Source organism: Cupressus sempervirens, chromosome 3 (assembly GCF_028749045.1).
Source record: "Cupressus sempervirens isolate cs-2001-9-10 chromosome 3, ASM2874904v1, whole genome shotgun sequence".
In the NCBI taxonomy this organism is placed as follows: Eukaryota; Viridiplantae; Streptophyta; class Pinopsida; order Cupressales; family Cupressaceae; genus Cupressus; species Cupressus sempervirens.
In genome coordinates, this window is record NC_143120.1 from 180,066,493 (window position 1) to 180,138,581 (window position 72,089).

General features: G+C 35.3%; 1 protein-coding gene and 1 pseudogene across 1 annotated transcript in view; one reads left to right on the plus strand and one right to left on the minus strand.

Moving 5' to 3' along the window:
* Positions 1-6,190: 6,190 nt before the first annotated feature.
* On the minus strand, positions 6,191-50,467 carry LOC149565369 (coatomer subunit alpha-1-like; annotated as a pseudogene).
* Positions 50,468-71,967: 21,500 nt separating this feature from the next.
* LOC149565370 (21 kDa protein-like) overlaps positions 71,968-72,089 on the plus strand; it is a 582-nt gene continuing 460 nt past the window's right edge. Inside the window, exon 1 of the mRNA XM_089816307.1 lies at positions 71,968-72,089. This exon is cut by the window's right edge and continues 460 nt beyond it. Coding sequence (XP_089672433.1) covers positions 71,968-72,089 — 122 coding nt within the window.

Genomic DNA, 72,089 nt, shown 5'->3' on the forward strand with positions numbered 1-72,089 from the left:
AGTTGAGATGCATTTGAAAATAAGATTAATCCATCAATGGGAAAAACCAAAAGCTTCTAATGTTTTGCAAAGAAATTGCCAATCTACCATATCATAGGCTTTTTGTATGTCCAGCTTCATAAACATACATGCCTCTTTGTTCTTTAGGGCTGAATGAATTGTCTCCTGAATGATTAAAATGCCATCCAAAATAGATCTGCCCAAGATGAAACCTGTTTGTTCCTCAGAAATGATCTTTGGGAGAATTAATTTGACTCTATTTGCTAATATTTTTGAAAATATTTTATAAATGATGTTACATAATGCAATGCACCTAAAGTCTCCTGGAGTCTCAGGCTCTGGCTTTTTGGGGATTAGGGTGAGAAAGGAATAGTTAATTTTGGATAACAAGGATTCACCCTTCCTCGATGATTCAATTGCCTCCTAGAGATCTGTACCAATTATATCCCAACATTTCTGATAAAAAAAGGGTTGAAATCCATTTGGACTAGTTGATTTCTCTGAATTCATGTTGAATACTACCTTTCTTACATCTTCTAACGATATCAATTTATTTAAAACTTTATTATCCTCCGAGGTGACCAGTTTAGGTATTACTTCAAGCAAATTAGCTAGAGCTTCTCTGTTTGACCCTTCAAAATTGTTTAATATTTTTTGAAAGTGATCCACAAAGATTTCTACAATTTCATTTGGTTTATCAATCGTTATACCCTCATGATTTCTAATACTTGCTATTTTACTTTTAGCTTTGTTATAAAGAATTGAGTTATGAAAATATTTAGTGTTCCGATCTCCCTCCTCTAACCACCTTTCTCAGGACTTTTCTCTCGAAAAGATTTCTTCCTTGGTCAAAATATCTTCTTGTTTAGCCAGTAGTTAATTTTTCTAAATTATAACTATCATTATTCATGCCATTCTTAATGACTTCTAAATTTATTTCCTTTAATCTGTCTTCAATGTCCAATTTTTCTTTGAAAATATTATTGAAGTGTTCTTTGTTCCATCTAAGAATCTTTTCTTTGAGCATTTTCATTTTGGACACAAAAATAAACATTTTCAAACCTTCAAAATTACCTTGTGACCACCATTCTTTGATATTATCTAGAAAACTAGAGTCTAAAAACCACATTTTTCACATTTAAACGAATTTCTAATAGGTTTGTGGGGTTCAAAAAGTTCAAACCTGATAGGAAAATGATCAAAACCAGCAATCAAAAGAATCAAGGATTGTATATTTAGATTATTTACTTCTAAATATCTCCTTTGATGAAAAACTTGTCTAGATTTTCAGTGATATAGGCATAATTCTTGTGTTTGTTATTCCATGTGAAATTCCTATTGTTGAGTGGGATATCAATTAAGTTGTGAAATTCACACCATTTTAAAAAATCTTTCGTGGATTAGGGGATCTGTTGAGATCCCCCTATTTTTTCGTTTAAATTTAAAATAGTATTAAAATCTCCTCCTAGTATTATTAGTTTTTTCTAGTAATCTTCCATGAATTGGTTGATCTCTTCCGAAACTGATTTTTCTCTATATTACTTATTGGGCCATAAATGTTAATTAGAATAAACTTGAGATTTGTTTTAATGCTTTTGACTAAACCACTAATCCAGTTATTGTTTGATTTTAGTATATCTAATGTTATTTTCCTATGGTTCCAAATGACACCTAATCCCTTGGATGCTCCTATAGATTCTTACATTATAATACTCCAATTACCTAACTCTTTACCTAAGCTAATTCCTTCTATCTTATTCAGCTTAGTTTCCTGTAATAGTATAATTTTAGATTCAAATAATTTTAAATTTTGTTTTAGTATTCTTTTTTTGCTAGGGGCATTTAGACCCCTAGCATTCCATCATGTGATCTTCATGACTCCTTGGGAAGGATATTCCTCTTCCCTATGTTAAAAAGTTGGCTTATTTTTTGCTATTCTCGAGCTATACCATTTGGTTCTCTAAGTTCTTTGAGCAATTTTCTTCCTCTCTTAGATTTCATCTTTCCATAATTAGGAGATTTGACCCCTTCTTGATTCTTTATTATGCCCAATTCCAAATTCTCTTGTACACTCTTAACTATTTTAGACTTATTATTCCCCTTGTCCTCCTTTTCATCATTATCTAGCTCTTGTATTATTTGTGTTGTTATGCATTGATGCTCCATGGTAGCTTTGTCCTCAGCCTCACATGATCTGCTGTCAATCACTATGTCTTTGTTTGTCTTATTTTCTTCTTTGAAGGATAATAGATCCCTTTTGAGATCTTCAAAAGTGTACTTGTCTCCTCCTAGTTGTAGTACTTTCTGTAAAAGTTCTTCTTTTTGTGATATATTGTTGTTGTCTTCATTATTGAAATCAAATACTCGGATCAGTTCTTCTGAAAGCCTTTCTATGTAATCCTAATCCTCCTCTTTTAGAACATCTATTTCTAAGTCTTCAATCTTGTCCACTTTCTGATTTAGAAAATCTTGAAAGTCTTGTATAGGTATATCTTTTGACCTGCATACTTTTCATATACTTGTTTTGACCTTGTTTTCAGAGTACTCTCTTTTTGGAAAGGGAGTCTGCCAGAATTTGGTTAACCACTTTGGAGTCTCTTTGATTGATGTTGGGATTGCCAGAGATGGTTCTTCAAATAGCTTATTTTGTATCTTCGAGTGGCTTTCATAAAATTTTCTCTCTGCCTTTGCTGAAGCTTCTTCGAATAAGGATGCATGTTCCATATCATTAATACTTCTATGTGAATAGGCTGAGTTCTTGTTGCCCACCAAATTGAATTTTGATAAATTCTTCTATTCACTTTCTGACTTTATAGCATCTTTCTTTTCCTTGACTTTCTTTCCTTTCCTTTTCTATTTTTTACTATCAACAATTATGCTCTATAATTTGACTCTTTTATCTAATTTGGGAGACTTTTCCATGTTGAGGAAGATTTTATCCTATTCCAGCAGTTCTGAAGGGGACATCTTATCCTTGCTTTTGTGTATTATATTGATCATATCTAGTTGGAGAGTCCCTCTATTATTCTTTGGTGATGTTATAGTTCTTTCCTGTCGAATTCAATTGATTTGGAGTGTGGGACTGTTGCCCTTTCCTACTTCTGATGTATCTTTTGTGTTCTTTAATATTGCTTCCTCAGTTTCATACTCTTCCTACAACATTCTTAGGTGCCTTATTCTGATCATGGAAAGAGTGTTATTGAGATTTGATGTTTTTGGCAAAGTTCTAAAGGAAGACTTCCACTTGTCATCAAGTCTGATCATCTCCATAATCTTACCCTCATATTTTTGAAAGTTTAAATTATATGTTGATCTATTGGTGATTAATTTTATTGGTTTAATATTTTTCTTGTTAGTTTTACATTTGATTAAGAGTTTTATATTGTTGCATCTCTCAAATTAAGCATCTAAACCGATCAACTCTCCAATTGACCTTCCTATCCTTTTAATAATACCTACTTGATTTAACTCCAGAGGGATCAAATTAATGGAAAACCATGTTGGAATATATAAATCTAGATTATCCTCATTACAATTTGGTATCCAATCAAAAAACTTAACCGAATGACCCTTAAAAAAATAGTTAGATTCCTTAAGAAATTCTTTTTTCACATCTTCTTCACTACAATGTATAAAAACTAATCTATTAGAGTAATGTGAATTACTTACCTGGTAGCCACAAAAGTCCTCCAACCAATCAATTAGATTATGTATCTCCGCTTTAGGGCCATTCCAAAAGATGAACAAACTGACCTCTTGACATTCTTGCTAGCATTCTTCACTATCTTGATTGTTGATGATTAGGATCTTGTCTTCATGATCTTCTAGTTTGAGATAAAGGGAATTAGGTTTTAAAGAATTCAGATGAAGAGTGAGAGGCATCTTGTGATGTGGAGGAATATAGGTGTTTGGCAATTTCAGAGATGTGGTATCCTTCGATTGGGATGGATAATCTAAAGATGGATTGAAGGTGAAACCCTTTTGTCAGGCGTAAATGGGATTTAGGTTAAGGCTGGCATATTTCATTATATTAAAGACAAAGATATGCTTATCTAAGCTAGTCGTCGAGTGAATTATGGGAGATACTTTGCTCGGGATTTGGTCAGAATGGGAAATGGATCCCCCATTAGGGAAAATATCCTAAACATTGCCAACCTCCCAATCCTATGGACCAGATAAAGGGGCGAAATAATTAGAAGTCTTAACTGCATATGATGAGCTCACATGTTGAAATTCACCTACGTGTTCTTATGCTTCTGAGCATCTGAAACCATGATTGGTTAATCTGCCTGAATTTTAATGCCCTTAATTTATAGGTTTTGTAATTCTGTAGGAGTATTGTTTGGTTGTATGGAGATTCTTTGTATTTTTTTCTTTTTTTATTCTGTTCGCCATTTTTCATGCCTTGCAATATTAAGTATATTTTATTTTATATATTTATATTATATTTTGACACTATAGTTAAAATATCATTTATATTTAACATAGACATCTAGAACAAAAATATATTGATTTTTACTTTCTTAAATGTAATACATATTATAGTTATCCATTTCTATATGTTTTATTCTTCATTTGATAATTAGTTCTTTAAAAATACCCTTACTAAGTTATAATATTCTTACATAAATGCATACTTAAAAGATTCTTCAATTCCATTAAATTTAGTTTTTATTTTAAATTATAATTTATAAGTTTTAATTTAAAATATAATAGAGATTAGAGTTATCAATTTCCATATGTTTTATCCTTCATTTGACAATTAGTTCTTTAGAATTATCCTTACTAAATTATACTATTATATAAAATTCTTATATACATGCATACTTGAAAAATTCTTCAATTTCATTAAATTTAACTTTTTATTTTAAATTATAATTTATAAAATTTAAAACTACTATCTAGTTTAAAAATATTTTCAAAATTAAACAATATACTTAAAATTTAATATCTTGGAAATGGCAAATTATTTAAATTTATAACAATTTTTCAATGACAGGGTAATCTTCCCTAATATATATGCAATTACACCATGATCTTAAGATCGGTTTGGCAACGAGAATACAAGTGGAATAGGAATATGTATATTCTTAAAATTTTGAATTCTCTATTTGGATGCACCAAATCAAAATTGGAATAGGAATAAAATTGGAATATGTATTCCAATTTTTGCCCAAAAATGAGCATTTTCTATTCCACCTAAATAAGTGGAATTGGAATATGTATTCCTATTCCAAATTTTTATTTTATTTTAGAAAATATAAATTTTTGAGTTTGTGAATTCCACATCAAATTCTGGGTGAACCAAACAAGAATAAGAATACGTAACCCATTTTCTATTCGAAAATAAGTATTCCAAAATAAGTATTCCTATTTCTATTTTTATATTCCCATAGCCAAAAAAACCCTTAATGATATAATTTAAAACTATATTTATGTGAGTAACTAGACCTAAACATCCAATCACAACAGGACCTCAATTGGTAATTCTTTGCAAATTCTTGAAGCTCTAAAAGATAATTTAGTTTTCAAGCTTTAATAGAAGTTTCCATCCGCATGCATATGTTGATGGAATTTTGTGTTCTTTTTTATTCAAATTGAATAGAAAAACAATTTTCCCAATGTTCTACATAATCATTTCATTTCTGCATAACTTTATTGTTTTTAGAAGAATTTAAATATTTTTTATTACTGAATAATTGACAAATAGGAATTGTATTTGGAATGTAAAACTTCTAGCACATTTGCAACATAGAATTTTGCAACCCATGACACTATATCCCTATTGAAATCTTCAACTATCAATATCCTTAGTTATGATTAATCTCAAACACATCTTCATAGTATTCATATTCTTAACTGTAAGACCATTTTGGAGACTATCAAATGCCCAACTTAAAGACTCACAAACTGAAGGCACACATAAAATTATATATGAGAAAACTGCTTAAAATGCTTCAGGTTTTTTTTCATTCAAATGCTTCAAATAATTCTTTCACATTGCAATAGTACAAGGGGGAAAAAAATCTTTCAATTGAATGTTGACACATCCACCAAAACAACATGTATGTTTTTCTTTTCCTTCCATCTTAACTCTAGAGTCAAAATGAATATTCTTGTACTACCTATATAATATTTCTCAACTAGGTTTGAAAAGAAAATCTAAACCCATGGTTATGGTAAGCCAAGTTCACCTTGTTTGTGTAACAGAACAAAGTAGTCCGAATGCATCTGAACCCATAGTTGAAAGATCGCAGATGGTACAAAACTTTCCAGACATAATTGGAATAAATCATGATGTGCAATATGGATAGGAAACATTGTTCTACCCCTAGTATATTGGAGTAAAACTTGAAGCACAAACAAGAAAAGGATTTTTGAAGTCATAATTTAGCTGCTTTGCATCTTGCAAATTCCTCTCACATGCCTCAAGGACTTGATGAGCTTTTGTTGCTTGCTTTGTTGGAGGGTTAGTTTTTAAGAGCTGGCATGCCATGTTTGTCTCTGTTTTAAAGTTGCCACCTTTGTAATAGATGCCCATTGCATTCAACAAAGCCAATCTTAAATGGACTATTTGGAGTTTGCAATGAGTGAAATAAGTTGCAAGCTCTTGTTGCTAGATAACATCATCTTTGATCTCTTTCTCTTGACCTCCATTCGAAGACCAATACCATATTCTTTTGCAATATCAATCAAGCCTTTTACATCATCAAATTCCTTTCTTGTGTCCACAACAATAACTAGGATTGTGTGGAGTATGTTCAAAATAAGCTTTAATGCCTCACTATGTAGTGCCCACATGTAGTTTACTTTTTCATTATATTTACCAAACTATGTTTATGTCTATTTCATGGATGTGTTAGTTTTAAGGATATTATTACATAAGTTGGACTAGAGATATATCAACAATGATTACTTGATTGACTATATTTCATGTGTTGTTTAATGATTATGATTACTGGTGCATTAATGATTCATAGTTAATAAATGTGATTTATTTCATAACAATGTCATATGATGCTTTAATGATGATTACTTCATATTCATAACAATGCATTGTTTTATTTGAGCATTTGATGTTTGACTTATAACTATTATGGTACTTACCCCATACTTGCATGTGTATGGTGCGTATGCTGTTTTATATTTCTATTTGTCATAGTTGATGTGATTAAGGGAGGGAGTCATAGTCATCTGCTAGTTAAGATCTACACGATGTACCACTCCCTATCATTACTTGTTTAGTTTAGATATATTTATATACATGTACATGCTCATCTTTTATGCAAAATGTAGGTACCAGACATCTACTTCCCTGAATTGCCAAGATGAGTGTGCCCTATCACAATAACTCAATGGTAAGAATGGGGCGATAATATTCAGATCTAATCCCAGCCATAGCCTAATTACTTATCCTGACAAGGAGGACATGTATTTGATTTTCCACCCTTTTTAAACCCGTAAGTTTATCTTTGTCTGTGTTGTTCGATTTTGAGTTTTGGTCTATTTTGGTAATGTTGCTTTTATGTGGATTTTGCTATGTGATTTATTTAGTAAATGATTTAATTATAATATTTGGGTTAATCATATAATTAAATATTATTTGATTAAAAAGAAAATATTAAAGCATGAGAATATTTAATTGATTTAAAAAATTAAATTAAATATGTACTTTAACTTAGAAGTCTAAATTTAGAAATTGGTTTAAGAGAAATTAGAATACGATGATATTTAATTAATTAAATATGTACTTTAGTTTAAAAGATTCAATTTAGAAGTCTAATTTGAGAAGTTGGACAAAGAGATAATTAAAATATTAAAATATTATAGATTTAATATTGCTTTATTATAATTTTTTATTTAATAATAATAAAATTAGAGTTGCATTTAAACAATGAGATTTGATTATTATTATTAATTTAAATAATAAACTATGCTTTAATTGGTGCTTGCACTAATTAATAAACTAGAGAAAAATAAAATATAAAAGAAATATTCCAAAATAAATTGGTACCAATGGCGGAGAACTTTGGATGACTTGCAAGTTTTCGCACATGCTTGTAATAAGCTGACCAAGGAGATCAAAGAGAAAGGGCATGCCAGAAAAGAGGAATTATTCATGCTGATGCACATTCAAGAGCACAAAAGAATTGTTTGGATGGAGGGCCCCTTAGGGTGGATACGCCGTATGATATTCTTGGCTAGATTGTTCCTCTACTATTCTGTTATTCTTTTGACTTAATGTACAGTGGTTTCTGATTCTCTGTGGTGAGGCTTGGCCTCCTTGTTTTCTCTCATGGTGACCTTTTTGGTTCTCCTCCTTTTTGTATCTCTTATTTCTAATAGAAAAAAATTATAAAAGAATGAAATTCAAAGATAAAGTTATAGTTATAATTGTGGTGTAGTTATATTTATTTAGTTTAATGATAATTATTTAGGAGTTTTATTTTAATAATAAACTCTAAATAATGTTATTAATTAAATTAATAAATATATTATTAAAAATGCTTTAAAAATTAATAAAAGAGAGAAAGCTAATTATTTAAATTAAGATATTTTGTAATTAAATATCTAAAAGAGTTGTGCATGAGAATGTAAAAAGGTAATAAAGTAATAAATAGTAATTGATCAGTGAGTTCCCTCTTGTGATTGCACAATTAGAGCCCCAATTTAGGGGAGAACTCTTTATTAGAGATCTAGAGCTCATTTTGCAATTAGACGGATTTTGGAGAGAAAAATTTGAAATTGAATCAAAAGAATTATTGAAAGTTTTAGGGGGTCAAGATTTGCATGCGTTCACAGATTGTCGTAGCTTTTAACTATTGTTTTGAGATAGTGTTTGAAAACCCATTGTAGAATTTTATTGAAAGATCTGTCTACTTTATGTCTTTCTGCGTGATTGCATAATGCTTATTAATTTATTGTATTGATTTTTAAATAAATAATTATGTTGTAGATTTTGAAAAGAAAAACTTATTAATTAAGAAAACTTGACTGAGGAAAATTATATAAAAACTATAGAAAATTAAATTATGATTGTATTCTTTTAAACCCCTTTAGATAATATAGGAAATATTTGATTATGAAAATTTGGAAGAAAATAATAAATTGAACAGTTAGGGTTTCAACTTTAAATTAGTAATTTGAACCATGAGATTATCATAAATTTTCTAAATATAGATAAATAATCTTCTTAAATCTAAAATATTTTAATTGCCATATTTATTTAGAAAATAAAAGATTAATTATGAGGAAAGTACATTGTAACTAAACATATACATGCATGTGAAAATAATTATGCTAAAAATAGAAAGCTAAGTATAGTAGAGTTACATGCATGTGGAAATAATTGTGCCAAAAATATAAAGCTAAGTATAGTATGGTTACATGCATGTGAAAACAAATATGCTTAAAAATAGAAAACTAAGTATAGTATGGTTGCATGATTTGAGAAATCAAAGACATGCGAAAATACTAATTGCATGTGTATTTTTATTTTATATAGTTTAATTTTCAGAATTATTTATTTAAAATAATAATAATATATTAATTTCTAAAATGAAATAAATATTATCCATTTAGTTATAAAGTGAATATTAGTATTAGTGATTATTTAAGTTTAATTAAACTCTTAGTTGCATATAAATGATTTTATAATTATTAATGCAAGATGAAAGTTAATAAATAAATATTTATAATTGTATTATATTTTGAGAGAAGTTGTGGTAGAGTTCACTTTGTAATCATTTAGTTAATAATTATTGACAATTAAATTAAATTTATAAATTTATCTCTATTTGCATTATGAATTAAAAAAAAATTAAATGTTAATATTGGACTAAAATAGAAGTCAAATTAATATTTTAGAAATAAAATTGATAATAGTATTTAATCTAATAATATACATTTATGTTATTAATTAAATCATTTACGACTTAAGATTATTTAAAAATTAATAACATGATAATATTGCATGATATTTTATATGCAAAGAGATTGGATATTTTAATACTTATTGATTTAAATATGTATATTAGCATAACAATTTATATTAATATATATGTTCTTAACTTATTTCTAAACACATCCTTATGACCCAAATTAAACAAGAGAAATTGATGGAATTAAATCACGTGGCTAAAAACTATGTGTTTTCTAATATTCTATTTATAGTCTTGTGATGTTTATTTTCATGATGATTTTTCTTTGTGGGTTGTTTAGTTGACCAAGTTAGGATGTGAACTAGAGGCATTTTTGAGATTTCTTTTATGATTATTTGATGGGATGTCATGATGAACTTTATGATTTGAATTAAGATTTATGTTCTATGAGCTTTATGCTATTGAGCATTTATGAAAACTTGGGTTTTGAGAACCAATGTTATTTTTGGGTTGCCTGTTAAGGAACCAAATTTGATCAATATTACTCTTGTGGTATGAGACACTATTGTGGTTTGTGATTTTTGGAAGATTGTCTAGGTACATATCCTTGAGAGTGGCTTACAATAGGATTTTAGGACCCGAAGTGGTTAGTGCTAGGGTAACCTATTTTAAGTTATGTAATAAGTGATAATCTAGTAATTAATATTTTGAGGAAACAAACTAAAAAGACAAGTTAGAGATATTTCCCCCGCCCATGCCTTGAGTGCTTGTATAAACTAAAGATGGGAATGGGATGACAGTATGACTAGTTTGCCTCATCTTCTTGAGAGGGTTTTTTGGTTCCACATGTGTCACATTTAGGGTTTAGGGTTCAGAGTAATAAATCCAGGGCAACTCAACGCTTGAGGGTCCAGGATCTATACAGAGATCAGTCTAGGGTAACTCAAGTAGTTTGACCCTGTGATGACACACCCTAGAATGTAGCTTGAGTCTCCTCCGTAGTTTTTTTGTATTTTCTTTTGGTGGTGTTGTTATTGGTGGTGTACTTGTTGTTGGATGTATTTAATGTGGTTATTTACTTTCATTGATGGTGATTGGTGATTGATGGTTGATGTATTTTTGGCATGTGGCTTTCGTCTTGAGGTGGATATCTTTCGTTGACTTTATCTTATGATTTTGGTGATTTAATATATTCTTAGTTTATGAATGATGTTTTGTTATGCGGTGTTGGTATTGGTTTCAGTGTTCTTTCTTTTGGAGTATCTTATCTTCTTGAGTAGTATGTGTTACCTTTGAGGTAGTTTTGGTTATCAGGATTCCTTGCCTAGAATTATTTTACGATTTGATTATCTGTGTGTGGATCGTACATTATCTCTCTTGCATAGTGGGAGTGGGAGCCTGATTAAGTGACCATGTGGTTGGGAGGTAGTGTATTCTTATCATTTGGGTCCCCCTTATATTGGCAAATGTTGGATGCATCTTGATACAATGGTACCGTTATCATTCTTCCTCTTATCTTGAAGACTTCTATTCATTTAATGTATCTATATATCATATGTTTTGAGATCCTATAGGATATTGTATTGTATATTGATGTACTTGTATCTATTTTCATAGACACTGTAACATGTGTAATGGATGTTATTCATTAGATGTGCTTTCATATTATTAGTTGTACTTATGCATTTGCTTATATGACTATGTATGTGTTTATTCATTTTATGATTATGGATAATGTAATTGAGACTTAAACTTATTAATAAAACTTTTCTTAAATGTGACTCAATATCAAGGAACCCTTGAGGAATTGAAACTGTATTTGTAATTGATTATGTGTTCTTGATGTGTAAACTTTAAAAAATATTATTCATTAAACTTTGTAACATATTAGGTTTATTTCTTTTAGTTTCTCGAGTGGGGTGTTACACACTGAACTTACCTTTTGTAGTTGCCCTATATGTTGCTCTTAGTTTCTCATCAAGTAGAGAAATACTATAAACCAAGGCTGGGAGACCCCTAACATTTGGATTACCAATGTCACTCCCATTAGGAGACCTCTCTACTGCCAATTCAACTACAGGTGTAGAAGCAATGGTAGGAAGGAACACACAACTACCCATATACAAATCCAAAATTATATGCTTCAGCAGAGAGAAATTGCTAATCCAAGTTGAAAATTTAGCAACCACAATGCTATATCAAAATTGCCAGATGTTGCATGCTCACCAACAAGAGAAGATTTCTGCATCCAAATTTGACTAATTGGCATACCATGTGTTGGGGCTACAAACAATGTATTATGAGTGATATCAACATCTTGAGGAAGTTCCAACTCCTCCATATCCCATCCACCATCTCCATCCTCACCATCTATCATAATAAATTGGCCATTTTCCCCTTCAACATTTTCTAGAGCAACGTCTTCACTCTAATCAACATCATTCCCTTGGTCCTCTTCTTCATTAGCTGTAGCAATAGAAGTTTGAAAGCTTCTTTCAAAAATACCTTTTGTAACCCTAAGCAAAGGCCAATCACCATGATGAAGAAGGGGTAGAGGAGGCATTAGAAGTGATGGTTTCTTTCCTGAAGGCAGAGTTGGAAGATTGCTCCCCAAATCAGCTACAATAGTGTCAACAATATTGTTAAGACCATGAACAAATGCAGTGACATTGTAATAACCCTCCTCAAATCTGCCCTCAAAAAATGCTAATGAAAGCTCAAGGAATTTCATCAAACAATTCACATGCAAGGGACGTATGATTGATATAGTATTTCAGCTAGCTTCAAATGACTTTTTTTACAATTTGCATCAATGAAAATCTGGTGCTAGAAGACTACAATGGACTACACAATGACCTAACATGACTAATTTTGACAATATTCAGTGCATATATATGATCTAAGCATGAGAAATGAACACCTACAACCAACTGGTATTTTTACAAACAATTGCTATGCAAACTAACTAGCTGATAAATAATGATATTAAATTGCTTAAATGACACCAGCAACTATTATCTTCTTAATTGCAATGAAAATTACAATGCTCATGAAATATGGCCAAGACTTTGGCATTTACATAGATTACAAAATGATAATGCTGGTATAATGCACACTTACAGCTGAAAGCATATAACACCCTAAAAAATAATACTAACAAAAGAACCTGGTTGTAGATGGCTGAAATAATTTTCTTCTATGCTACCCCTTCTGCTTTTCTTTTTTCGGCCTGCTTTTTCGGCCTGCTTTTTCATACCCGCTTTTTCAGCCTGCTTTTTCGGTTCCTTTTTTTTTGGACAACTTTTTTCGTACCCGCTTTTTCAGCCTGCTATGTTGAATCTCAAGACCATATCTTTCAATGGCGTCAAGATTTCCAGCTTGAAGGGATTTTGTCCTCCAAACTATTGAGACATAATCTCGAGAAAATTTCTCAATTTCTTTGATATTTTCCAAGCCTGAATAAATGAGAGCTATCCTCTTTCTTTTAATCCTTTCCTCACTTGCTCCACGCTTTCGTCTTGCCATTGTGGGATAATACATGACTTTTAATATTACTTCTTTTTTTCTTTTTACAAAGTCCATGTATGTACTCAAAAGAGGGACTCTTGATTTTTATAAAGTGACTTTATGAAACATTATAATATTTAATTTAAATAGTCACTTTACCGTTGTAACTTCAAACATTAAAATAATATACCAAATAAACTCGAAATCCCGCATATAATAGCTTATTAGAAAGAGCCCAACAAAATGCATCTCATCCTGTCACTCAAAATTGAAGGCACTGCATCCCCCTATTGGCTTACTAAAAATAGTAAGTCTTCCTGACAACCCAACAAATGAACTCCGTTTGGCCTATAATTAAATTTGACTAGGCCAAATAACCTCAAGATCCCTTTTGAAGTCTTGGTTAGCCCTCGGGACCATACAAGAATGGGCTAATGACAACATACCTCCAAACTGGCTAAGTGGGGGACATTACAGTCCGCTCCTCTTGAAATTGCTTGTCCTCAAGCAATCTCAACTCAGGATGCTGAATAATCTCCTCTGCCTCCCATGTCGCATCCTCAACTGGTAGGTTCCTCCACTTTACTAGGTACTCCTTGATAGTCCGCCTGCGAAGCACCCTCTTCCTGGAGTCAAGTATAGCCTCAAGAATCAAGATAAGTTTTCCCTCATCATCGAGAGGTGGCAATACTACTGAAGGCACCACATTATGCCCCAATGCCTTCTTAAGGTGTGATACATGGAACACGCTATGTACTTTATTGTTTGCACGTAGCTCCAACTCATAAGCTACCTCACCCACTCTCCTGATTACTTTGAATGGTCCATAGTAGCGTGGTTTCAATTTCTTTGCTCCACTCCTCTTGAGAGAGGACTGTCTATACGACTGTAACATGAGGTACACCATGTCTCCTACCTCGAAAGATCTCTCAACCCTGTGCTAATCAACATATTACTTCTACTGATTTTGTGCCCTTTGCAAATTTTCCTTCAAGGATCGCATAATTTCTTGACACTCCTGCAATATATCCTTGGCTTTAGGCACCCTACTGTCCCCAAATAACAAATCCAAAAAATTAGGAGCATCATACCCGTACAGTGCCATGAAAGGGGACATTTGAATAGACATATGGAAATAGGTATTATAGCAGTACTCCCCTAGATGCAGCCACTTCACCCAAGCCTTCTGCTCTCCTGCAATGTAATTTTGAAGGTACCCCTCAACCCATTTATTCACTATCTCTGTTTGCCCATCAGTTTGGGGGTGGTAACTGGTACTCGGAGTTAGCTCTGTTCCACACAACCTGAACAACTCCTGCCAAAAGTGGCTCATAAACCTACTATCCCTGTCGCTGACTATGTTCTGTGGCATCCCATGTAATCTAAATACCTCTTGAAAGAATAGCTCTGTTGTTTGTACTGTTGAATATGTGGACGAAATCGCAAAGAAATGTGCAAATTTTGTCAATCTGTCTACCACAAAAAAAATACAATCCCAACCCTGTACCTTGGGGAGGCTTGTAATGAAATCCATGGAAATGCTATCCCACTTCTTCTCTAGTATGGGTAGGGGCTGTAGTAAACCACCTGAAAAGGAATGTTCCTATTTGTTCTGCTGACATACTGGGCACTCCCTAACAAATTGAAGCACCTCTATTTTGAGTCCTTTCCAAGTGAAGCGTTCTCTCACCTACCAATATGTCTTAAAGAATTCAGGATGTCCTACCAATGGTGAATCATGAAATGCCCTCAAAATCTTCTACTTCATAGCAGACCCAGGTACTAAATAAATCCTTTCCTTATAGATGATCAAATCATTTACAATAGTGTATCGACTATCCTGAATAGTTCCTTCAATAACACTAGATGCCCAACTATCCTTGGCATACTCTGCCAAGATCAACTCTCTCCAATCGTCCATGACTATCCCAACAACAAGCAAATGAGGCCTTCTGGATAAAGCATCTGCAATGATATTTTTCTTTCCTTTGACATAGACTATGTCAAAATCATAAGCCTGTAACTTACTCACCCATTTATGTTGCCTGTCATTGAGATCCTTCTATCCAAGGAAATGTTTCAAGCTGTTATGATCTATTTTTATTGTGAATCGGCTCCCTACTAAGTATTTCCTGAACTTAGCTAGCGCGTGCATGATTGCTAGCATTTCTTTGTCATAGATGCTGTAAGTTCTCTCAACACCTCATAATTTCCTGCTCTCATATGCGATGGGATGTTTGTCTTGCATGAGGACAACTCCTACACCCTCTCTTGAGGCATCACACTGCAGCTCAAAAGGCCTGGTGAAATTTGGAATGGCTAAAATAGGGCATGTACTCATCAGCTCCTTGAACCTATTAAAACAATCCTGAGCCTTCTCTAACCACTTGAAACTGTCTCTCCGTGTCAAATCTGTAAGTGGTGCTGCTATCTGTGAAAATCTCTTCACAAATCTGCGGTAGAACCCACAAAGTCCAAGAAATCCCTTGAGTTGCGAAGTGTTCCTCGGCGGTGGCCAATCCAGAATGGCCTTGATCTTGTTTGGGTCAACCCGAACACTTCCTACACTAATAATATGCCCTAGATAGAGCAACTCTGTCATCCCAAACTCACATTTACTCATCTTGGCATATAATGACTCCCTCTCTAGAATTTTGAGCACTACATCAATATGCTTCAAATGTTCCTCCAAAGTATGGCTTTATATCAGTATATCATCAAAAAAAATCAACACAAAATTCCTCAACTGATCTCTGAATACTCTATTCATACAGGACTGGAAAGTGGCGGGGGCCTTAGTCAACCCAAAGGGCATGACTAAGAACTCAAAATGTCCATAGTGGCATCTAAAAGCTGTCTTCTCCACATCCACCTCTCTAACCCGTATTTGGTGGTAGACGGATCTCAAATCAATCTTAGAGAAATAGCAAGCACCGTGCAATTCATCAATAAGCTCATCAATGCGCAGAATAGGGTATCAGTTCTTGATTGTCTTCTTGTTTAGTTCCCTATAATCAATGCACATCCTCATTGTACCATCCTTCTTCTTCACCAATACTACTGAAGAAGTGAAAGGACTCTTTCTTGGTCATATGTGACCCATGTCAATCAACTCCTTGATTGCCTTTTCTATTTCATCTTTATATATCTTTGGATGGCAGTAGGGTGTGATGATGGCTGGCTTAGCCCCTTCCTCTAACTCAATAACATGCTCAATTCCCCTATCTGGGGGTCTCCCTGGAGGTATCTCACCAAACACCTTAGTATGTTTGGTTATTATTTTTTGTACATCAGGGGGATACTCCTATTTATGTTGCTCTGTCACCTCAGGCATTACTCTGAACTCTGCTGTCCACTACACCTGGTCGTGTCTGAAGAAACTCTGCATCTGCTTGAGTGACACCACTCGTAGTCTCCCATCTGACAAACCTCTGAGTACTATCTTCTTACCATTTTCCTCAAACCTCATTTCCATTTTTTGGAGGTTAAATGTAAACTCTTCCAGAGATTTCATCCAATTCATCCCAAGCACCATATCCTAATCACCAATATTGACAACAAAGAAATCTCCCACCATGTCATAATCTCCCAAATGAAGCTGCAAGTTGGAGATTTTCTTGGTACAGTCAATTTTGAAGCCATTGGCAACCATCACCTTAAATCCCCTATGCTCTTTTGTACGTAGCCCTCACAAACTTTTCATCAATGAAGTTATGTGTTGCCCCTGTATCAATGAGTGCCACAAATCTTTGTCCATCCAAAGTTCCCCTAACTCTGAAAGTGACAGCCTCCTATATACTAGACAACTGAGCTATCATGCTATCACTGTGTGCTTCCTCATGTGAAGAATTATCATCTCCATCTAATTCTGATGACTGCTCTGAATCTCCATCCACTGACTCTTCGGCTGAAAAGTACTCCATCTGCTTGGCTTTTTCTTTCAATGGACACTTATGTGAAAAATCCCAAGGCTCCCTGCAATGAAAACAAAGCTTCTTCTTCCTAAGATCATTAAGTGTCTCATTTTCCAACCTCTTACTTTCCTCCTTAGGTGGCTGACCCTCTCTACGAAAAGGTTTACTATCCTTATCTTTCCTCGAAGGGAAACTCTTTGCCTGGAATTTATTTTTAGAAGCTGAAGAGGAATTCATGTCACGAGCTTTCTTAATGGCTTCCTACAAAGTGGGAGGGTTGAGAGCTTTAATCCACTCTCTCAACGGATCAGCTAACCCATCCATAAATAGAACCAACATCCTCCGTTCAGATAAATCTGTTACTAACACTGCAAGTTTTTGAAATTCTAAAATGTATGTTTCCAATGATCCCCATTGTTTAAGCCAAACTAACTCCTTGAAATGTAGTTCTGGATCCTTCCTATCAAAACATTCAATCAGTCTCTTCGTAAACTCCACATATGAGGTAATGTGTGCATGACCCATAATGACCATACCATGATTCCACCACTCGTGTGCTAACCCATCCAGATGAATTGCTGCATACTTAATAGCTTCTTCCTCAAGCATAGGGTTCAATTGAAAGTATGTATCAAGCTTTTGAACCCAAGCTCTTGCTGTAGACTTCCCCAAGCCATCATAATATGGTAACTGAAGTTTCCCTACTTTCTTTTGTAGCTCATAGCTCTGGTTCCTGTCATGTCCATGTGGCATATGTTTCATCCACACATCCATATACTCCCTAAAGGTAATTGCAGCAGTAAAATTTGGATCTCTGGCTTCCCAATCTCTTCTCAATTGGTCCTATCTATCAGTGATCTGGGGCTCTGGTACAGGCTACTCTGGGGCTCTAGGAGGAAATGTGGGAATCATGGGCCTTGAACTCACTGTCCTAGCTTACTGGGGTGCATGACCGAAATTGTTCCCAAATTGTTCACCTCCATTATGTGTCCCATCCTGATTGTTCCCATTCTGATTGTTACCATTTTGATTATTACCATTCTGATTATTTCCTCCACCCATGTTAGCATTCAACCCCATTTGACGAGCCATCATCTACATCATAAGCTCCATTCTCTAATTTTGTTCCTGTGCCCTCTGTTCTGCTAATCGCTGTCCCTGTGCCAAGGTCTCTAATAACTGTAAGAATATTTCCTCTCCAAGATCCCAAGCATTCCTGTCTCCCATATTGCCACCTTGATCAAAGAATATCTCCTCTGTGTCTATATGACTGGATTCTATGTCCACCTGCACGGATGAACTAGACTGTTTGCTCTGCAGGTTTGAAATCCTATTTTGTCTTGCTCTGGTATTGCGAAAATTATAAGGCCCCTGTCGCATGTTCCAACATAAATGCTTTGATTTTAGTGTTTTGACATTTCATCAAACACTTTCCCCTCTATCTAGCTGTTCCAAATTCCCTATAAGACCTCCACAGGATGGCATGGCTTATAGCTCTGATACCACTGTAATAACCCTCCTCAAATCTGCCCTCAAAAAATGCTAATGAAAGCTCAAGGAATTTCATCAAACAATTCACATGCAAGGGACGTATGACTGATATAGTATTTCAGCTAGCTTCAAATGACTTTTTTAACAATTTGCATCAATGAAAATCTGGTGCTAGAAGACTACAATGGACTACACAATGACCTAACATGAGTGTGCTACTAATTTTGACAATATTTAGTGCATATATATGATCTAAGCATGAGAAATGAACACCTACAACCAACTGGCATTTTTACAAACAGTTGGTATGCAAACTAACTAGCTGATAAATAATGATATTAAATTGCTTAAATGACACCAGCAACTATTATCTTCTTAATTGCAATGAAAATTACAATGTTCATGAAATATGGCCAAGACTTTGGCATTTACATGGATTACAAAATGATAATGCTGGTATAATGCACACTTACAGTTGAAAGCTTATAACACCCTAAAAAACAATACTAACAAAAGAACCTGGTTGTAGATGGCTGAAATAATTTTCTTCTATGCTACACCTTCTACTTTGCTTTTTTCGAACTGCTTTTTCTTACCCGCTTTTTCAGCTTGCTTTTTCGGTTTTGTTTTTTTCAGATAGCTTTTTTCGTACCCACTTTTTCAGCCTGCTATGTTGAATCTCAAGACCATATCTTTCAATGGCGTCAAGATTTCCAGCTTGAAGGGATTTCGTCCTCCAAACTATTGAGACATAATCTCGAGAAAATTTCTCAATTTCTTTGATATTTTCCAAGCTTGAATAAATGAGAGCTATCCTCTTTCTTTTAATCCTTTCCTCACTTGCTCCACGCTTCCGTCTTGCTAATGTGGGATAATACACGACTTTTAATATTACTTCTTTTTTTCTTTTTACAAAGTCCATGTATGTACTCAAAAGGGGGACTCTTGATTTTTATAAAGTGACTTTATGAAACATTATAATATTTAATTTAAATAGTCACTTTACCGTTGTAACTTCAAACATTAAAATAATATACCAAATAAACTCAAAATCCCACATATAATAGCTCATTAGAAAGAGCCCAAAAAAATGCATCTCATCCTGTCACTGAAAATTGAAGGCACTGCATCCCCCTATTGGCTTACTAAAAATAGTAAGTCTTCCTGACAACCCAACAAACGAACTCCTTTTGGCCTGTAATTAAATTTGACTAGGCCAAATAACCTCAGGATCCCTTTTGAAGTCCTGGTTAGCCCTCGGGACCATACAAGAATGGGCTAACGAAAACATACCTCCAAACTAGCTAAGTGGGGGACATTACAGACATAAGCAAGTTGTAGTTGACCATGTTCCTACAAAATTTTGATGTGCTCTTTAATGTCACCCAAATATAATGAATTGTGTAATTGGCCCATTACATCATTTCTTATTTTGGAAATCTCCATCATCATTTTCAAGTTGTGTAAATCACCAATAATGAGATAAAAAAATGAGAGTCTTTCAAACTTCTGTGTCTTTTGATATGCATACTCTACCATACCAAGATTACCCTGTCAGAGGGCTTGGAGTGCTAGTTTATTCCAGTGTTCCTTATCATCAATCTTGTTTGCACAAGCAACAACTATTTCAATGTTCCCACACTCCATAGCCAAGTTGAATAGAGTTCTCTCATCTCTAACAAAGTGGAGAGCCGCATCTAGAAATCCCTTCTGTTGTAGATAAGTAGGAATGGCCAATCTACATGAGAAGTCATAATTCCTAATCATGCCCATCACCTCATCATATTTATTCTTCATCAATGCCAGCTTGAATACACACTCACAAATATCATTCTCTATAACTTGATTATTAACATCTCTATCTAGGCAATAAACAAAACTTCAAGAAACATTCATTATATATACCAAGACATCAAGTGTTGTGATCATACAAAAATCTCCATTCGATAGGCAATATTTCATGCTGTTCAAGGTTGAGTAAATAAAAATGTCATTTTTATCCCAAGCCCCACTCTTAACAGCTACAGTCTCACACAATTTGCATCCATCTGACAAGTTCTTGCTTGCAATAAAGATTACATGCTTACTAAGAAAAGCTACATTCTCCAAATCATTTGTCTACATTCTCCAAATCATTTGTCTAGACTACATACTTGACATTAGGTGTATAAATTTCCCCCAAGTTTTTTCTCTGTTAAAGATAGAAAAGAATAAAGATATCTTTTGACCTACAAAGCATTCTACCGGTCCCTACAAAGAAAATTCTATTTGCACTGAATGGAAAATGGCATTTTTTTGTCTCCTCATTATTTAAGCTCTTTCCAATAACCTGATCATGGGTCTTGTCAAGAACAAAAAATCTATTCCTTGCAAAAAACACAATAGAATATGATGTTCCCCTCTTTGGATCACTTATACTGAGACTATCCCTATCCTTGGGCACAACATGAAGTTCATAAGAACCATCGACTGAGCATTTAAAATAACATTCTTTGTATGACTATATGACAAATACCTTGGTGCTTGATTAATTAGGACACTTGAACCAGGCTCACATATTGGCATTAATGGAATGTCCTTTTGAGTTGCAAAATCATAAGTATGCAGAAAATGAGCCTTGATAAAAAGTAGGGAGCCCCCAAAGATGACATAGGTAGGCCTCTCACTCCCCAATTTAAAGACAATCATCCTACTATCATGCCCAGTTGCCACAATATTCACTTCTAGATGTGTAGAAAGAGTCCATAACCCATCATTCTCTCTACAATAAGTTTGGAGACATGTATGCATTGACAAATTCCACACTCAAAAACTTTTTTCTATAGAAGCTGAAACTATAATGTCCTTGTGTGCATGGATCAACACACAAGATACATCATTGCTATGTCCACTCAAATTGTCAACTTCCACAACCTTTTCATCTAATTCACAAGAGAAGAAATGATTATTTCTATTCTTCTAAAAAATGTTTCCGAAACATAAAACTTGCCAAAACATATTCTTCTCAAAAATATTTCTAGAAAATTCACATAAAACTTGCCAAAACAAAACTCCTTTCATTTCTATTTTTCTCAAAAATATTTTCAACCATTCCAATCTGTAAATCGTGACCATTACATGATATTTTATTGTCTTTTTAGTTTTTCCAACTATTTGTGAAAAATAAATCACAACTCTTAAAAAAATTTCTTTGCACAAAGAAATGCCGAGCGATAGACTTGCTTGGCACAAGAGGGTGTCAAGTGATAGGAGGATGGTGCTGAGTAAGCTTGGCACATGAAGGAGCCAAGTGTGCTCGACACTTAGGGCAACTCAACATAGTGTATGCCGAGTATGCTTGGCAACAAGGGATGCCAAGTGAGCTTGGCAATAGAGGATGCTGAGTAAGCTCGACAAAAGAGAGTGCCGAGTAAAATCGACAATAATAGAAGAGATAAGATCTAGTCAACACTAGACCGAGTGAGCAGTATAACAGGCTGCCATTAAAAAATCATAGAAGATAACTTCAAAACTTGCAAGTATGCAGATCTTAAATGCAAAGCATGTAGAGTTAAATAGAAGGAGGACAATAGAATGTCAAGTATGCCTGCTTGCTTGCTTGCTTATATTCTATTCAAAAAAACTATTACAAAATCTGGGAGCATTCAAATTCAACCATAAAACCCTAAAATATTCAAATTGATAAAGCTTAAAACTTCAAACTTAACTTCAAACTTACAACTCTAATGGTTGCATAAAACAATGCCCAGAGTAATCACTGCTTCATAGATTGAATCGATAAAACTTACGTAGTAACAAAAGGTCCAACATGTGCAACTGCAAACATGAAACTAAAACCCTTCTATCTTTTGAACTCTGATTTGATTTGTTGATCGATTTCCTTCTCTGCTATGTGCTCTTGCACTTCTCTCCTCTGCAAGTGATCCAAATCCTCTACAACTAGTCAAATGAATTAGATTCATTCTTTTTTTTTTGTCTCTTGGAAAAAAAAAGTTTTCACTCTCTTTTCAAATTTGAACTCACCCACTTGCATTCAATATTTCTAACTATTGTGCAGGCCGTCAAGGTGGTTGATGGGCATTTGGCTCCAGGGGCAACTACCTATGCATTAAATATTTCAACACTCCCCCTTTGTCCTGACCCAAACAAAACAAGGATCACTCCTGATCCAAATCAATTACACCAAAACATTTTCTTAGGTTACAAAAGTTCCAATACCTAAAGGCTTAGTGAATATGTCTGCTAGCTATTACTCAGACTTGAAAAATTCCATCTTGATATTCCCACTCTCCACCAACTCTCTAATGAAGTGATATCTGATGTCTATATGCTTGCTTCTCCCATGGAAGACTAGATTCTTGGAAAATGCAATTGAGGAGATATTGTCACAAAATATTGTGGTTCAAATCGCTTGCCTTTCATTCAAATCTGTCAAGATCCTTCTTAACCAAACAGCTTGGCATGTTGTTGTATTCGTTGCTATGTATTCAATGTTTTTTGTAGATTGAGCAACAATAGGTTACTTCTTGGATGCCAATGAAATTGCACCCAATCCCATATGGAATATGTATTCGAAAGTGCTCTTCCTATCATCTAAACTTCCAACCCAATCACTATCTATGTAACCAACCAACTTGAAATCATTATCTGCAGTATACAAAATCCCAAATCCCTTGGTACCATTCACATACCTTAGGATCCTCTTTCTCGCTTGCCAATGGGAATCCTTTGTTGTTTCCATAAATTTGGAAATTAAACTTATGTCTGGTTGAGTTGCAGTCAAATACATCAAACTTCCAACCATACTTTTGTATAGCGTTGGATTCACACTTTTGCTGCATCTTCCTTGCTTAACTTTAGACTTATTGTTGTTGGTGTTGGGGCTGCTTTGTTGTTATGCATTTTGAATCTCTCCAAGATCTATCTTGCATATTTTTCTTGAGACATGAAGATGCCATCATGCATTTGTTTTACTTGTATGCCTAGAAAGTACTTTAAGAGACCTAGGTTTATCATTTCAATTTCATTCTTCATGGCCTCTTTGAACTCACCAATTAGGAAATTGTCATTTCCAGTGAAGATCAAGTCATCAACATACAAGACAATAATCAACACATTTCCATCTGCTGCCTTGATGTATGGTGTGGACTCACCATCACTTTTGCTAAATCCATTACTCATTAAATATGAGTGAATCCTACTGTACCATGCCCATGGAGCTTGCTTGAGCCCATATAGAGCTTTCTTTAATCTATAAACTTTATGTTCTTCACCTGCAACTTCATAACTAGGTGGCTGCTCCACATAAACTTCTTCCTTCAATACACCATTCAAGAAGGTGGACTTCACATCCACTTGATATACTTTCCATTTGTGCCGGGCTGCAGTTACTATGAAAAACATGCACAGTTTCCATTCTTGCAATTGGGGCATATGTCTCATCATAATCTTTGTCATACTATTGCTTGTACCCCTTGACCACCAATCTTGTCTTATGCCTATCTATTTTTCCTTCAGCATTGCACTTGGTCTTGTAAACCCATTTCACTCCAATTACTTGTTTCTTGGGAGGCAAAGTAGTTAACTCCCATGTCACATTTCTTTCAATAGCATCTATTTCTTCATCCATGGCATTATACAATTTCTCTTCATTCACAACTTCCTCAAAATAAATTGGATCACTATGAGGAAATAATGCAAAATTTACACTATCATCATAATCTTCCTCATACCTTTCATCTTGGTATATCTCCCTTAGACTCTTAGTCTTTCTTGGAAATAGGGAGGTGAGAGTGGGATCTGAATTATCAGTATTGTTGTTGGTACTATTTGGCATACTAGCTTGGGGCTGTCTTGATGTGCTTGGAGTTGTAGGTCAACATGTTAAGGGTTGCTTCCCTTTTTTCCTTTGTATGCAATCCATGTTAGCTGCTCTATCTTCTTGTTGATCACCAATTCCATCTTCTTTCTCTTCACTAGTAGGCACTTTACTTGAAGTGCTTGAGGATTCAGCTACCGAGCCATCCCATGATTGATTTTCAAGAAACTCCACGTCTCTTGAAATGATGATCTTCTTGTCAATTGGATCATATAGCCTATAAGCCTTTGATTTTGAGTTGTACCCTATGAAGATGCACTTCACACCTTTGTCATCTAGCTTTCGCCTTTGTTCTTTAGGTACATGTGCATATGCTACACATCCAAGCACTCTCAAGTGTTCAACAATCCATCTATTCCTTGACCATGCCTCAAGAGGAATCTTGTCACGAACCAATTTTGTAGGACACCTATTAATCAAATATACTATTGTTGCTACAAATTCTCCCTAATATTTAGTTGGGAGCCCTTTTGCTTTCATCATGCTTCTAGCCATTTCAATAATGGTCTTGTTCTTTCTCTTAGCCACTCCATTTTTCTATGGAGTATAATTGGCTATAAGCTCTTTCTTTATACCATTTTGCCTACAAAAATTTACAAACATATTGGAGGTATACTCCCCTCCTCTATCTGATCTAAGGACCTTAACATAGTGTGGACCTTAACATAGTGTCCACATTCTTTTCAGCCAGGGCTTTAAATTCAAGAAATTTATCAAATGCTTCAGATTTGTTCTTCAAAAAATACACCCATTTACTACGACTAAAATCATCTATGAATGTCATAGAATAAGTACTCCCCCCAATAGAAGTAGTTTGGATAGGGCCTACCAAATTAGAATGCACCAATTCTAGTGATGCTCTAGCCCTTCTAGAATTTCCAAAATTAAAGGGAAGCCTATTTTGCTTACCCAAAATACAAGCCTCACACTTGTCATAGGAATCTACAATGCTTGGCAAACCATCTAGCATTCTTTTCTTGGACAACAAATTTAAACCAATAAAGCCAAGATGTCCATACCTGAGATGCAAAATCTTGGAGGGGTCTTCAATCACGCTCCTAAGAGCTAATTACTGATGTACTGTTGTGCATGCATGCTTGGGAGGTGCAACATTGACTTGAGAAGAGAAACATGTCTCTATCCTTAAGGGAAACATCTAGTTCTTTATCATTTGGACAGTTGCAATTAATCTATTAATCTATTACTTGTCATTTTCCATCAACACCTTGTATCCATTTTGAATGAGTTGTCCAATACTCATCAAATTGTGCTTCATACTGGGGGAAAAATACACATTCTATATCTCCTTCTTCTCACCTTGCTTGGTGCAAACCATAATAGATGCTTTTCCCACTATGGGAATGGTTCCATTATTTCCCATCTTAATTTCAAACTTAAAAGTCTTATCAATGAAAGAGAATAAACTTTCATTACCACTTATGTGGTTGCTACAACCATTGTCCAAGTACCATACCTTAGGGTTATCTTCTTCACCAATGTTACACATGATGAAGGCTGTGGGATTGTTTTCATTTCCCATGTTCACATTAGCCACATTAGCATTCTTCTTTGACTGATCACCCTACTTCTTCTAGCATTCACTAGCATAATGCCCATACTTATGACAATAGTAGCATTCAACATTGCTCTTGTTAGAGTTTTAATTCTTCTTACCTCCTCTAGAGCTATTTTGAGAGGTACTTGCTCCCTCTTGGTTTCTTGCTCGTCCTGAGCTTTCTACACCAACATTCCTTTGACCATTCCTCCCATGACCTCTACTTCTTGAGCCTTGAAAGACTACTTTTGGGAAGTTGTTACTGATTTTTTTATCCGGTGCTTATGGGTTTGAAGAGTTCCCATCAACTCATCCATGGTCAATGTGGTGAGATCCTTTGCTTCCTCTATGATCATAACAAGATTGTCATATTTCTGAGGTAAACTCCTTAGTATCTTCTCTACGATCCTCTGCTCTATATAATCTTCTCCATTTGACTTGAGCTGATTTATCAAAGTAGAGATTCGTGAGCTGAACTTTGCAATAGGTTCATTTTCCCTCATTTGAAGGTTCTCAAGCTCCCTTCTGATCATTTTTAGCTTCACTACTTTGACTTTATTAGTCCCATTGAAGTTTTTCTCTGCTCCTGGCACAAGATCAATTCAAAAATCAATGTCACGCTATGGTGGCATACCTAGAATCTCATCAAGTTACACATCTGCATACTCACGAAGGAGTGGGTGATCACCAAGTCTCACTATATGGCTCTTGGCTTCCTTAAGGTCACTGAAAGAAACAAGAAACAACTAACAACCCTTTTGCACACTTTGCTTTAGCTGATTAGTTGAGATCATATGAAGTGAGATTGGTCTCGAAACTCCCAAAATTTCTACCTGCCCACTTGTATCATCAACACACTCTATCATCTTATGACGGCAATTGATATTTTCTTGATGGGTAGCTAACCAATCCATGCCCAACATAATGTCATATGATCCTAGAGGTAGAATGTGTAGATCCACTATGGTGGTGAAGGTACCCAAATTCAAACTACAAAAATTGACCAAAGAATCTCCAACCACTTTGGAACCTATGGCTAACTCAACCTACCACCTATCAACCTGACGTACTGCCACTAGCCCACATCGTTGAACAAGAGATGGTGAAATGAATGACTTTGAAGCACCACAGTCTAACAAAAGTAAAGCTGAAATACCATGCAATGTACATGTAGCCTCGACTACTATACTTTGATGATTATCTTGATGGTTATCAACCATCAGAAAGACTCGATGATTCCTTCTAGCATCTCTTACAATAGGCTCAAATCTCATTGCACCCTTACTAGGTTATGAAGATGGTTTGATTGAACACTCAAAAGATTTATGGCTAGGCTGGCCACAAGAATAATAGTTTCCTACAAAGTTAGAACCTGTTTCGTGACTACCTTGGGTAGCACTAGGATAAGGTGAGCTACCCCTACTAGAATTCTGCTGAGCACTTTGAGGGGGATGATCCTATTGAGATTTTTGTCCCTAGTTCTGGTCATATCCTTTCTTTCCTAAGGTACCAAAAGACTTTCCACCTTTTCCCCAAAACCTCTTCTTACCCATACTATGATAAACGCCGTGTGAGGGTTCCCAAAAGACTAATTGAACAGTGAATCTTGCCCTGAATTATGAGCACTTTGGTTTTGAGAACCAAATCTACTATTGAAACCTCTAGCCAGATTCTCCTCAGCAATATCTTCCTTCTCAACAATCAGAACAAGAGTCCTAGGTTGATGCATACAAACTTCTCCAATGAGGGCATCCTTAAGGCCTCAGATGAAATGATGAGTCAGGAGTAAATCATCATTGTTGTAGCATGAATACTACCTAAGCTCAAAGAATTAGATTTCGTACTAATCCACTATCATGTTTCCTTGCCAGATTGCATGGAACTCATCAGCATGGGCCTCCCTAAATTGAGGAGATAAGAATCTCTTTTGGAACCTCTCCTCAAAGATCTCCTAGGTGAGATCTGCAACGCTAATCTAGAGCTTCTGACTCTCAATATTCCACCATATGGATGCGTGTTCCCTCAACTGGATGATTGCACAACGTACCCTCATATTGGTTGCATATGGATACATGGTTAAGCAATGCTCCATGTCTAATAACCAAGTTTCAACCTTGAGGCCACCTCCCTTACCATCATACAATGGTAGTTTAGATTGATGAAGAGATTTCATGATATCCAACTTGATGGAATCTTCACTGTTGTGGTCCCTACCACCCCGACGGTGCCCTTTGCCACTTGGTGGACTAAGAGAATGCTCACATTCATGTTCCTCCTCTCTATGCTTTGAGTGATGGGAATCCCCATGATGGGACCCCTCCTCCTGGTTATGATCTTGTCAGCATTCCTTTGCATGAGGGCCCAACCGAGCAAGAATTTCCTGGACCACTGGCATCAATGCCCCCATGACATTATTATTAGAGTTATTACCCTATTCTCCTTCTCCTTCCTGACATCCCTCTCCATGCTGTTCCTCTCCATGATTATCGCTACGAATACCACCTCAACCACCAGGTCTACATACAGGAGGCATCACTATGGGAACAACAAGATATTGTCAGAACAACCGAGTCATGAGTATAAGATTCAAAACCATGAACCAAGAAGATATCAAATAATCAAGCATAATATAACAACACACAATGAAAAAAAAAACCATAGTGGAAGCATGACACAAAGATCCTAATGTTTCAACATGGGCTTTGATACCAGATGTAATGCCTCGCCAGGAGATCCTTGGAACAAGGATGAAATACAAGCCAAGATTAATTATTTTTTACAAGTATGAGTGACCAAGAAAATATCACACATGGATTTCAAAGATTGCAACAAAATTCTTAACCACTATCTCGACAACCAATGGATCTCCAAATGCCACTACCCAACTGACACACATTGACCAGAATTGAACTCCAAAAAAGATAACTATACAATGAATATAAAATCTATCAGAGCATGGTAATTTAAGTCATTCCAAAGGGTACTATGAACACCAAAAGTTGATCCCCGAAAACTAGTGGAAATGCCCATTGGTTTTTGTGCGACGACCACAGACTAATAGGTTTTTGTGCGAAGATGTGCAGCATGCCCCATGAGTAAGTGCCTTTTGTGCGAGGATGTGCACCATGTGGCATGAGAAAGTGCTTGGCCAAATAGCCAAGGCACCCAACACTGGTATTGGGTTTCACACGAGAAAGTGGCAAGCCACGCAAAGAAACCCAACACATCACGCGAGATCTTGCATCCTCACACGAGGATGCATGGTTTCACGTGAACTCCCAAAACAACATGCTAAAACCAAAAAGGGTAAAAAGCTAAGGGATGAATTTCCTCCACACAAGGGAGTACCAGATCCAAAATTCAAGGCATAAACACTCAAACACACTACTGAAAGTTGGAAACCACATCTAACCATCTAATCAAGTAGTGAAGAGAAAGTATGAAAGGTAGCATCACAGTGTACTTAAAACAACATCGCAATAACTGAAAACAACATCGTAGTGTACTTAAAACAACATCACAATAATTGTAAACAAAATCGCAATGTACAAAACAACCAAACTAAGTACGTGGTTCCTCCCAACCATAATAACATCATAAGGCCATTGTGGGCCCTAGCCATCCCCTCCATGTAACATCCCAAGCTACTGATCAGATCATCAGTACTATCATAAAAGGGACGTTAGTACTAAAACATGCTACAACATAAGCATAAGGAAATCTAATATGCTAGAAGTAAAGCATAGATAATCCTACAAATACAAGTAACATCAACTATCATATGCTAATTATCATAATAAGGAAATGTAACAGTATTTAATATCATCTGACATGATATACAAGCATTATAATGAAAGCATAAATCACAAGAAAGCATACTCAAGAACCTGAAGTACCAAGTGAAAACATCCAGCAATGGTCACACTAGAATAATAGACCATCTTTGTACACCAGTCCCTAGTAGTGGTATAGGTAGCTACTCCTCCCAACCATGTGGAACCCACAGGCCCACTCCCACCATGTTGATGGAGATAATGATCCAACCACAAACACACACAAAACAAACATCCATGGCTAACACACATGCCAAATAGTATGATGACTGAAACCAAGACATAGACAATTCATAAACTACAGGTCTTGGTCAGACAATCAATGGACTACTAAATAGGGGCTGACATCATGGAGATTCACTTGGCATTGACAAGCCCAAGCTCGGATTGTGCAGATTCAACTCCCTCAATGAAAGGCTCAAGCAGAAAACATTTTTCATTATCTTAAGTTTTATTATCACCTAGTGTTTTATTTAGTTATCACTTATATAAAGCTCCCTCTGTTAACCTATGGTGCCATGATTGCCAGGATGCGAGATAGAAGCACCCTCCCTACGCTACCCTACCCTACCCATGCTCATCCAATGATGAGTGCCCGTAGGCATGCAAATTCCCAACCCAACCCCAATGATCATAACTTTTGGAAGTACCTTGAAAGATCAGGCCTCACAAGTCACTCGACAAATGTACATGCATGTACTCGTGTGTGGCGCACCACCATCATGAAGATCATAACACAAGGACTGGATGAGAACACAAAGCAAAAAGTCACTCATGCAACATAAAAGTACAATAGTGATCTGAATGACATCCAAATAGATTGTATAGGTCCATGACCAACATCATGCCAAGAAAACCTAAGAAAATAGGGTGGCACACAAAATCAGGTAAAAACTCCAAAAATTGGAAACCGTTGAAATTAAAACCCATTTGTTCTTTGGGTGCAACAACCCCAAAAATCCAATAATATTTGGGTTCAGACACCATATGCAAAAATGACTAGCATAATGGTGCAAAACTCCAAACCCCCATCCCAAAAATTGAGAAAATGTTCATACCCAACCAACTGGGCAGAACCAACAAACAAAAATGGAGGGGAACACTAGTTCTTAGCCTCCTAACAAACTACTACCAGAAATAGAAGCTAAAATGAACCAAAAACAATAAAATTGGAAAGCCCTACCTGACAGCAAAAGGGGCAAAGATCGAAAACAACCTGATAAAATAAATAACCCATTGAATTTGTTGAAAATGATGACAAAGCAAGGTCTCCCCAAGATGGATCTAACGAGACTAATCTCACAAAAAACCCACACCCACAGCTCCTAGAACAAACAAAAACCAAATCCTTCATAAGAGGATTTTAGAAAAGCTCTCCAAATTTATAAAATCCAAAATATAAAAAGTCAAGAATTAAATTCCTCTCTCCAAACTTATTCACTTTTCGAGTGAATAGTTGATTAGGGTAATTAGCTAGTTAGACTAGCTAGACTTTGAATCGACCCAAATGAAAATAAGTTATCTCTCATAACAAAAATTCACCTAAGGCAAAATTGCCAGAAATTAAATCCAAAAAGATTTAAAGCTCAAAAATCCAAAATCACATAAAATCACTTAACACTTTTGCGACAAAGCAAACCTCTAAATGCATAGACACACTCACTGGTCTAATCACATAATGAAAATGAGTTTGGATTTAATAATCACTGAAAGGTTTTAATTTAAACAATTAAAATAAGGATACGTTGACCATACATGGATGACATTGGTAAAATATGAATAGCAGAATCACTAACTCCATAGGCCACTGCTAGGGATGTAATTCCTGCACACTAAAATACATAATCAAGTGCAATTGCATATAATATCATAGCCGAAGCAATAATGCATTAAATACCTATTTAATCCATTTACATCACTCACATTCACATAAAGCATAAAGAGACAAGAATGATGTAAATCACCATAGCATAAGATCCATCACATAACATAATCTGAAAGTATGTCCAAATACTAGATAATCAGATATCATCATAGATCTATTGTCATCTAAAAATGGCATCAACATGCAAATATGATAAACTGAACAGAATGGTAGTAAAGCATCTATGGTATTGAATCAAAGTATAACATTCAACTCTCAGGTCATCACAAGGTACATATAATAAGAGTATCAAGTATCTCTTGAATAGAAAATAGACAAGGTACAGATTGCAAACATGAGAGACACTACATTTCACTTTTAATTTTTTTTATGTTTATTTATGAGATTTTTAATTTTTAAAATTTTAAAATTTATTTTACTTGAATTTCATTGGCTTATAAATTTGGTCTTATAGGAGTGAATTTTGAGGAAGCACTACTAAAAATATTTTATTATGTAAAACTATTAAATCAATAATATGTTACTATATCATACAATTATTTTAATAACATGCTTTTCTTTTATAATAACTTATGATTATATTTTATGAATAATATTTTATATAATAATTTTTTAGTTTAAATAAAATATTAATAATACAACTTAATTAGTTATAATAGTATGATGACATTTATATTTAATTATAAATTATTTTTAATTATATATTTTTATTAAAAATATAATTTTTTAAAATTAAAAATAATATTTTTAATGTAAAAGTATAATTTTAAAAATATAGAATTTAATCAAATTTTATAATATTAATTAAATTTTATCAAATTTTATACTTTACTACTCTACTAATTAAGCTATTATAAATCTACAGAGTAGGAAATGTCCTTTCTATATTGCATTAAATATTCACATATTCTAGAGTCACAAGGAAAGAACACTCTAAAATAGCATAGTATTAATATTTTAGCTTTTGCTACTAACCATAAGGATTGGTATTAATCTTAAATTTTATTACAATTTTTTCTTTACTATTTAAAAATAAACATAAATATTTTATAAATAAATAGAACAAATAATATAAATTTTCCTCTTAGTTTGATTAAAAGAAATTTATTTTTAATATAATTTAAACTTACATTATTATTTAATAAACTTGCTCTTTACTAAATATATTTTTATTATTCTAATTTATATTTTTATTATTTAATAAATTACAATAAACTTTTGATTTAATGTATGCATATTGGCTTTAAATTTTCTTTAATGCAAGAAACCATAATATATAACTAGATTTCAAATCTAAGCATTAAATTAAATCAATTTTGAACTTTGTTTCGTCTTTATCCATCCACCCATCATCGATTGGCTTTTTTATTTTATTTTTAAACCTCTTAAATTTATGATTACCAATCAGAAAAAAAAAATTGTATTTTTAAAAAATAAAACTGAAAGAGCCAAAACTTTATGATTTTAGAATTTTGGCATACAATGAGCATTGGAGACTAAAAATCTCAAGGAATGAAGCTACATGCTAGACTCAATAATTTTCATCATCGAGCTAAATAAATTTGGAATAGGAATACATATTCCAAATTTACCTATTTTGGTGGAATTGCAAATGCTCATTTTTGAGCTAAAATTGGAATATATATATTCCTATTCACAATTCCAATTTGGTGCACCCAAGAGAATTTGAAATTTTAAGAATTTGCATATGCCTATACCACTCATATTCCCAATTCCAAAAAGACCGTAAACAAAGAAATTGAGAATTAGTGGGTTAGTGGGCTATGAGATGCAATGTTAAAAAAAACAATAAAAAATGTGAATAAGAGACTAAAGTCTGTGATGAACTTGAAGAAAAGTTGGTTATGTTCTTCCAAAGGCCATTGGATGGGTAAACTAGTATAGATATCTTAAATAAATCTATCTAAAGAAATGCCGATAGATATCCAATACAAAATAATTATAATTTATTTTACTACATCTAAAATCATTTATATTTCCTTTATCTCTATTTATTTAAATTTTTACTAACTTAAGTTTTTAATTTTAATTTCTAAAAAAATGGATGATTTTTATCTCCAAATATTATAATTTAAAAAATCTTTTATGTGGTATTTATTAAATTATTTGTAAAAGTATATTCTATTTATAATAAGATTTAAACTTTTGACATGTAGATGGTTGTCAAATTTAACCTTGAAGAATAAAAGTTAATCCCACTCCACCCATTCTATCATTGTAGAGAATGCCTATCGACATTAAATATGGATTACGAATTTTATTGAACTTAGAAATTGTCTTAAGCACCATGAAAATAGGAAAAAGTTTATATTACAAATAGGATGGAGGCCTAGATTTTGGTGACCATTTTTTAATACACACACATATGAAAATTATTTAAATTTAAATTATTCATTAAATAATTTATAAATAAAAATTGACATTTTGAAATGTAAAATGAAAGGTAGGATGACAAAACATTAGAAATATTAAAAATGTGAAACTAACAACATTGACAAAATATAAAAACTCTTAAAAATAGAAATATTATTACAAAAATTTAAATTTAAAATAAAAGAACTATAAAAAAAGTAATATCACTTCCCATATAAGCCACTATAATAAAATTTATACAATAGAAATGTATAGTCAACTTATACAATACAACTAATTTAAAAATATTCTTAAATTAAATTTTGATAATCTTATAAATATCATCAATCTTCCTAACATTTCTTTCTAATTATTTTCTCAAAAATTTATAATATCAAAATTCTTTTGTCTTCTTTAACCTCTTAATTTGTTTTTGTCATCAATTCATATGTTTAACTATAGTACTAACCTATCTTGAATTTTCTCATCCATTAATGCTATCCATCATCAATGTTAAATACCGTCTCCAAGCTTCACCTACCAAGCATTGTCATTCATCGAATGTTAAATCTATGCTATCTATTTCTCTTTGGGACTTAGGGTTTTAAATCTAACGGTGAAAGATCACTTGGACTGACTTTAAAATTTACTCCTCCATTGTTTGGAAACAACATTCTATTATCTACTCTTGAGATTATATTTCTTTTCTTGAATGTCCCAGTGCATTTGCGACCAGACCTTTCTTAGAAGAGGAAGGTTGAGTGGTCTTTTTGCTTTTGTCATTGGAAAATAAGAATAAAATTGGGGTTTGCTCTCTTGTACAGTCTAGAGTTATCTTCTTAATAGTTGATTCCTTTAACAATAGTATCAAAGGATAAAGGTGTATTTGAAGGGGCTACCAAACCTTCAACCTTCGCCTACATTAAGACCTACTAACGTTTTGCAGTCCAAACTAAAAATAGTTCAATCTTTTTCATCTCTTCTTTATGTCCCTCTTATTGGGCTTTCCTGTTATATGAATTGGTCTTTTGGATGCAAATTTTGAGATTTATTTAGTGAGGGTATTCAGAAGGAGATAATTGTTTGTTACAATGACGGATAGTGTTGACATAGTAGGGATTAAAATCATGTTTGGTCAATTTGATGATTTCTTAAATTTTAAATATAAATGGACATTGAGTTGTTATTTTATTTCTAATCTATAGTACATGTAGAAAGCTTATATAATTACTCACAGCTACTTGGAAAAAGATGGGTAAAGATTTATTAAGATATGAATGATTACAATAATGAGAACTCAACAAAGAGCTTTGAGCAACAAGTTTATCAAATTCTTGTAATACCTCAAGGGGGAGCTGCTCCGTATCTATATTATTCCAGCCAGAGCATGACCAGAAGCCCATTTAGCCAAACAATCAGCAACTCTGTTCCATTCACGAGGAATGTAAGTAAATCTAATGAACTCAAGAGAGGTATAAAAGAGAAGAGTCTTGATTAACAACAGTTGTAGCTGCCAACTAACATCCTCAAGCTCCTGCTAGGAAAGCAAGTACACCACTACTTGGGAGTCAAACTCACAGATAATCTTGCGTCATCTCCATAGCGTGAGCCTCCATGAGATTGTTGGTATGGTCACCCTTATGTACTAAGAAAAATAATTTAACTTCACCAGAAATGCAACTGAGTCACTCACCCAATACCAATAGGGTCTAGATTCCCCGAGAAGAACCATCAATGTTAATTTTCAGAACTCCATGAGGGGGAGGAGTGCAATGCCCCTCTTGATCTGTTTGGACACTCTTTGATACCATTGAGCTACAACCCCATCCTTAAGATGAAAATTGAGGCAATTGCATATAGCAAGAACAACGGGATCCATACTCCCATCTAGCACACATTTCACTTGAATAGTTTCATGAAGAGAATGTGAGATCTTCCACCAAAGATGCATAACACCAATCCGAACATCTTGGAAGATTCGATGATTCCTCTCTACCCAGATATGCCAAAGAATGAAAGATGGGCCAACAATCCAAGCAACATGGAGAGGAGAAGATTTGGAGGGAGCACTGCCCAAGCTAGCCCATGACTCAAGCTAAGAGGAAGCATGCCTACAAGAGCAACCCCAAACACTCCACCAAAGTATCATAACCGAGTAGAAAAGGAGCAATGGAAGAACAGATGGAAGACAAACTCCTCCTTATTACCACACAAAACACAATAAGAGGGGCCTTGAAATCCACATTTACAAAGATTATCTCATGTGAGACAGCGGTTGTGAGCCAAGATTATCCCAAGTGAGACAACGGTTGTGAGCCACTAGTCATATGAAAAAATTGCACTTGGACCAAGAAAATTTATTTCAAACTTGCTCCCACCAAGGGACCTCCCAAGCCAAAATATATGGTTCTAGCAAAGAGGAACACTAGTTGAAGTATCAGATATGTTCCAAAGGAGGAGGGAGGATAGAACATGGGAGTTTAAAAAATCATCATTTGTAAATGTGAAAAATAGAGGAAGAAAGAACTGGTTTTGTGAAGAATTTAGAAGAGAGATCCCAAATAATATTAGATTTATAGGTGAAGAGGAACACAGCTATAGATCATAAAAAGAGACAAGATTTATGTTTTTCCCAACACGATTCCAAATTTTCTTACTTCAAAAGTAGGGAGGTCAATAATTCCCCCTCTTCTGAAGAAATGAAGAAACTCTGGATGAATCTTTGATAAGAGGAAGGAACTATTCGCTTAGGGAGGATATATCTTGAAATGAAGAAGTTGAACATAGTTCGTAGTAGAAAAGAACAATAGTTGAAAAGGGTTTAGAGATGAAGGAATTTAGAGAAATATAAATTCATCAGCAAGAGATTTGGATAGCCTTTATTCAAGCTTACATTATGTCAAAAGTAGTTTTGGATTTAGTTCCTTTCCAATGATGCATTGGAAGAATATAAGCAAGAGTAATACCAAGGAGATAGGGATTCAAAAGCTACCGAAAGCTAGAGATTCCCACAACTGAAATGTCAAGTAAAATAGGAGGACTGAGATGTTGCATATAATCTTTTTGGAGGAAGGATTAGGAGATTCTGATAGATAGCTGCAGAAACAAGCAACAATTTGTAAGTTGTATGATTTATTTATTATTAGAATTGAATAGATGGTCAACTAATAATGCTAGGTACATCAATGTTTATGACAAATCTTAGTCAGTACTAATAAGTGTCCACATAAATGGATCAATACACCGTTGAGCTTAGAACTGCAAGTGGTAGTAAATATAGGAATCTTCTACCAAAATAATGACTAATTTCAGCAAAGATAAAAATAGAAGAATCTGTTACAGCATTAAGATCCAGTGACACGCAAAGCCTCAAGGAAGAGCACAAAGCAAAATGCCAAAAAGAGTAGTTTTATATATACGCCTGTTTCTGCTGAATAATATACACCCACAAAGAATTAAGTCACATATCCAACTCCAATCCCAATCATGGCATTCTACAAAAGTACTGGATTATTCATCTTGTGTGCATTCTTCATTCGTATTCTTTCTATTCATGTAATCTGTGCCGAGTCTTCTTCTCATGATACAATCATGACCAAGGCTTGCTATGATCTCACTGTGTTGATTAGCGATGCTCTAGTTATTGTTAGCATTCTTAAAGAGCAGGGACATATTTGAGTAACTTATTTCATTTGAAGTTTTAGTGAAGTACAAATGTTGTATTTCTCATTTTCAATTTCTTTAGGTTTTATATCATTTATAAAATATTATTAATAAAAAAAATCATAATTGTGTTTGATATACTATTAAATCTTACATTGTTTTGAATATTTATCTATATTTTTTTAATAATTTTATATCGTTTAGATTTTCTAGTAGATTTAAATTCCTTTCTTTAAATTGAAAATTTTTAATAATTTGCATTCAATAATCTATAATTTAATATATTAATTATAATAAATTTTAAAAATATAAAATTGTGTCCTTTCCATTCTTGATATTTGTTTTGTGTACACTAAGAATATATTTTATAATAAAATCTTTATGGATGGATTAAAAAAAATTTCAATCTACATCATCTAATCAACTTTGATAAAATTATTTCATTTTTAGAAAATTGATTAATCAACTAATTTTAATAAAATAACTATAGAATATTTAATGAAAAATGATAATATTCTTCTAAGTAAACGATATATAATTGTATATATATTTATATTAAACTTGCAATAGTAGATTCTTTGTGAGTCATTCAACTTCACCAGTAGAACAAGAACCCATTGACATAGATTCAATTTTTGATTATAAGAATACGCACAAAAATACAGCCTAATATTACTAGCAACAAGTGAAATGTTTGATTCAAATCTGATTCTAACAAATGCTCATGAAAGACTGACAAATGTCAAGCTAGATTAATATAGCCGTTTCCATTAAAAAACTTATTTCCGCTTCCTTAGTCCTCCACCTAAAATCAATGGGAACCTAAATCTTACATCGCCTCATTGAAGGTGTAGTTTCAGCCTCCTAGATAAAATCAATAGGAACGAGCTTTTTATAATGGAACTTAAAATGTCTGCCCAATAGTTTACTTAAGATCAAATTAGGAACAAGATTCAAGTTTATAAGAAATGTTATGGAACAAGATTCAAGTTTACAAGAAATGTTAATATATAAAAATGGGTTTCCTATAATTCTTTTGCAAGGATATTTATGTATTGATGCAAATAGAAAATTAATTCAACCAATTATAATGGTTCTGTTTAGTCTAAAGTCAAATCATTATTAGTGCTTAAAGAATCTGACGTTAAATATTCTTTTCTATCTACTCCTGTGATAAACAAAAACACCAAATGAGAATGTAATGTTAATTAATGCTTGTGTGCATGCTGAGATGTTGCTCCTGGACATTGTAAAATCTGAGAATTCCCGGTTTGAAGACTGGATGTAGTCTAGTTCTCTGGATGAATCATTATAAAATCTTTGTTTTGTGTCTTGTATATTTTAAGATTTTTTATTTTCTTTTCAGAATTTTCTTTTAATTCAACAATTGGTTCACAATTGGTTAAATTCAATTTGATTTTCTAGATGAGGGAGAACAATAGAAAATTGAAAAAATAGACAAAATTTTGGGTTATGGAATCATTGCTTATCAAGCAGGATTTGCAACCTACATTGCTTGGTAAAGCAAAGGGCAAGTGTTCTATGTTAGACGAGGATTGGGAGAAACTTGATTTGAAGATGAGAGAAATGATTTTCTATCACTTTCTAGTTACATGTTATTAATGTTTCAGTAGACAAGACAACACATTGTCTTCATTGTATGAGATACCATCAACATGGTTTTCATAGTGAAGAAGTTGTATAATCTGAAAAATGAAAGGAGGTGAGGTTATGTCAAATCATCTTAATGAGTTTAAGACTTTTTTTTCTCAATTGATTTCAATTGGCAAACCTTTAGATGATGAGATAAAAGTTATTTCATTTCTATGTCCACTACCAAATAGCTAGGAAGGGATAGTAATGGAAGTCAATGGAAGTCAACACTTTAATCGCTGCAAAAAATAATAATTTAAAATTTGATGAGGTTGTAGCTACACTTCTTAGCAAAGATATGTGAAGGAGGAACCAAGAATATTCTTTTGGTGATGCATTAACCATTGTGAGCATAAGCAATCTAGCTAGAAGTCGTGAAAGAGGCAAGCATAACAACAATGAAAGATAGAGATCGATTCATCATTCAAAATCAAGAGACATAAATGGTACTTCTGATTTTGTGGTAAACTAGGATAAGCAAAAAAAAAATGTTGAAATAATAAAAGGGTCCAAAATAAAGTGATAAATGAAGGTGTACATATTGCAATACTTAAAGATGATAGAGTTTTAGTTCTTGCAGCAAGTGAAATAATTACAAATTTGTGGGCACTCCATTCTGGTGCATCCTTTCATGTCATTCCATGTCAAAGTGCTTTCACAAAGTATCATGAAGGTATGTTTGATAGAGTTTTTCTTGGAGATAATAAAGAATGTGACATCATGATACAAATGCTCACAATGCTTGAGCTTGGCGATTTTATCATCACTAGAAAAATGGTGGTAAATGGCTCTTGAAAGATACTAGGCATTTTCCAACTCTCAAACACAATTTGATTTCTATGAGTCAACTTTACTCTCAAAGTTGCAATGTCAATTTTTCTTTGGATTCTTGGAGAGTAACAAAAGTTTACTTGGTTTTTTCAAAGGTAAAGAAACTAGGAATTTTATATATTTTAGAGTGCAATGGTGAAGTGAGAGCAACTATGGTTGGTTAGATAGGAATGCTAAACATTGACACAAAAGACTCGGTCATATGTGTAAGAAAGGTCTTAAAGTAACGCTTCAAAGAGACTAGCTTTCGGGTCTTAAATCAATCAATTTGGATTTATGTGAGCATTGAGTCCTTATGAAAAAAAAATTGAACTAGCTTCGTACAGACAGGCCATGAGAAGAAGTCTTCTCTATTAGAGCTTGTGCATTATGATGTTTTCAATCCTGCACATATAACTTCTATTGATGGTAAAAAAATACTTTGTCACATTTATTGATGATTGCACTCGTATAGTTTGGATTTATATGTTGAATACAAAATTAGAGGTGTTTTCAAAATTTAAAAGGTTTAAAGCTATGGCTGAAAATTAGAATGGGAAGAAAATCAAATGTTTATTTACAGATAATGGTGGTGATTTTTGCTCCTCCGAGGTTGATATTTTTGTTTTGATAATGTTATTCGACAGATTAAAATAATTCCTATTACACCTCAAGAAAATAGTGTAGCTAAAAGGTTGAATTGGACTATCTCGAAGAGAGCTCAGTGTATGCTCTCCAATGCTAGTTTGGAAAAAGAGTTTTGGGTTTAGGTGTTTAATATTGTTGTTTATTTGATTAATCATTCCCCTTCATCTCATCTCAATTTTGACATTCTAGAGGAATGGTGGCTTGGAAAAATGCTTTCATTCAACCACCTACACATATTTGGTTGTGATGCTTATGTTCACATTCCTAAGGAACATCGAACAATTTTAGAAGTTAGATCCAAGAAATGCACATTTGTGGAGTATGGTGAGGATCAATTTGATTTCTACTTGTGGGATCCAATTACTCATAAAGTCTGTAATCAAGATCTTATATTTTATGAAAAGTATTTTTTAGGTTTGCAAAAGGTGAATACCACTTCACATGATTATTTTAATTTCAATTAAATTGGTAATGGCCCAAAATATGAAATTAATCACAACACTATAGCCCATGCCAAATATGTTAGCTTTGCTCCATCAATCACATTGCCTACCTCCAATAATCCTCTATAGCCTCCTATTTATATAGATGCCCCTACAACTCTAAATACTCCTGCTCAATCACATAGAAGAGTAGGTTGTGGTGCGTCATTCCCTCTATCTAAGCCACTTACATCCCCTCACTAAAACCCAACATCTATAGAGAATATCACTTTGTTCTTCTCACTTCATTCCATGTTGCCCTTATTGTTGGGATAGCACCTATATACCCAATGATTCATCTCCACTACCAACATGTGCTTTTGGTGTGATGGCAAAATATTCATGGTATCAAAGCATAGGTCATTGGTTTGAGTCCCTTGAGTCCTTTTACCTATCACCCACGTAAGCTTGGATTATCAACATAGTATGTAGTGGGTGCAAATCCCATGATAAATTGTGGTATCTAGCTCCATCATGTGGGGGGATGTGGGCATTGGTGTGATAAAAAAATCTTCACTCATTCCCGACAACTAGTCACATGTCATTCACATTTTCCCCTTGAGACCACACCAAAGGCCCCTATTATCCTTCCATAGTGGATGGTGATTTAACAATCAAGCACGATACACATGTCTTGGGACTGCACCTTCCATATTGGTTGGACACTCAACACGTGTTGCAAAATCACAATATTCCTCCTCTTCTCTATTTGTCCAATCATTGGGAGAATCCACCTCTACACTCCTTGACCCGTGTAATGATCCCTTCTTGGTTCAATCAATAAAAATCTAATCTGAACTAACCAACTTTTTGTCAAATAGTTGGTGCATAATCAATGGATTTTAAACAAGCACTATTTTAATATCACTTAACTAATTTACAACTCAAGTGCCAACGAATATTTATATTATCCATGAAAGGGTGAATTCACTAATTTACCACTATAATAATCCCTGCTTATCCTGATCATAGAAAGTCAAACTTAAACTTGCAAAATTTTGTCAAATAGTTGGCGTGCAATCAAGGAGTCTTAAGCAAGTACTACTATAACATCACTTTACTGATTTTCAAAATGAATGCCATGGAATAGTTGTATTATAAATGAAATAGTAACTTCTAGATCATACATTAATACTGATATAATAACAACAATCTAAAATACTGATTCATGATAGTAACAACAAATTATCATATGTTGTTTAAGACACCATTGACTAGGCTTCAATATTTGAGGATTTACATAGAAAAAAAATACTAAAATTTTGGTTTGGAGGAAATACATACCCAATTTCAATGAATGCAAATTTACTAGTGGTTAGGGAATGGACTATCCTTGCGACTTCTATATGGAGTCCCTATTAGACCAACATATCACTTATGTAATCTTCTTTAATCTTCTTGTTGTCTCACTATCAACTCCTAATTGCTACTACTGCAATGAAGGTAACCTCGTGTGAAGTGTACCCCATAGAATAGCTAGGTGCTAGCCAGTTGCTACCCACTATCACATGCATATACTACTGTCGGTTCACTGCTAGGAGGAACATAGACAATGAAAGGCTTCTATATGACCTAGAACTGGACTCACACCAACTCTATCTTAGCTATATAATGGTTGTCCAATTTTATTTTTGTTCAAAATTCAAATGACCAAAACATGTCCTATACGTGTCATTGTTCTAGACTGATTTTGCATGCCCACTCTTCTTTCTACTGTGAACTCCAACCTGTTTGAACCTACTACCTGCATGTTACCACTATCTGGTATGACCTTTGAATCTCTGTTGCTTATACCTACTATGGAGACTCCAACTTCTAGTAAACTAATGTATCAATTCAACTCTTAGCTCTAAAAATGCAATGTGAGTACTAGGTTTATGTCCAAACTCACGATTTTCCTTAAGGGGTTTCATTGTTAGGAAATACCCAGTCACATTTATGCAACCTTTAGGATTTGTAAAATAACATCTATTTATTGTAACAATCCCAATGCAAATGCTTTCCTTTATAACTTCAAAATGAGGAGTGGTTGGGATAAAAGACTATTTCATCTTTTGGTCAATTAAGTTACTTTTGTCATAAAGTGAATTTAAATCATAAAGTAACTTTCTATTTGCACTTTATAATATTAGAGTGAATTTATTATTATAAGTTACTTTATAATTTTATAACAACATTAAAATATTTAAATAGATCACTTTAGTCAAATGAACTTTAATATCTCTTGAAATACTTGTTTGATTGCCATGCCATCTGAAATAGAAATCTCTCCTCATAATTCCCCTTGTGACCAAATACACTTTCTAAAAAATAGAAAGGGTCCATCTCTATTACTCCTGTCTTACTATACATGGTAAGTATGGCAACTGAATTCCAAATTATATCGAACGAAGGCCAAATCCATAAATCTTTGATTGCTGGAAATGAATCAATCCTCAGAAGACTCTCTAACCATCCTAATTAGTCTATGAGGGTCCAATATTAAGCTAATCACTAAAATTGTGATGTTGGAAATAAATAGGGACATTACAACCCAACTCCCACTCTAATTGGACATGACAGTGGTGCATTAATGCATTACATGGATATATTTCACCCACAACGACCATGTGTGACTCAATAGCTTGTAGTTTCCTCTTTGCAACACATTGGGACTCGACAATAGTGGGATTTGGGTGGCCCAACAAATAAAAACCAACCACAAATTATACAATAGAGGACTATTCATATTCCAATTGATTCTCAAATCCAAAATCAAGACACTCAACAAGGCATTGGAAATGATTTTTTTGTTGTAAATACATATGGTAAGAATGAAGTAAAATTTCCAACAAGTAAACATAGTACACAACGACATAGATCTACTAGAGAAAGAAAATGTCAACAAAAATATGATGATTGTGAATTACTCTTTTCTTTATGTTCTAATCAAGTAAAACCTCAAACATTTAAGCAACCATGTAATGATATTAATTTAGAGCATTGGATGGTTGTAATCAAGGATTATTGAGTCTTTAAATGTTAATCAAATATGGGATTCGGTTCCTCTTCCACTAAATGGAAAATCTTTTTCTATCTTATGAATAGTCCCTTTCTAATAATATAAATATAAAGTTACATATTCACAAAAAAAGGGGTCAAGGGACACAAGGTCACCCTGCACGAGTTCAAACGGCTAGAGGCCAGAGACTTACCTATTCATAACAAAAAAAAAACATAGAAAGAAACCCTCGGGTTGCAAGAGTAGTGCCAACTGAGGGGGAGGATCATGATCATCATGGCCCCATACATTAGTTGGGTTGGTTAGGGGTTCAAAAAGAGCCCACCCATCAAGAGCATCATCATTATTCTCTTTATCTTTATCTCCCTCTAGCGTAGGAGACAAGATCACCAAGTCCAACTAGGGGAAAGACCACTTAGACATGGATTGGAAGAAGGCCACGTAGGAGTCTAGGAGCAATAGGGGGAACCACTAGGGACCAGCCAAAAACATGCTCTAGGGGAGGAGAAACCAAGTGTCGAAAACCTCTAAAACTACCACTGGACGAGCAACAGGGAGGTTGTGACCTAGAGGTGTGGGAGTGAAAGGATGAAGTGCTATGGCCCCATCGATGACCACAGGGAGACATACGATCTCTAGAAATATAATTAAGTGGCACCTTAGCCATTGTAAAGGGAGTGTTCCCCTAATGAGCTAAGACCTCCTTCATGTGGACCACCTCCAGAGCCACTTTATCAGTTTGTACTTGAATTTACATCATTATATTATTGCACGCACAAGATTTAGTGTACATAGAAACATTTATATCAAAAAAGATGTGAGAAAACACTGCAACATTTCTATCCTTCCATAGAGTGAATAAAATCTCCATTCTAAAAGCATGCCAAATTTGAGAGTACTTATAGTGATGAAGGAGCATCCAGTAGTGTAAGGGCAATCCTATATCACCCAAAAATATGCTTAGTGTTAGTTTTTGTTTAATCTGTCTTTATTTCTAGATATCCATTTGGGTCAAATAGAGATTCCAACTCTCATAGTTCCATTATTGGTTTTTTGGGTTAGAGTTTTTTAGCACCTTGGGATACGTGCCTATGTAGAAAATAGGTTATTTTGTAATTGAGTTATAATTATGATTAGAGGGTGTAATTTGGAGGGATGATTATACTTGTAATTTAAAGCACTCCAAAAAAAAGAATCAGGTCAAAAGGCTTTATAGTTTTAAAGTTATTGCAGTTTTAAGTTTCCTAGAGACCCTTTAAGAACACTTCAAAGTCAGATTTGAGGCATTAAATGGCCTTGTAAGGGCCTGAAAAATGGGGGATGAGTGAAGCCTATCCATAAGGCTATAGGTCACTTGGAGATATTTTTGGAAATATAAACAATTCATCAATCGGAGTCCCGAGTCAAAAGTTATGCCTCCTAGAAGTTGGATACCATTTCTGGATTCTTCTAATTTTACACCAACTTCTAATATGTTTTCTAGAACCTCCTATTTTTGTAGTGGATTCCAAATGCAATATTTTAGAATGTATTCCTAACCCTAAACCTAATTTGTGCTACTTAAGGTCATTTATTGCATTGTGAATGTAGTTTTTGGTGGAGTTTGGGAGAAGGTACTGTGAGAAAGGTTTCTCTCCAAAATTTGACAACATCGTAAGCCATAGGGCATGTCATTGAGTCTATTTTCATTGTACTAAATGTAATAGAATATAACTTCTAATAATAGTATTCTCCTTTTCCTTTTGTGTTCATTTTTTTCTTGGGTTGTGCCCTCATCAAGTGGTATCAGAGTAGGTTTTCTTAAGTGTGTAGATAGAGCACCAATTTTGAGGTAGTTTGCACCAGGACTATGTGGGTTGTGGATTTTGATATAGAAAGAAGATTCCTCCATGAAGAGAGCATGGTGAAAGGGTTGGAGTTGTTCCTCCTGAGGTTAGAGCCCTCCAGAGACAAGTTTAAGCATTGCAAGGGGAGATCTGTAAAGGGATGAATATTTCCATAGGTGACAGAAGTGAGGAGGAAAATGAAAAAGAAGGAAATATTGTGAAAGAAGGGGAAGGAGATAGAGAAGTCCTAAACTAGGTAGAGGAAAATATTTTTATAGCCATTGCCAAGTCGGGAAAGAGATCTAAAATTGACATCAACATGTTTTCTTGAAATATAAACCCAGATGAGTTGATCGACTGGATCAATGAGCTAGAGGAATATTTTGAGTATGAGGATATTGGGGACTCTGATAGGGTTATGTTTGAAAAGGCCAAGATGAAAGGCCATGCCAAAATTTGGAGGCAAGAGATTCAGTTGGAAAGAAATAGAAGTGGAAAGGAGAAAATCACAAGATGGTATCACATGGTGGATAAACTAAAGAAGTAGTTCATTCCTATTGATTATGAGCTTGATTTGTTCAAGAAGATGCAAGGGTTAAAGAAAGTGGGAAAATCTATCTAGGTATACATAGAGGAGTTTTACCAAGTCCTTATTAGGATAGGGCATGCGGAAGAAAACAAGGAGAAGGTTGCCTATTACCTTAATGGGTTAAGACCTAGCATTCAGGAGGAGTTAAGTCTGGTTAGAATGACTAGCATTGAAAAGGCATACCATTTTGCCTTGTGAGTTAAGGAGAAGTTAAACAAAAAATTTGATGGAAGGGTGTGTGCAAGATCATGGTGTGCCAAAAAGTGGTGATGTGAAAAAAATAGAGTTTGAAAATGTCTAAAAGCATTTCAAAATCTGCTCTAACTTTTTTCCACCCATCTTGATACCAAAGCTAAAAAGTAGACCCAAGCCTTATTGGGTACATGATATTATTAGATCCCTGATACCTATACTGTGATTTTAGAAAAAAAAAAAGAAAAAAGCAAAACCCAAGGGTTGTTTGTTCACACTATATTTTATGTTTTGAGCTCCGATATCTGATCTGTGAACGAATACATGATATAGGTTAGTGATTTTTTGTTTTTTAAAAATATTTTCAATCAATTTTATTATAAATTTGTTAGTTTTAATTGAATTTGTTAAAATTTAGGTTTTTTTGGATAGAAATTGTTGAAATTTAGGTTAATTGAAAAAGAAATTATGTTTTGCAAATTAATAGGTATGGTTGACTGAAATGATGATACTAAGGCAAGAAATATTGTTCCTCATAACCCCCCACCAAATGATCCAGTGCCCCCTCAAAATCATCCACCAAATGATCCCCTACTCCCTCAAAACCCTCCTCGAATTAAGGATTTGATATTTGAAAATCTCACCAAATTGAGGGCTTTGCAAACAACATATAATATTGTACCCACATTAGCTCCTATGTTATCCATGTTAAACACCATAGTGGATAACATTGAAACACTTACCAATGAACATAATGCTGCTCTTCATTGGCATGATAAAATGCATGAGATGTTTGATGATGGGTTGGACTATGATGAGGTTGTGACCCTCAATATAAGTAAAGATGATTTGGTTTCCCTTTTTGCAAACCCAAAAATCGATTTACCAATCAATCGCAAAAAGCCCAAACTATTGATTAAATGGTGAACAAATGATGCCTACGCGTGAACTTTTAGGATTGTTGGTGGATGTTTTTGAAGTCCCTCCACATAGCAATTTAGAGGTGCCATTTTATTTCATTAGAAAATTGTATGCAAAATTTGTGTTGGGCCTCAAGGTGAACTATTGGAGCATGAAGCCCAACATGGATGTAGGAGGAGGAGCTCCTTAGGATAGACCCTCTTCCCAGTGGAAGAAAGTTGGCACTTTTCCCCCCCCTACTAATGTCTCCCCCCCTCCTCAAGTGAAGTATCCTAATATAATTGCAGAGGCTAGCTCTCAGACTATTAGAGCCATCCATAGATTGAGTAGCCTATTGATATCCTAGGCTAGGTCAGTGCTACCTCCCCATGTTGATGATGTTGGCACGAGTTCATCATCGGTGAGCTCATCACATGTTTGCGTGCCCCATACTTGCATAACATGCAAAATATTTCTCTAGGTCCCATAGGCAATCTTTTTGAGTACCATTTTGTATTTGACAAGGATACACTAGATGCCCGTGTAGAGGCTACAGATCTCGATGCAAGAGAGGAGGGGTGTGCAGAGGCATGGACTCCTTCTGTATCGATATGTGTATACATTTTTTTGTTATGACATATGTGATTTAAAATAGATCTTTATAATAGAGTAATTTTAATTTTTAAGCCATATTGAGTTATCCATGTATGTGATCTTCATTCATGTTTAGTTGATGATTGAGGAGGAGCTAAGATAGGTCGATGATGCCACACTCTCAACTATTTCATTTGGCCTTCAGACATCTATAGTACATTATGTTGTGTTCTCATTGTTTTTTCTATTTGATATTGTAGCATATATGGTTTCTAATCTTTCTTTTTTTCTTGTAGGTATCACCTGTCCCTGGGGGGACAAAGTGCGGGGGATGAGCCAGGACCCATTGACAAGGGAAACATAATTAGGTGCTTTCTATTTGATTAAATATCAATGCATTCTTGTAAAAATTTTGTGGTAATGAAATTTAATTACATTCTTTATTTTATAGGGCATGGCTACTGGTGATGAGCCCATGCAGATTCTACGTCGTAGATGCTCTGGCACTTCCATTTGCACTGAGAGCCCCATTGTATGTATAAGTATAATTTATTTTTTATTTTCCTTATTTTCATAAATAAATTCAAAACTAATTTCCATGATATTAACAACTAGTATTTTATATCTCATAGGAAACTCCTAGTGCACACAAGGTTGGATGATAGAGTTTTGTATCTTTGATGATGCAGTCACTATATCCTAAGGAGAAGTCGACATAGGTAAGTTGTAGTTTGAATTCTTGATTATATGTTATAAATCTAGCATGCTATGAATTATAATGTTATAGCTTAAGTTGTAGATTCATCTAACAAACACATCTGAACATACATAGGCCACAATCAACGAGGTACAAGCATTGTCGAGGACATATGAGAGGACTCTTGACTGGCACACGAGGTCGACGAGAGAGGTATTTATGATGAAAGTTTAATAGTATAAATCTTCATTAAAAAAATATCAATATGCATTTTAGTAATCCAACGTTTTAGATTATGGTAAAAGCAAGTTTTGAATGGACCTCAAAACCCTTTAACAACAAGAGAAAAGATATAGCAATAATAACCACCAGGAAAAATAGTCCTGAAACCTACTAAAAAATAACATCAAAATTAGGTTGTACAGGGACCTGAAACCACAAACATAGTCCAGTAAAAGTACCTAGGTTTTACAAGGACCTGGAACCTCAGAAAAAGTTTGGACCAAAAACCAATAAACAAGACCAAAAACAAGAACCATTTACAACAACTAGCAAATAGGACTAGAATAGGAACAAAAACAAAGAACAAGACCCAAAGCTGCTATTGTAGCTCCATAATCATCTTGATAACCTCCTTACCAATCACAACAATATCCTGGATGGAGTAAGCAGCTAAAGCAGCAACAACTTTTAGGGTTATCCTCCCCAAGCTCTACCTTGTTCTCTTGCTTGGACCCTCAGAAGATATAATTTCTTATTAGCTCTTTTTCCAAGGCTTGTAGTAGAAGCACATATAGTAGAAGTAACATATTCCATCTTTGTTCCACTTTCCTTGATAAGCATTCTGATATTTTGCTCATAGTCTTTAAGTTTATTTAGGAAGGAAAGCTTGATTTCCCTCTACGGAGAGTCACTGGTGTCTTCTATAATCTCATGAGGAGGGGAACCAACCTTGTCAATATGTTCCTCCCTTTCCATCTGTTCCTCCTCCCTAGTCTCAACAGGGTCCTCATTGTGAATAAAGTCCTCCTTATCTTGTCCCTCAATCTCCCTGGCAGGTGAAGTAGGCTTAACCATATGATCCTCCTTTCTCATATCAATAGAATTCTTAACTAATTTTTCTTTGTCTTTATCACCTCCACCAGAAATAGTCTAATTTCCCTCATTATCAGAGTTACTCTATTTTGAGTTTCCTTCACTTTTGTCTTCCTCATTCCCTTTCTCATTTTTTTCCTTTGGTCTCTGAATACCCTTCTAAATTGGAACTTAAATCCCCAACATCTGTACCTTCCTCTTCCTCAGGGATATCATTCTCAGGGCTTTTAGTACTCAAACTCAGAATCCTCTTCCACAATTTTTTTTTGAGAATCAGAGGGTTTAAGTTTAAGAACCTTCTCTTTTCCTTTGACATTGTACTCCTTCTTACTCTTTTTAGAGTGAGAACCCTTATGTTTGTCAATAGAAGGAGTGGATTCTATGGATTTATTTTTATAGTAACCCTCTATGAGAAGTATCAGACCTTCATTGAAAATAGGACGAGACTCCTTGTTCCTATGAGCATGCAAACTTTGAAGCAAAGAAAACCGCAGATAGAAAGGAAAAGAAAGACTATCCTTATGCTTGAAATGGTTAAGAAAAACAAAATGAACTCTTTTATTTCTACCATCGAGGATGAAATACTCATAGATATAGCATAGCACATCCCACCAAATTTCTTTTATCTGTTCCACATCAAAGAAATCTCCATTCTTTACCAGTTGTTTCTCCTCAGCATTCGTCATCGGGAATTTTTTGTAGGCAGCATTAGAGATACTTGTTTGTTTGGTGAAATTAATACCAACCATGGGGAGCCCTGTGATCTTAGCTATGAAGTCCTCTGTTAATTTCATAGTGACTCCATGAAGAGTGACCCTGTCATCAGACCAATTCTTAAAAAAGGCAGTCGTGACATGAGGTTTAGAACCATGCAAACGCTCCAAGTAACTGATCACCTTCCCTTTCTGTAGAATCTTCCAAACATCCTTCCGAGCCTTCCAATCATCACACTTTCTAGGTTTTTGCTTCTATGGTTCACCCCCCATTTGCAAAGAATAGAAAGAGCTTAAAACCAGAAATAACCAAACGCAAAGAGAAAATAGATTAAAATGAAACCATGTTTCCATAATTCAATGTTAGATACAAAGAATCATATAAATTTAGTAGTCTAACTTTGGGTTTTCCTTTTTTGTTTATATACGAGGCCTTTGATCCACCTAGTGTAGTGAAGAGGCTACATTTTGATCACCCACCAATAGCTTAGGATAGTATAGTTGTCATAGGATGCGTCATGAGACATTTTGAGATGGCATATGCCACATTGTTTACAGAAACATTGATATTATACACATTTCGATGGCATGATTAGCCACATTTTGTATATGGATCTATGTATTTTGATATATATATATTTGTGTAATTTGTCTATGGATACATGTATTTTGATATATATTTTTGTCATTTATGTGCACAATGATATACATATTAATTTAGTATCTAGTATTATTCAATTTATCATGGATCATGTGTATTATTCATGTTTAGGAATATCATTAATTTTGATCATGTTTTTTATATTCGATTCAAATGCAATAATTTTTGAATAACATTTTAAGAACCTTCATTATCAAATTTGGATGCAATGTTTAATTTGAAATGCTATCATGAGTTATATCTTTTTTCTATCAAAAATTCTATAGTTAATATATGAGAGTTCACTTTCTATCATGTGATTTAGAGTAAGAAAAATAGGGAAACCTTATTTATAGAGAGAAAACTTAGAAATGAGTGACATATGGAAAACCATTATTTTCCTTGTGGTTTTAGTTTTAGATTGGATTTATTCCTTATCTTGGCAGAATGATGCAGAGCCCTTCGGTACACCTTTAATAAATAGTAATTTAAGCAAGGGGATTCACAAAATGATGGTAGTCTATCAAGGAATTGAGATGAACTCAAAGGCTTCAACAAAGATCCATGGCATTTTAGACAATAACATCAACACACTTTTAAACCTCCTACACAAGGTTCACATAACCCCAAATCTGATTTTAAACTCCAACTTCAACCTTGAAACTACCTCTTGGCTTTGAATCTAATTTCAACACACTTAAGGACTCCACTTCTCAACCATGGATTCTATTCCCAACCATGAACTCATTCCTAGATTTATAATCTTTGATAACTAGCCCTTCTCTTTGTTACTATCCTCATACTACAACTTTTCAATTTCAACATAACCTCAAAATATCTCAACTTAAGAGACTTGATTGGATCAAACCTTTTTAACTTGGTTCCTCAATACCATATCCATATGATTAACATCTATGCATTTGTCACATTGATCATGTTGATCCACTTAACGAAACTTAGGAACCAAATCATCCAAAACATACCTTCTTGTTGTCCTTTGTATAGACCCAAACACAATCATTCATAACTTTTGAACCATACTTCATTTCCTCAATGCAACCATCCAGTAATTAGATCACTTCACCCTCCATAAGATATCCAAAAATTAGGCCAATCCAACAGGAAAATTGAGATATGGCCCCCACAAAAGCACTAAAAATTCTGTGACAGAACAATCTTCCTTTGACAATCTCATTAAAAACATGTTACCAACAAAGTGTAACAATGGAAAATGATACAAATTGCAGAAAGAAACTTTATTTTATTACTTCTTATTAGTCATATACCGTACATTGTTTTCCTATTATTGATCTAATCAACATCTAAAGGCCCTAATAAGACATTTTCCACCCTACATAGTACTACAAACCCTTCTTTCCCTTACATTCCCATGATTAGCCTTCTGGGCCATATTTTGTATATAATGCAACTTTTGTGTAATCTAGCTTCATTAATGCATTATATCATTTCACATGTTATATAGGTGTTTCCAACCTTGTATGGTCATGCTCAAACTCCTAACTAACTCTTTGCACTCATTTTCACTTTGCAAGATAAAGTTGCAAAATTGCAATTTTGCAACTTTTGCAATTTTGAGCAATTTTTGCTATAACTTTAAATTATTAAGTAGATGATTTCACCAAACTTGGTAAGGGGTTACCTATAGCCCTCACAAGCTCTAAGTTATGACCCTCAGAAGTTTGACCTTGATACACACTAAGAGCACCTTGGAGACTCTTTGGTACGGGGTGGCCGCGGACGATGGAGGCTCTCTGCAGCTAGAAAAAGGGTGTCACTAAGGTTCACCCACTCATCTAGAGCTAATGGAATTGATGATTTGATGCCAAGATCAATGGTTCCAAAGTTACACTATGGAGCACCTATGAACTAAGGCATATTGCGAGTTTTGGCATGAAGTGAGATCGCTATGCCGAATCCAAATGAAATGTGATCTCTCAAAAATGAGATAGGTTATTTTAGGCCTTGTCATGACCATCTTGTAGCATTCAACATTTCATTGATCAATAGCCCTCATGAGCTTTGAGTTACAACGCTCATAAGATTGACCTTGATATGCAGTTAGAGCACCTTAGAGACTCTTCGGTACGAGGTGGCCGTAGACGATGGAGGCTCTCTGCAGTTGGAACAAGGTTGTCACTAGGGTTCACCTATCTATTCAAAGTTAATGGAATTTGATGAATCAATGCCAAGATCAGCAGTTTCAAAGTTAAGCTATGGTGCACCTATGAACTGAGGCATATTGTGAGTTTTGGCATCGAGCGAGATCACTGTGTTGAATCCAAACGGAATGTGATCTCTCAAAAAAGAGATAGGTTATTTTAGGCCTCATCATGACCATCATGTAGAATTTGACATTTCATTGATAGCCCTCATGAGTTCTCAATTATGACCCTCAGAAGATTGACCTCGATACGTACTTATAGCACCTTGGAGACTCTTTGGTATGGGGTGGCCGCAAATGATGGAGGCTCTTTGCGGCCATAAAAAAAGTGTCACTAGGGTTCACCCACCCATTTAGAGCTAATGGCATTGATGATTTGATGCCAAGATCAATAGTTTCAAAGTTACACTGTGGTGCACCTATGAGCTGAGGCACACTGTGAGTTTTGGCATTGAGCGAGATTGTTGTGCCGAATCCAAACATAATGTGATCTCTTAAAAATGAGATAGGTTATTTTAGGCCTCAGCATGATTATCCTATAGCATTCAACATTTCATTGATAGCCCCCACGAGCTCTGAGTTATGATCCTTGGAAGATCGACCTCAACATGCACTTAGAGCACCTTGGAGACTCCTCGATATGGGGTGGCTGCAAATGATGGAGGCTCTCCACGACTGGAACAAGGGTGTCACTAGGGTTAGTATTAAAAGCAAAAACATTATTTTTTACCTCTCTCAAGTTTTTTGCATTGGGCATAGTGCAAGTTTGGTGTTAGTATGTATTAAAATCATCATTTTTTAGGTCCCTCCACATAAATTGCATTAAGTAAAATCATCTTTGTTTCTTACATTAAATCAACAAGTTTACATTTATAATATATCAAGTGTTTCATCATTATTACATCAATACACAACTACCAAAAATCATAGTGTCAAAAGTAGAATAGATTTTTCTTCATTCTACTCCTTATTTAGTTTTTTTATCTTCATGCATGGTTACTCTTCATGATGTACCTACAATCCAAAATCATAAAAAAATATTAGTAACTTATTGTATTAAACAAGATAATCATGGGTTTGTTGAATCATTATGAAAAAAATAACATAAGAAGTAAATATACCTAGTCGAGTGTTCCGATAGGGTCCTCTCTCTATTTTAGGGTCTCCAACAGGGCTTTATGATCAACATTAGTAATAGTAAAATGTTCTTTTACTTTTGGTCTTCCTTGATGCTTCAACAACTTTACATTTCTTGCTATAATAAGACGTGATGTTGTCGGGTTTGCAGTGACAGGGAATATGTTGGAAAAATCATGCTAGTTTAATTGGGTATCCAATCTTAGATTAGATACTTGATATTAAATCGAATATCTGATATTGATTCTAAAAATTTGGAGGGAATAATGGGCAATGTAAACAAATTTCATTAACTTATGTATGATTAATATATATGATTATTATTATATATGATTATTATATTATATTATTATGATTTTTACTATTATTATTAAATATAATAACGTAATATATGTTATTATTGTTATTATTATTATGACCTATAAATTATATATATATATATATATATATATATATATATGATTATTATATTATATTATTATGATTTTTACTATAATTATTAAATATAGTATAGACAACATATATTATTATTGTTATTATTATTATTATTATTATGACCTATGATCAATTTGGTTGGTTCTAATGTGTTGACAAGGGTCATAGGTTAACCTATGACCCCTCTTGATGCATTTAATGACAATGTATGTCCCTAGAGGCCCTACAGCCCCCAAGGATGCATTTGGTTGGTTCCAATGTGTTGAGAGGGGTCATAGGCTAACTTATGACCCCTCTCAATGCATTTCATGGCAACATATGTCCCTAGGGGACCTAGGACCCCTAGGGACCCATTTGGTTGGTTCTAATGTGTCAAGAGGGGTCATAGGTTATCCTATGACCCCTATCACACATTTCGTGACAACATATGTCCCTAGGGGCTCTAGGACCCCTAGGGATACATTTGGTTGGTTACAATGTGTCAAGAGGGGTCATAGGTTAACCTATGACCCCTCACGATGCATTTCATGACAACATATGTCCATAGGGGCCCTAGGACCCCTAGGGACCCATTTGGTTGGTTCCAATGCATCGAGAGGGGTCCTAGGTTAACCTATGACCCCTCTCCACGCATTTCAAGACACCCCTAGGGACACATTTGATTGGTTTGAATACATTGAGAGGGGTCATATGTTAAACTATGACCCCTCTCGATGCATTTCATGACAACATATATCCCTAAGAAAGAATTTGGTTGGTTTGAATGCATTGAGAGGGATCATAGGTTAACTGATGACCCTCTTGATGCATTTCATAACGACGTATGTCCCTTGGGGCCCTAGGGCCCCTAAGGATGCATTTGGTTAGTTCCAATGCGTTAAGAGGGGTCATAGGTTAACTTATAACAACTGTAGACTCATTTCATGACAACATATGTCTCTAGGGCCCCTAAGGCCCCTAAGGACGCATTTGGTTGGTTGCAATGTGTCAAGAGGGGTCATAGGCTCTCGATGCATTTCATGACAACATATGTCCCTAGGGGCCCTAGGGTCCCTAGGATGCATTTGGTTGGTTCTAATGCATCGGGAGGGGTCATAGGTTAACCTATGACCCCTTTCGATGCATTTCATGACAATGAATGTCCCTAGGGACCCTAGGGCCCCTCGAGATGCATCTGGTTGGTTCTAACACATTGAGAAGGGTCATAGGTTCCCTCTCGATGCATTTCATGACAACATATGTACCTAGGGGCCCTGGGACCCCTAGGGACACATTTGGTTGTCTAATTCATTTAAAGGGTTCATAGGTTAGCCTATAACCCCTCCCAATGCATTTCATGACAACATATGTCCTTAGGGGCCCTAGCACCCCTAGGGATGCATTTGGTTGGTTCTAATGCATCGAGAGGGGTCATAGGTTAACCTATGACCCTTCTCGACATAGGTTAACCTATGAACCCTCTCAACACATTTCATGACAATGTATCTCCCTAGGGACCCTACGACCCTCCTAGGAACCCATTTGGTCGGTTCTTATACATTGAGAGGGGTCATGGGTTAACCTATGACCCCTATTGACACATTTCATGACAACATATGTCCCTAGGGGCCCTAGGACCCCTAGGGAACCATTTGGTTGGTTCCAATGTGTTGAGAGGGTTCATAGGTTAACCTATGACCCTTATCGACCAATTTCATGACAACATATGTCCTTAGGGCTCCTAGGGACCCATTTTGCTGGTTCCAATGTGTCAAGAGGGGTCATAGGTTAACCTAAGCTATGACCCTTCTTGATGCATTTCATGAAAACATATGTCCCTAGAGACCCATTTGGTTGGTTCAAATGCATTGAGAGGGGTCATAGGTTAAGCTATGACCCCTATCGATGCATTAGAACCAACCAAATGCATCCCTAGGGCCCCTAGGGTTGCATTTGGTTGGTTCCAATGTGTCAAGATGTGTCATACATTCCCTCTTGACGCATTTCATGATAACATATGTCCCTAGGGTCCCTAGGACCCCTAAGGATGCATTTGGTTGGTTCTGATGTGTCGAGAGGGGTCATAGGTGAACCTATGAACCCTCTTAATGCATTTCATGACAATGAATGTCCCTAGGGGCCCTAGTGCCCCTAGGGATGCATTTGGTTGGTTCTAATGTGTCGAGTGGGGTCATAGTTTAACATACAACCCCTCTCGACACATTTCATGACAACATATGTCCCTAGGGGCCCTAGGAGCCCTAAGGACCTATTTGGTTGGTTCTAATGCATTGAGACTGTCGACGTATTACATGACAACATATGTCCCTAGGGGCCTTAGGGCCCCTAGGGATGCATTTGATTGGTTCGAATGCATCAAAACATGTAGTCCAAAGCTGGTGACATCAGCATTGTAGGTCACCAAAAAAAATTAGAAAATCTGGTAGCTCGCTACCTCGCTAGATGGAAAATCCAAGGTTTTCTAGCTAGAGACATAGCAAATTGTTGAAAAATCTAAGAAAATTGGAAAAATTTAAATGCAACGTGGGTCTCGCTTGGATATGGAGCAACAAACCAGGGAGTGAAAAGTGGTAACTAGACAGTGAAGGCTGTGATGAGATGATGAGGTGGATTTTTGGACTAGTCACAAGGTGCCATGTGGCACAAATTTTGAGGCAAGATGACATGGCGAGAAGATCTTAGATCCACCAGATCATGCCACGTGGCAAATTTGATGACATTCACTAACTTGCCAAAGGAAAGTTGTAGGGAAGATAATATGGTGACATAGCGAATCACAATAGGTAGATGACACATAGCACTGACATGATGGTGAGGTGGACAAATCTCATGATGAGATGTGGCACCTAGTTGGAGGGTTCAACAGTTGTAAAAGTCTAAGCCAATCACGTGATGACATGTGGTAGGATGGTCAAACTAAGTTTGACCCAGATAACTCTCGATGCATTTCATGACAACATATGTCCCTAGGGGCCCTAGGACCCCTAGGGACCCATTTGGCTAGTTTCAATGCATCGAGAGGGGTCATAGGTTAACCTATGACCCCTCTCGACACATTTTATGACAACATATGTCCCTAGGGGCCCTAGGACCCCTAGGGACCCATTTGGTTGATTCTAATGCATCGTCGATGCATTTCATGACAATATATGTCCCTAGCGGCCCTAGGGCCCCTAGGGTAACATTTGGTTGGTTTAAATGCATTGAGAGACACATTTCATGATAACATATGCCCCTAGGGGCCCTAGAACTCCTAGGGATGCATTTGGTTGGTTCGAATGTGTCGAGAGGGGTCATAGGTCCCATTTGGTTGGTTCCAATGTGTTGAGAGGGGTCATAAATTAACCTATGACACATTTCATGACAACATATGTCCCTAGGGGCCTTAGGACCCCTAGGGACCCATTTGGTTATTCTAATGCATTGAGAGGGGTCATAGGTTATTGATGCATTTCATGACAACATATGTTACTAAGGGCCCTAGGGCCCCTAGGGATGCATTTGGTTGGTTCGAATGCATTGAGAGGGGTCATAGGTTAACCTATGAACCCTCTTGATGTATTTCATGACAACATATGTCCCTAAGGGCCTTAGGACCCCTAGGGACACATTTGATTGGTTCAAATGCATTGAGAGGGGTCATAGGTTAACCTATGACCCTTCTCGATGCATTTGTTAACAACAAATGTCCCTAGGGGCCCTAGGGCCCTAGGGACGCATTTGGTTAGTTCCAATGTATCAAGAGGGGTCATAGGTTAACCTATGACCCCTATTGATACATTTCATGACAACATTTGTCCATAGGGGCCCTAGGGCCCCTAGGGATGCATTTGGTTGGTTTCAATGCATCGAGCAGGGTCATAGGTTAACCTATGACTCCTCTCGACACATTTCATGACAACATATGTCCCTAGGAGCGCTAGGACCCCTAAAGACCCATTTGGTTGGTTCTAATGCATCAAGAGGGGTCATAGGTTAACTTATGACCCCTCTTGATGCATTTCATGACAACATATGTCCCTAGGGGCCCTAGGGCCCCTAATGATGCATTTGGTTGGTTCAAATGCATTGAGAGGGGCCATAGGTTAACCTATAACCCCTCTCGACATATTTCATGAGAATATATGTCCCTAGGGGCCCTAAGACCCCTAAGGACCCATTTGGTTGGTTCTAATGTGTTGAGAGGGGTCATAGTTTAACCTATGACCCCTCTTGACACATTTCATGACAACATATGTCCCTAGGGGCCCTAAGACCCCTAGGGACCCATTTGGTTTGTTTTGATGCATCAAGAGGGGTCATAGGTTAATCTATGATCCTTATTGATGCATTTCATGGACACATTTGGTTGGTTCAAATGCGTCGAGAGGGGTCATAGATTAACCTATGACCCATCTCGATGCATTTCATGACAACATATGTCTTTAGGGGCCCTAGGACCCCTAGGGACCCATTTGGTTGGTTCTAATGCGTCAAGAGGGGTCATAGGTTAATCTATGACCCCTCTCGATGCATTTCATGAAAACATATGTCCCTAGGGGCCCTATGACCCCTAGGGACCCATTGGGAATGCGTCTAAAGGGGTCACTAGGGGCCTTGGAGACATATGTTGTCATGAAATGTGTCGAGAGGGGTCATAGGTTAACCTATGAACCTATGACCCCTCTCGATGCATTTCATGACAATATTATATATAATAATAATAACATTTTTCATATATATTACTATATTATATTTAGTTATAATAATAATTATATTTATAACTATATTATATTTAATAATAATCATAACAATAATGCATATTACTATATATAATAATAATTATAATCATATATAATAATAATAGTTAATGATAATAATCATAATCATATGTAATAATAATAATGCCCACACTTCCCAAAAATAAATTTCCCTCCAAAAGTTTCCTCTAAAATTTCCCTCCAAAATTCCCAATGTGGGTGGTTTCCCTCCCAATTGGAAAATTTGAAGTAATCAGATATCCTATTTCATATCAGGTATATTAGATACCTGATTTTAATTCGGGTATTCGATTAGGCTTGGTATTTACCAAACCTATTTGGTCAACCCAAAAAATGTGTTTGAGAAGGGTTTCACTGACACTTAAACTACGAGTAGCCATTTGACAATGTTATTTTCATCGAAATTGAATGAAATGAAAAAAGTTTTTTTTATAAAACTCTCAAGATTCCATCGATATAATATCTATCAAATTCTGAGTTTGATAAGTATTTATTAGTTGATTTTCAATGGAGATGATTATAAAGTGTTGATTGACATACTGATCAAAAAATAGCTATAACTTTCAAAAGGTATAACATTTTTTAAATCCAAAAGTTGCGTCACATTCTATGCTTCGCTTAGTATAAGAATTTTTTAAAAATTTTGGTAAAGTTTTCAATTAGTTAAGGTGGTCAAACATAGGAGTTTTTTAATTCTAAAAAAAGTTTTAGTAGAAAAATCATATTTAATTACTTATTTGGAATAAAAATACCCAAAAATATGCATCACATCCAGGCATGAGTCTACTTTTTATGTTTATAATTATATTAAAAAATATTATCATTTGATTTTGATTAAGGTAGTCAGACATACACCTACTTTTTATTTTCGCTTTGAAATTTTTGTAGTACTGCACTAAAATCCAAACTTTTGACCAATCAAATATTTTTTTCTCTAGATAAGGCCTAGTAGTTTAGAAACTATATAATTTTCTACAGATTATTTTCTTACAACTTTTTGATATAAAGTCCAAAACCACTTAAAAATTATGTGTCAAGTTGACATAACCCCAATTTGTTGGTTTTTCACTACCACTGAAGGCCATAGTTTGGTTGACCATGATCCTACACATACTCGGAAGACAAAGAGGATGTAGTCAAGGAGAAAGGGGTAGTGGTAGGTCATTTGGAGGCCAAAATGAGGACTAGAAGAAAAATGAAGATGTGGGTGCTAGTCGAAAACAAAGGAACAAAGGTTTCAACTAATTTCATGATCAAAACTTTGGAGATCAGAGAGGAAGAGGCAGAGGACATGGAAAAGCTTTAGGAAGAGGAGACTTCCATGTTACCTATTTTCATTGCAATGAAGAAGGTCACTGGGCCTATGAATGCCCTAAATGCTAAGGAAGGATAGATAGGAGAGTTGATGGTCAAGAAAGGGTTTCTCATGTAGATGATGATGCACAGTCATCACATTTAGAGGATGTAGAAAGAGGAGAGGTTTTGGTGAATGAAAGGGTGTTGTTGAGTAGTGAGACTGAACCTAAACAAAGGAGGAGTTTGTTTCATACTACATGCAAGTGTGAGGGTAAATGTTGTGATGTGATTGTTGATGGTGGGAGCATTGACCACTTGGTATTAGAGGAGATGGTCTGAAATCTAAATCTCAAGTGGGAGAAACACCCCCATCCGTATCAGATTTCTTAGGTGCAGGATGATCATAAGGTCTTGGTCAATGACCAATGTTTGGTAAAGTTCAAGATCAAGAGTTACCATGATGAGGCTCTCTGTGACATCATCCCAATAGATGTTTTCCTTTTATTATTGGGAAGGTCATGGTAGTTTGATAGGCATGCTATACATGATAGTCATGGAAATACATACTCTCTGACAAAGGATAGAGTTTGCCACAAATTGAAGCCCTTAATAAAGGAGGATGAAAATGTATGCAGTAGTGCTAGGGTATGTCTTGTCAATGGAAGAATTTTTTTGGATGGCATGAAACATCAGCATATGTGTTATGCTTTAATTCCTAAAAAAGATAAGGAAGGTAGTAGTGAAGTTCCACTTGAAGTTTCAGATAAATTAGGTGAGTATGGAGATGTCATCTCTAATAATGTTTCAAAAGGGTTGCTAACAATAAGGAAATTTAGTCATCAAATAGATTTAGTCCCTAGAGCTAGTTTTCTTAACAAGGCTTCTCATAGGATGACTCCTATTGAGACTAAGGAGCTAAATAGACAAGTTCAAGAGTTGTTGAGGAAAGGTTTGATTCGAGAGAGCCTAAATCCATGTGTAGTACCTGCAGTGCTGGCAAAAAAGAAGGATTGAGAGTGGAGAATGTGTACAGAATCTCAGGCTATAAATAAAATGATCATCAAGTATCAATTTCCTTTGCCAAGGATGGATGATCTTATGGACTACTTGAGTGGAGGTTAGTACTTCACAAAGATAGATCTCAAGAGTGGCTATCACTAGATATGTATACAAGAGGGAGATGAGTGGAAGATTGCATTCAAGACCAAGGATGGTCTATATGAGTGGTTAGTCATGACCTTTGGGCTGACGAATGTGCCTAGAACCTTCATGCGGATTATAAATGAGGTACTAAAGAAAATTTTGGAAAAAATTATTATAGTTTATCTGGATGATATTTTGATTTTTAGTAAGTCTTTGGATGAACATTTATTGCACATTTGTAGTGTCCTTGAAAGGTTGATGGAATAGAAATTTTTGATTGATTTGAAGAAGTGTAGCTTTGTCAAAAGGGACTTAGTCTATTTGGGGTTTTGTGTATCAACTAAAGGTCTCAAAATGGACCCAGAGAAGGTGAAGGTCATCTTGGAATGACCTACTTCAAGGTCTGCCACTGAGGTGAGGTCATTCCATGGTTTGGCTTATTTTTACAGGAAGTTCATTAGGAATTTCAGTAGTATATGTGCACCCCTAATTGAAACAATGAGGGGGGATAGAAAAGGGTTCAAGTGGACTATAGGAGTTGTAAGTAGTTTTGGATTGTTGAAAAAGAAGGTGATAGAGAAACCTATGTTGGCACTTCCTGATTTCAATAAAGTGTTTCAGGTGGATTCTGATGCTAGCAGTAGTGCTATTGGGGTTGTGTTGAGCCAAGAAGGTAAGCCTATCACCTATTTTAGTGAAAAATTGAATGATGTAAAGAAGAAGTATTATGTTTATGTGCAGGAGTTCTATGCAATAGTTCAAGCCTTAAAGAAATGGAGGCATTATTTTTTGCAAAAAAATTTTTGTGTATACTAATCATCGGGCATTACAGTACCTAAATAGCCAAGGTAAATTGAATTAGAGATATTTGAAATGGGTATAGTTCATGCAAAGCTATACATTTGTATTGAAACATAGTCTAAGTAGAAGGTCTAATAGGGTTGCAGATGCATTAAGTAGGAGACAATTGTTGCTAATAGTAATGTAAGTTGAAGTGGTTGGGTTTAATGAACTCAAGAATCTATACCCTGAGGATCCTAACTTTGTAGAGGCTTAGAAGGCTTGTAAAGAACCTGTTACTCTAGGCAGGACCAAGTGGATAGATTACATTATTCAGGATGGTATGTTGTTCAACGATAGTCAATTATGCATTCAAAGGAGTTCCATGAGGGAGAACTTGATCAAGGAGAAACATAGTGGAGGGATAATAGGACACTTGTGTTGAGATAAGACCATTTCCATTATTAGTGAACATTATTTTTGGCCTTAATTGTCACAGGATGTGAAGAAGTTTGTGCAATGTTGTCGAGTATGTCAAACAACCAAAGGATTTAGTCACAATACTAGACTCTATTAGCCATTGTTTGCTCCATCAAAGCCTTGGGAGGACATAAGTATGGATTTTTTTCTTGGATTGCCAAGGACACAAAGGGGTAATGTCTCAGTATTTGTGGTGGTTGATAAGTTCCCCAAGATGGCACATTTCATTCCATGCCACAAGACTCATGATTTAGTTCATATTATAGATTTATTTTTTAGAGAGGTGGTGAGGCTACATGGTCTCCCAAAAAGTATTATTTCTGACAGAGATACTAAATTTGTTGGGTATTTTTGGAGGACTTTGTGGAAGAAGTTGAAGACAAAATTGAAGTTCAATTTTGCACATCATCCACAGAATGATGGACAAACAAAAGTAGTGAATAGAAGTTTGGGCAATTCGCTGAGGTGTTTAGTAGGAGATAAGCCCAAGGGATGGGATTTGATTCTACCACAAGCATAATTTTCTTACAATAATTCTATGAATAGGAGTACTAGTAGATCACCATTCCAAATTGTGTATGGGAGTAGTCCAAGGACTGCACCAGAGATGAGGAAGATGGAGCAAGGAAAGAGAACAGGTGCTAAGGTAGAAGACTTTGTTGAACATGTCAAGAACCCACATGAGGAGGTACATGCACATATTACCAAGATGAATCTACAGTATAAGGCTAGAGCAAATCAAAAGAGGAGACATAAGGAGTTTCAAGTTGGTGATATGGTTATGATATACTTGAGGAAGGAATGATTTCTAGTGGGTACCTACAACAAGATAAAGATGAAGTAATTTGGCCCCTGCAAAATTTTGAAGGAACATGATTTAGGAAATGCATATGAGGTTAAGTTTCCAAATGGGATTCATATTTCTCTTTTTTTCAATATTATAGACTTAATAGAATATAATAATGGTGGTACAGAGAAGGAGTTGATGCTAGAGCCATGTCCAATTCCTACTTCTAAGAAGGAAGAGATTGAAGAAATTTTGGATAGTTGTGTGGGCTAGAGTACCAAAAATAGGCACTATGAAGAATAACTAGCGAAGTGGAAAGGATAACTAGTGGAAGATTTAACTTGGGTATCTGCAATAGAGGTTTCTGTTATCAAAGAGGTTTGCACCCTTGTCCAAAGTCTTACCTAAGGACAACCTTGTGAAACATGGAAACAACCTCCAAGCTGTGGGACTTGAACTATGAGGTTGAATCTCTGGAGAAGGTCGGCTTCCTCTTACTATCAGGGCACACCAAACTATTCTTGGAGAGGAAAAGGGAGAAGGAGAGCATGGAAGCAAATCTACCTAATCTAACCTAAGGAGGTGATGCACCAAAATAGAGTGTTCAAACCAATCTCTTCCCATACATGCACTATTGAACCATCATGACACCAAAAGATATACACATTCAGACTTGCTTTAATCTAACAACCACATGCAGATCAAAAAACCAAAATGAATGACAGAAGGAAAGAGAGATTCACTTATATATCATTCATAGGCTAGAAAAGATACAGTCATGTAGATTGTGGATCTCTACAAAACACCAATGAGAGGAAAATAGTTCTTGCACTTTACATCAATGGCTGAAGGAGATAAGGTAGAATGTCATATAGTTCAGAGGCAAAGGGAATTTTACACTGAAGATTTGCAGAGCAATATCAGAGAAATTAGAGAAGGTTCGACCAAAACAAAATCTACAAAATTTTCCTTTGTAGCTCAGGCATAACTGAGACATTTTCCAACTGACATTACTCTACAACTACCACCATTAAGCCCTTCAGAGAATAATCATGCAGATCTGAAGAAAATTCCATCTGAGTACAGATCCAGATGCAATGATATCTGATCATTATTGGAACAGGGCCTTGAGAAGATAGAAATGAAGCCATTAAGCTATCTTGACCGAGTAGATGAATTGGATCAGAGGTGATGGAGCATTTTCCCACATTCACTGAGTTCATCATTCATTCGAGAGTGGTTGGCATTGATCACAAGGATCAGATCACACAACAAAACTCAATTTCCCCTGTTTCTAGCTCATGAATCAGCATGATTAGCAGGTCAACCTAAATCTAGCACCAGGATGAGCCACGTGAACCAATCAATTTATTCCATTCTGCCACCCTGCAAAGTCTCCACGCAATTGACCACATCTTTCTTCACTAACTGCGCCACCTCCTCAAATCCTAACCGTGATGTTACATAACTGCCAACCCAACTGTCAATGCCTTCACTTTAATAACTTGGCTGGGCCCACAAGGACACGTGTCATTTAGGTGCTTCCCAGAAATATTTAATCTTCATGCAACTCCATAATGCAGGAAAGCCCTTATCGTTGATCTCTGCGAGATCAACGATCGAGAAGATCTTCTGTATTCTGCACTTGCTCCTCAAAATTTTGGGCCCATGAAACACCTGGCATTTGACTTAGCCTGACTTGGTATTACCTTGGCACATAACTGGCGCCACCTGGAACAAAACTAACCCCACAAGGACACGTGGCAGCAAGGTGCTTGCTCGCATTGTTTATCTTCCTTGCAACTTTATCTTGCAGGCATGTACCGATTGTTGATCTATTTTGAATCTACGGTGATCATAACCCTATAGAACTGCATACCTGGTCAATTGGATGGGCCAATGAGATACCTCCATCATACTCTGACTCACCTGATAGATACCATGGAAGGCAAGTTGTCATTACTTTATACTTGCATTGTTTAACTACCCTGCATCTTTATCTTCCGGGCATGTGCCAGTCATTGATTAGATTGCATCGGACAGTAGAAGGTGGAACTGCAGACATGAGAGGTTGTGGGATAGGTGTCACAAGGGGCATGCTCACATTCCTTAACATCCTTGCATCTTTATCTTGTGAGCATGCGCCATCCATTGATCTCAGGAGATCTGATGGTTCTCATAACACGCACATCCTATACCTCTGTGGATATTCATCATGACATCATCTAGACGCGTGTCACCAAAGTGCTTCCCCGCATTGTCAGAAGGTCTGACAAGGCTCAAAATGTGAGAAAGCGAGCACCAATCGAACTGCCAGCTCATCAGCCACCTTTCCACCCTCTGCGACCCACAAGAGAAATAGACCCACCTGCCACACATCACAAAGGGGCTTTCCTGCATTACACAAAGGTCGTGCATTTGGAAAATGCTAGAAAGTGCCCACCGTAGATCTAGTCAAGATCTGACGACGCAAAAAGTTGCAGGTCAGCAGAGACAAATTTAGGAAATAAGGAAATAACATAAGGTTTTTTCGTTTTGATTTTTTGATATTTCCAGGTCACTTAAATAATATTAAACATGGAAGTAGTCATTGGGTGGGGTTAAGCATTCAAAGTTCAAATTTTGGCGGGGAGGGCAAAATGGGTAACAGTTTCCCATTTGGGTTTTCTTCTACTAGCTATAAATTGATAGGGTCACTTTTCAATCTACCTTGGGTATCTAATGTAGGAGCATCTAATGGCGTAAGGGAAATTTTGTATCACCTAAAATATGCTTAGTATTAGTTTTTGTTTAATGTGTCTTTATTTTGAGATACCCATTTGGGTCAAATAGAGATTCCAACTCTCATAGTTCCACTATTGGTTTTTTGGGTTAGAGTTTTTTAGCACCTTGGGATACATGCCTATGCAAAAAATAGGTTATTTTTTAATTGAGACATAATTATGATGAGTTAGAGGGTTTAAGTTGGAGGAATGATTATATTTATAATTTAAAGGACTCCAAAAAAAGAATCAGGTCAAAAGGCTTTATAATTTGAAATTTATTGTAGTTTTAAGTTGCCTGGAGACCCCCTAAGAACACTTTAAAGTCAAATTTGAGGCACTAGATGGCCTTGTACAAGCCCAAAAATGGGGGATGAATGAATCCTATCCATAGGGCTATAGAGAACTTGGAGAGCTTTTTGAAAACATAAACAGTTTGTCAATCAGACTTCCAGATCAAAAGTTATGCCGCTCGGAAGTTGGAGTACCATTTCTGAATTCTTCTAATTTTACACCAACTTCTGACATGTTTTCTAGAACTTTATTTTTTGGAGGTGGATGCGAAATGGTATATTTTAGAATGTATTCCTAACCCTAAACCTAATTTGGGCTACTTAAGGTCATTTATTGCATTGTAAATGTAGTTTGGGAGAAGGTATTGTGAGAAAGGTTTTTCTCCTAAATCTGATAACATTGTAAGCCATAGGGCATGTCATTGAGTCTATTTTTATTATACTAAATGTAATAGCATATCACTTATGATAATAATATTCCTCTTTTCCTATTGTGTTCTTCTTTTTTCAGATTGTGCCCTCATTATATAGGGGATCCTAGGTGAATCCCCCAGCAAGATCATTTGCAAGAAAAAGCTTCTAGAAGGAAAGGCTTAAAAAGGTCATGAATCCAATGCCATTAATGTTGGGCACATCTGAAAAACCAAAAAATATTTAGAAATGTCTTAGGATGCCCACAAAAAGGGCATCTAGGGTCTAGTACACCCGGATGTTGAAATTGACGGCCCAAAGGAAATCCCTGGGAAAAGACACACCAAGCAAAGTGCAAAATATTTTTCTCAGGATAGCTTGGCACATAGTGGAAAATTTATGACTCAAAGTCTTCTAAGAAGAATGCAAATGCCAAAGTTGGTTGATCACATCTACCATAGGTAGGTGAGGAACCAACTAGTGATAACCCAACTTGGGTTTACATTTGGTCATAGGAGTGGTAGGATACCACTTCCAATCCTTCCACCAAGGCTTGATAGACTGAATAACCACCTTGTGTAACATATGTGGGGACATTACAAAAACTATAAGATCAAATTTCTTTCAATTTGGATGGGAAAGATGGAATTGCACTTGCATAACTTCCCACAAGTGAAGGCTCATGGTGAGTCTAGAAAAAAGATCTATAAGGGTTCTGATGCTACATTTGAAAAAATGCAGTGCATTAGCCCCCTAAACTTTTTCCAAAGGGATCCCTTGAAGAAAAAACAAGGTAGAACACAAATAATTATTTTGGTTCATAGAGAGGCCATCTTCGAACCCATCTCAAACCTGGTGAAGCAAGGCTTAATGGCTTCCCAAGCTTTCCAAATGCTTTTAGCAACAAAGGTCCTTTGAATTTGAATTGGTTCAAGAGTGTCCAAAAGGGTTTTGAAAACCAATCCCCTTACAGGAAGGCTGCTTAAATGGAAAGCCTAAAGAGATGTAGTGCCGCAAAAAGATCTTCCAAGCTTCATTGCCAATGAGGGCATGAATGACCCACTTAGCATGCAAGAAAATCCCCTACTTTTGGGTAGAAACTAGGTAGAGGCCCCCTAACTCCTTTGGAAGACAACAAAAGTCTCATGAGCTACCTATGGGAACCATGGTGGGAGGTATCTGAAGTCCATAGAAAGTCACACAACAAGCGCTCAAGCTTGAGGTAGGAGGCCTTTAAAGGCACCCAGTAGGAGGAATGATAAATATGAGTGCCAACCAACACTTTGGAACCAACCTGAAATTTTCCAACGAGAAAAGGTAGTTTGGTAATCTAGTACTCTAGCTTCTTTTCAATCCTAGCCTAGGTTGCATTCCAAAGTTCCATAGGGGAAGATTGGTAGGTAAAAGGTATGCCAAGAAATTGAAACACTTCCCCATGTTGAATCTATTTCCATTGGGATTCGAAAAATCATGGAGGGTCAAGCAAGAGGGATTGTCTGTAGCATAGAGTCTTGTGCCACTGAATAGCTAAGCTAGAGGGTAGGCAAAAAGTATCCAATCATTGTAAATCATTGACAATGTTTTCCACCTCCTCAAGGAGAGTGAGAAAGGAATCATCTGAAAAGTGCTTGTTGACCATCTATTTAGAGGAATTAAGGAGAGCAATGCCTCACACCTACCCTATTGTTATGGCATTAGCAAGCAACCAAACCCTTCAGTGGCTAACACATACAAGGAAGGTGCAAGAGGACACCCTTGGTGAATAGACCTAAAGGTCCCAAAAGCCTTTGAATAACGCCCATTAATGGTGATGCATGTAGAGGCATCCCTAAAAAGAATTTGCATTGACTGAAGAAAAATAGGGCCAAACCCCAAAGCTTGTAACATGGCCAGGATAAAGGGCCATTCAATATGGTCATAAGCTTTGGCAAAATCAATTTTTGATTTAGCTAGACTTAATAAAGTCGGTCTACTCAGGACACACAACCTGCAGCAACAAGTTCCAGATCTTAAGGGAGAGGGCCTCGGTGATGATATCATAGGAGACATTAAGGAGGGTGATGGGTCGCCAATTGCAAATATTCTTGGGGTCACCAAATTTATGTATGAACTTAATATTATTAACTTTGCTAATTATGCTCCCTAGTTATTGTGACTAAAAGGCTTCAAGATAGACTTTGAGCAATTTGACAATTTAAGTTTGATACATTGGAAATATTCTAAAGATTTTTTGACTTTAAGACACTATTTAGCCTTAAAAAAATTATATAGTTGCTATCTTGGTTTGACAACAAAGCAAACTATGCATTTATCCTTAATGTATCCAAAGCCTCATTAAGGACAATTTGTATGAATGCAAAATATAAAAGCAATAAGAAACTAAAGGAATATGTGCAAGAAAATGTAAATGCATGTCATTAAGTCTAATGTTATCAAATTTATTATTAGAAGAAAAAAAGGACCCAATGCAAAAAAGCAAACAAACAAACAAACTAATAAGAAAATAACCCACCTACGAGAAATATGTCCTTCACTTAATTTATTAAGAAATTACTGTTTCAATATATTATTAAAAAACTTTAAAAAGGCAAAACAACTTCAAAATTATTCTAGACCCATTACTCTTCTTTACAAATCAAGATGACATGAAATGGTTCCATTTATGAATTTACACTATAGTGCCAATCTTATATCAGTTATAACAAATTTGATGCAAGTAAGAATCTTGTATTAAAGCTCATGATAATAAATACGATCACTAATATTCGTGTTCCATATGTATGGATCAAGACTATTGATGACTTTCGGGGAATCATTATTTCCTAATTGAACAACTCTGATAACTATGACAAATGGGTTTGTCACTTCATATCATTTCACAGATGATTGTGTTGCTTTTTGTTCTATGGAAAAAATAAGTTAAATTCAATAACATGTATTTGTTCAAGGAAGAAAAATAGATGCTCTATTATATCTAAGTGCACATTCTAAATAAGAGATAAAAACAAGAAAATTCATGTCTATACAAGTTATAATCATACATGTATTTTGAGGTAGTTTACCTTGACTATTATTTTGCTGATATACTATTATCTTCCACACTAATAACTTTGACACCAATAAAAATAGAAAACTAGATGTCCCCTTCCTAAAAAAGTAAAATGAAAATAATATTTTTGTTATCTTATCATTTTCAATATTCAAACTAACCAAAAAAAAAAAAAAAAAAAAAACCAGCAAATTTTAAAATCAATTAAACAACACTTCATCTAGGTTAAAATTACTACAAATCTTCTTCCACATACCTATTGTCTACTGCCCCTAAGATACAATTGGTGTCCGTAGAGCAATGGACAAGTCCGCCGTTAAGCTGAGAATTGCAAGTGGTACCTGCTCCTAGTAATAGCCAGAGGATTCGTCTACAGAAACAATGACACACAGCAAATAAATGAGAAACCATAAAATCTAATTTTAGCACTACATAAACGGGCTGCGACTTGTGCGGAGCAGGGGAAGATAAAAGTAGAAGAATCCAGTGACATGCAAAACGTCGAGGAAGAACAGAAAGCTAAAAACTAGTTTTATATAAGCCAAAATGGGTAGTGTTATATAATATAAAAGCCCGTTGCTGCTGAATAATATCTACAAAAGAAAGTTTCGTATCCAACTCCAATTCTAAGCATGGCGTTCTACACAAGTGGCCTCGTCTTTTATGTATTCTTCATCTTCATTCTTTGTATTCATGTAAGTTGTACTGCCGAGCCTTCTTCTGGTACAATATTAATCAGCAAGGCCTGCAGTAA